A 72089-nucleotide genomic window follows, 5' to 3' on the forward strand; every position below is an offset into this window, starting at 1 on the left:
AAGGTAGGTTTTTCCAAACTTCAAATAATGCTTGATGCTGTCTGCTCGGCTTCTCTCCACCTAATCCACATTTTCCTTGAAGAGGAAAAATTTGCTCAACATTTGACACACTGCCCCAGCAGACACCTAACTAATGCTGAGTGGAGCTGAAGCATTGCTTCATGGACTTTATTAAGTTATAGATCGATGTAAACATCATGGTATTGACATTTCACATTTTCACAACAGCCAGGTCCTGTTGACTCATGCTCAGGTTGTGATTCACTCCCTACAGAAGGGCCATGAAGCCTTGGACCTCCCCCAAGCACACTGCTAGTCGAGCCCTTGTTTGTGATTCAGTGTTGAAGGCTGGCACACTGGTCACCAGAAGGTACTTTCAGAAGTACCTGCATGCTCGTCAGTTCTTCCCCCCCCCCCCCCCTTTTTTTTTTTTCCTGGCATTCCCACAACATGTCTTTTTCTTCCTCTACTGAAGGCACGTGGGTTCTCAGGCTGGGCCGGATGGTCAGCCCAGGGGTCGAGGTGCACATCCCGCGCCGCTGCTGAACGTGCCCTAAGCCCCCAGGACCAAACCTCCAGCAGGCCGAGGACGCGCTCAGGGCTCTCGCACAGTCGTCTGAATGGTCTTCCAAGGCAAAACAGAACGGGCCAGACCAGGCTTTCTGCGGGGATAACCTCAGCTGCCGGCAGAGAATTCCAGGCCAATGCAACAAAAATGCAGAAATAGTCTCCACTTTCCCCAAAAATATTCAAGCATGCAAAAACCCCAAACACAACCATACGAGAAAATCCCCCCAAAATGCCCTCTCAGGAAGCCTTATATAGCATAAACAAACTCTAGTAAAAATCCATTTTTCACCCTTATAAGTTATATTTAGGATGGTGCTATCAAAAGACTATCAAGCAATATTAATTTATTAACGTTTTCCAGTATACTTTCTGTTCTGCACTTTTTAAAATAAAAAATGGTATAATAAGCCACAAAAGTTACATTTTTTGAGTTACGCTGTCTGGCTCCCTTAGAGGAATGACTGCAATACAACACACACAGCAGTGTAAATTTGTAGAGCTCCAAATATTAATCAGAAGCCTTCACAACAGACATTAATAAATGAAAGTCTAGAAATTTCATAAGGAATGAAATTTTGCAAGCTATTACAAGACCAGAAAAGACAGATTTCATAATATTTTATATGGCATCCATAATAAGTTCAATACTTTTCAATGATATTATGAAAAAAAAAATCACTTAACTGACTATGCCTGAGAGGTCCTTCAAGGTCTGTATTACAGCACTCATACATTCCTTGCTGGGGTGGCAACCCTGAACTTCAGTTTGCAGTGCAAACTCATCTGGAGAGCATGAGACCTATAAAGAAAGGGGTGGCAAAGAAAGTACTAATACCCACTTGATCTGGCTCTGAGATAAACCTGAGGATACAACTGCAATTGAGACAATTCCTTCTAAAAAAATTTGCAAATTATATTTAAGCAAGAATGGAGGAGAAAATGGAATGTTCACACAATTCACAACACTACTGTTGAATAATTGAAATTATTTTTTATAATTGCCTCTCGGTTATACAGTGCTGTCTATTTTTTCTCTCCATTTCCTTCTTGTTGTCACATATAGTTGCCAACAGGATGTTAATAATCATGTGAATATTTGCAGAGTGTCTATCATATTACTATCTTGACTCATGAATGAGGCCATTAGATACCACCACAATATAAATAAATAATTAACAACGATGAAGAAATAACAGAACAACCTGTAGTGACCCTCTGTGTATCGCTATAGAGGTATTATTGGTTTACTTTTGCATAAAATCAGAACTTGGTCTCCTTTTTCCTCTTTTGTTTGGATTAGCCCACATCATGGCAATCTTTATGAGTTAACCACATATGGCGAGTTCTTCCTTAAAGCACTGTCAGTTTAACATATGTTTAATTCGCGCAACGCCAAAAATAGGATGGGAAATTTCCTTGGCTTTCAGTGAATAGCTAGAAATTTTCTTGACAAATAATAGTCTGTAATACCAAAAAGGTGGACCACTCATATAGGCTTTAGCGCAATGTTCCAGCATGGCATGCAAAGGAGAGAAGAAGAGCCAACAGTAACACCCACCGAAGCTAGGCCACTGCTGCACCCATTTCACGTCCTCTGCTCAAATAAAACTGCTCTGTCTGTCTCTAGATAACGAATTTAAAGCCAAAAATGACACTAACCAGGTGCTCTGCTGCTCTCTGAGCTTCCAGGTGGGAGCTAGTCAAAGACGTAAGGAAGAGAAATAAAGGCCAACTAGACACAGTCTGGTAAGTCAAAAGAACTGAAACTGAACTTTATTATTTTATTAAAAAGTATTCTACAATAATGGCTCAGAATACTACCACAAAGGAAGGGACAAGGCAGTGCTCTGGGCTATGACTGTAGATTACTCCAATATATATATTTGTAACAGCTTAAGAAATGCTGAAATAGGACAATTCAACACTTCTTAAGCAAGTATTTCAGAATTTTAACACTTTATAGATCTTTCATATTACAGCAGGATTTATCAAATGCAATGTAGTCACATAAGTCTTGCATAAATACAAATATCAATATTTACCTTGAATATTGTATATGATATAAATTCTTCCTTACCTTAAAAAAAATCTCCAGATCATGGTGTGACCTGGAGTCTTTCTTTTTCTTTCTCTTTAAGAATTTTTAAATATATATATATATATATTTATATATATTTGCTATTTATACATCAAAGTATATATGAATCCCATCATTTCTGTTATATTTTCTGCAGACATGGTCTGAAACAAAATCGCCAACAACTAAATCAAAAGCTTCCTGGTTAACATAGGAAAGTCAAAGAGGATCTTTTCCTCTTTTTGCATTTCAATTCTATTCTTTTTAAAACTTATAAGAATTCTTCATAAACTAGAGGTCCATAGATCATTTAAAGCAGTCTTTATAAGCAAATATACATACTTTGACATGCTTTTGTGAGGCAGTTAGTATCAAAATCCAATACTATTTCTACAGAACCATATGACTTTCTGCGATGCAGATATACATTTCATTTCTAAAAAGTCACAGTTCTTCTACATCTGCTCTCATCAAATCCCCAGGATTCATTCATAAAACTGCTGCTCCAAATGCTGATGCTGTGATCCCCGCTGTGGATTAAGATGTGCACACAATCCGGTGACATCGTCGTGTGGAAGATTGATAGGTAAGAAAAAACCCTCCCCAAATCCTTAGGATCGTCTTTTCTATCTCTAAATGCTCCTGATTCGTTTCACCCAAGGGGGCAAAGTGATGGTGTCACCTCTCTGTGCAGGCTAAGGCTCTTCTTCCATCAGTGGAATTTCTAGAGGGAAAAAAAGGAACTATTGATTACTGATTGTAACTTCCCTTTATGCTTGCCACGTATTATTAACAATTCTGCAAGTATATAAAAGGACATTGCAAAAATCTAAACACCACATGCTTTTTCCCATTCTAAACTCATTTTTGCTCTAAGGCCTATAAGAAATTAATCTACTAAAGCTACCCATGTTTTCCCAAACAAACCCACAAAAACCTACACACAAAACATCCTTTCTACTACATTAGTCACTGAATCAGCATTCACAGTGTATCCAGAGACATTTACTGGCATTATCACAATTTCTCCCTCCCCCTTCTAGCTGTCCTCTTCACCTCACGATGCCATTAAAAGTTAGCTGCAACCTGATGATGCAAGAGCTTCACCAAGAGCTTCGCCCACATTGAGTTTAGGACATTAGGCTTCAGCCCTGCTACTGATAAGTCACACAGATATCTGTTTGCCTAGTGACTCCTCATGACTCTTGACAGCATGACTAGAGCCTTTTAAATGTTCCCAGGCAAAGCTATCCTGTTTCCTTAGCGCGCTCAGGAGCACACCGTAGAGCTCCATTACCACTAAACGAAATGGTATCAATGCATGCTCATGTTTGATTTAAAAGTAAATGATAATTCATGACAATCTTGCTTGGAAAACACGATCTTGTGAGCACATTCCCCTTGTATTGCAACTCCCACGCCCAAGCCTTAGCATGTAACTAAATGCGGATGTGCCTCAGCTGCTGAACAGCTTCCTCTGCTCTTCGTGCAGACATGGAGAGCGTGTTAATAAAGGCTGCCAATTTTGCCCAAGTAGGAAGGCATGATTTTCTTTGTACTTTAAGGAGCAAATCCTCCTCTTTGCTGTGAAAGCCAGCAGGGAGCCAGCAGGAAGCTCCCTACCCTCGGGGAGCCAAATCCTTGCACCACAGCCAGCAAGGGGACATCACTGACCTGAAGCAGTATGAGCACTGAGTAGTATGTTTTTTTAAACATCCGCATTAAGATATGGGCTTTGTATAACCACAGGGAAAGTAAGAGCAGGTCAGTTGTGTGTTTTCATGCTCTGAAAGGACAGAGAAGTGGCTGCTGCTCACGGACAGGACTCACGCAGCTACGTGGCACTCACCATCGGCGATATCGACCCGCGGACTCGTGGACGCAGCCTCCCCGGCGGCGCTGCGGGACTCGTCCGTCCTGTCCGCAGCCGGAAGCACGCCCGCCTGGCATGCTGGGGGCGAGTATAAACTTTGGAGGAGTTCAGAGGAGCCCGATATACTCTCACAGGTCTCCAATTCACTGGGCAGCGGGTCTGCGTCCCTGGGGCCGGGATAAGCTGGCGGATTCTGATCTTCTGCCCGTGAAAGGTGCCCCTGGTCTGTTGTTGCAGCAGAGTATCCAGGAGCCAGAGCGTTCAAGCCACTGCTCACGGCTTCGTCGTAGGAAGGCAGCATGACAGGAATGCCATCCACCACCACAAAGTTAGGGTCGCTCGTGGAGCCCTCCTGGTGGCCTCTGCATCAAACACAGACCTGTTATCAGAGGGAGCTGCGACACGGCAGCAGCACCCCAAGGCAGCTGCTGAACCGAAGCCAACGCAACACCTGCTAACCAAGCAAAGTGGAGCTACTGGGGCAATAACATTTGCAGGAAGGTTTTCTTCATGGGTTTGCAAAAATCTGTTCAGATTGACAGTCAGGTGAATCTGTTAAGAGCAGCTAAACAAAAGCAGTAAGGTGAAGCACGGTTTAGAGAAGGGAAGGAAAACAGGTGCATGGAAAAGATAAGGAGCATCATTTGCCAATCCATGCACAGTAGATACCATGGATATACGATCACAGAGGCAGCTCATCGGTCAGAAGTGTGTGAAACCCTGGAGAGACGTGTACTAGAGCAAAAGGGACAAAGTGCTTAGAGCACTTGTAGACAGGTGCTGGGCTGACTGTTACTGGGTGACAGTCTTTGGTGGTCAGATTTGTGGCCTCCTTCAGGTCTTACCTTCAAAGGACAAGTGCCTTCTTAAACAATACTAGAGAGTCTTTTTTAAAAACAAAAGGAAACATTTCTGTTATGTTGGGAAGGTCTCTTAAACCTTAAAGAATCTGTTTAGTAGCAAATTAAATCACAACAGAGTCCCAGCAGGAAGGAAGTGGTCCTACATATTTTCAGGAGATGAGAACATCTGAACAGAGGAGGAAAGAAAGCTATTTCTATAAGCTCAGCCAGTACAGGCTACAAGGCTATCCCTGGTGCAAACCATTATCCTGAAGATCTTCCTTGCTATATATGTTTACGTATACTCCCCATACACTGTGTATATATATACCCATACATGTATATAAATTTATATATTATTTATATACTCAATACACATTTATGTACACATTTATTTAAACATTAAGATCACCAAGCCCTTTCTGCTGCATCGGCACAGGGGCATCTTAGCTGACTTACAGCTTTTTCATCTCTCCTTTCTGTACGTGGTAGACTGGAGACCCACGAGAAAAAGGAAGAGCAGGAGAGAAGCAAACATCCAGGCGAGGCGTCTAGCAAGCTGAGCACCAGCTGCGGACTAGGAACGAGTCTAAACCCATATACCATATTAGCTCACTCTGTAGATTTACCTAAAGCCAGCACAGCTGCTTTTGTTTTTCCACTTGTAAAATAATAATACTTACCAACCTGTTTCATGAGGAATACTGTGAGATTCAATGTTCATAATTGTACAGTATTTTATGGAAACAAAGTAAGATGTAAGAGATCTCTACGAATCATGACAAAAATAATACTCTAGAAGGGAAAACATCCTCAGGCAGTTGTGCTGAATTTTTATATAAATTTGTCCACAGAGAAAAAGAAATTCTTTCTCAAAACTTACATTACTAAGCCCACAGTAGTTAAAAAAAAGAATTCCCTCACCACCTGAAAATCAATATTTTAAAATACTGCCAGATATTTTTACACGCAAAAGCAGCGGTGCCCAGCATCAGAGCTCTAATTGCTCGCGCGGGCGAGCACGGCCAGACTTTGCCCCTTTCCTTCCTTGCACGAGGGCCTGCTGTGGGTTTCCCTTGCGCATGGGCACTTCTGAGACCCCTGCTCAGCACAAGAGCAGAAGGTATCTGCCGCGCTCACGTGCCCTCCTGCTTCCTCAGCAAGGAGCGCTGCACGGCAAACCTCAGTCAAGCTCCTCAAGCTTCAAAAAAGAAAACAGTACAAACCTTGGGAGGAAATGAGTCTTAAATTTGGTCTGGAACATCCTGGCTAAAATAACCAGTAGAAGTACTAATAAAACGCTGGTAGCAGTAAATGCCACTATTTTCCACGTGGTCAGGAGGGTCTCCTGCGTGTTGGGCCAGGTTTGCTCTGTAACAGAATGGCAATACAAGAGCAGTGTTGGATTATTACTGTTGTCATTTTGTATTAACACTTCAACAACATCCAGAAGTGCCAAGCAGGACACGGGATCTTGTAACACACGTCGTACAAGCACACACGAAGCCAATCCCAGATGCGAAAAGCAACCCTGCCACGAGGGGCTGGACCTTGCTTTTTTTTTTACCATTGCTTTTTTTAATGCATGCAATCATGAATTTACCTTATTTACACGCACAAATATCCAGAAGACGCTTAGAAATACATTCGAACAGCTAACTACCGAAACAGCACAGCATCAGCTAAGACGCGCTACATTTAAGGGCACGTTAAAACGAAGCGCTCGTCGTTATCGACCGGCGAATTTACTTCGAAATCAGGAGGGGAACAGAAGCAACGGCAGGACTGCCCCGTCACCTGTTTTGACACAGTACACTCGGTAGGAGGGGAACCACTCTCCGTACTGGCAGGTGATGTATTTGTAGTCGTTGGTGAGGGTGTAGCCGGGGTCGCAGTAAAACTCCACCACGGTGCCGTGGTTGTAGCGCTCGCAGGGCCGCGGGTGGCAGACGTAGTCTCCGTGACTCACCGCCGGTGGCCGGGGGCACACTTGGGCACACACATAAACAGAAAAGGAGGGAAAAAAAAAAAAAGAAAAAAAGGTTACGGAGGGCAGCGGCCGACGGGCCTCCGCGTTCGGGTCTCGGCGTGCCGAAACCCCCGAGCACCGGGCGGGAGAGGGCTGCTGCCGGGGGGCCTGCGCCACGATGAAATCCCTAAATAGGTGGTGTTAAAATTAGGTTGTTAAAAATAGGTCTGCCGCACAGCATGGCAGACGACCGCTCAAGCAAGCCGGGGGCTGCCTCGCTGCTCGGCTGGGCTGCGCGTTTCCGCGCTCTCCCGGCGAGGCGAGGCGCCACAGGGATGGCGGACGGCGTCCGCGCGGCGCTTCTCCCCAGGGGACGTCCCTCCGGTTGGAAGGACGCTCCCAGGCACGGCAGTCGGGAGGCCCCCACAGGAGCTTCCACCGCTTCGACGCAGGAGCGGCCCGGCGCGAGACCGAGCGCCGGCCTCGTTCCTGGTTGGCGCGAGGGTAAACGACGCCCGACTCGCTACGGACGTCTGAGCGGTGTCTTGGCCTAGGAAATCGGGCCAGAAACACACTTGCGAAGACCTGTAACCCCAGAGCATTTCGTTGCAGGAATTTCAGGTAGTCAAAATATTTCTGGGCTTGCTTTTAGCAGAAAGGGCTTAAGTTAGCTAAGTGGGTTGTTCTCCCTCCCCTCCGAAGGACTAGCTGGATCGGTGCCCCATCCGCAGGCTGCTCCCACCGCTCGGTGCAGGGAGGACCTACTGCACTGATTTAAATGACGAACGTGCCGCTGCTCTGGGAAGAGTCTTCCCAGGAATTACCGTTCAGCTGCTTCTCTGTGAAATCTTGTTACGTGAATAATGCATTTCATGAAAAGCAAAAAACAACAACAACAAAAAAAATCCCACCTCACACAACATGACGTTAAATGAATCTTCAAGAGCAGCTGATTACAAGGTGCGGCCATGACTATTCCCCATCCCCTGCAGACAGGCCTTTGTTTGCATTTTCACCGGCAAGGGTTAATAATACTTTGAAATCACAGAGCGTAATTCACAGAAAAAAACTCATATCCTCAATACCCTGCACACTTCCCCAAATCTCTAGACCCAGGACAAAGCAGAACATTTTTGGTGAAGTCAATTTAAGACTGAAAACAATTTTTCTTAAGAAGGCAAAGGTGTGACACCAAAATAGCAGCAAAGGTGTCTTTTGTCCGTATCAGAGACAAGTCCTCCATCAGTGAAAGCAACAATTCTGGTCTATCACCAGGAAACTTGCTGTATTTTTATCATCTACATGTTTAGCATGCAAACAAAGGAAGACAGCAATCTAAATTCATTTTCTTTAGGGTTGATTTTGGCAAGCTACGACAGGCTGCAAGAGCCGGGCAGATGCACAGTACCTTTCCAGCAGCAAGCAAACCACTGCACAACTTAGCCCAGAGAGCAGCCGCCCACAGCAGGCACTTCTCATCTCCAGCAAGGCCACCTGCTGCCTCTCCTGCCACACAAAACCCCCAACCTCTTAATGCCACTACGGGCCAAAGCAACCTTCTCCATAAAAAAGCCTCGGCATTGGGGATCAGCTCAGGAATGACACATTCCCAATCAGATCAAAAAACAAGACGCTGTGGGTACGACCCAGATATGGAGCTGCCAGCCTATTTACAAATGGGAGACATATCGTATAAAACTTGAAAACCAGAGCATTAATCTTAGTGTAGGGTACATCCCTACTGCTAAAAATGGGTGCCCCCTCCTCCACTAACACCCTCCGTATTTAAAAGGAAAGGATCACGTATTAGTGCTGCCTGGAAGCTTTTGTGAGCACTGCTTTAAAGCTCTGTGGGGCATTACTCACAAATTAGAAGTATCAATGAAACCAGGAAGTTGTAAATGCTTTTTTTTTTCCCCCCCCGACAGCAGCTCTTCTATTAAACACTTCACGAGCAGCAGATGCAATGCAGCAGGTTTAAAAATGAGGGAGCTGAGCTCAGTAGGAACCATGCTCTGTTCTGCTGTCAGAATCAGGGGTTTTCACTCACCCGCGGTATCTCACCACCTCCTGGGAATTTTATGTTAATCCCGTTTAAGGAATCCTCAACATTTGTGTGGGAAAACTGGCCACCAGGTCCCTTCGCAAGCACAGGGATTAACAGTCACTAAGCCCTTGGTTCAGAGTTTTTTTTTTTTTTTTTTTTTTAAAAACACCTAATCAAGTCAAACGAGTTACATCCCGAAGAGCCACAGATGAGCCCGTGCTGAGCACGGCACAGTTGGTCGCACGCCCTGTTCCTTTTGCAACCCACCCCATTTCCACCATCACCCTGGCCCAACAGCCTTTAAAGTCCATGGAAGGACAGCCACTAAGCGGCCTTAGTTCAGATCCCAGAAAAGCGAGATGATTCAAAGCCAGCCTGGGGGGCTGCAGAGCACTCTTGGCTCCCAAAAGACAGAAGGTTTTTAGTGCAGGGGTAGTCATCTCACAGGGCCAGACCCCCTACTGCTGATGCTTGCTTAGCACTAGGTGACCATTCAAACCCTCTGCAGGGGGTACACCGTGCGTTTCTGCTGCTCCTCAAGAGTTTGAGATACCAGCGTAAGAAAGACACTAGTTATAGGTATTAAAGGAGTATGTCAGATCAAACATGACCTAAAACTCAGCTAGCAAACCTGAGACTACTGAAGTTTATGCAGGGAAGTTAAAACTCAAGCATCCTCAGTGATTATCCCTTACTGTACTTAGAAATCACAGACCACGGACCTTAGGCAAATGCATGAAACTCATAGAATGAAAATAACCACAAACCTATTAAAATAAAAACGTATCTGACAAATGCATTTTCACTGTCAAACGGAACAGCAATATGAACAATAAACAAACATAAAGATAAGTGAATTCTGCTTCAGGAATTTCTCACACCTAAAAAAAAAAAAAATGTAGGTGCTGTTTCTCAAACAGGACCCCATCTCTTTAACGCCAACAGATTTTGTTCACTTCCTAAAGCTTCTGAGACTCCAACATGCTAATTACAACATCCCGCCTGGGCAACCCAGGAGTACGTCCTGGCAGCTAACCTTGGAGGACCACGTGTTTGTATCCTTCACTTCAGAGGCTGTCAGAGGGATGGGAATAATTCGCGTAGTGCCTGCTAGTGGTTTTGCAGCACATGACCCTGCATCTCAGAATCAGCCTTTACAGAGCAACCGGCCACCGACTGCAAAGGATTTGTTTTGACTGTGAGGGACTCGTAGGCACTTCGTAGCGCAGCATTTTCAGTTGAAAAGCTGGATCTTTAATCAAAAAGAAAGGACAAGTGTGTTTATACGGCAGATAAATCCCTCCTGGGATGCTCAACGCTACCGTTACTCAAGGAAGCTGAAGGAAAAAGAGGGCCTTCTCCTACTGCTCCTCAGCTGAGGACTCTCCTGGGAGATGAGCCCTGGGCTTTGGACTTTGACTGATTTTAACACAAGATTAGAACTTGTGGGAAGAGCTTGGAGCAGGGGACCCACGTCAGGCTAACAGGAGATGTTTGTAATAGAAGATGATGGAGTCTGTCCCACCTCAAAGCATGCCTACAGCTGGGGCCCCCCTCCACCTAGGACCTGCAGCCGCCACAGCAGCCTTGGCCAAAGCAGCTCCTGCGGCTTCCCCAGCCATCTGATCACGCAGACGTCCGTGCACGCCTGCAAGGCGCTTACAAATCGCTAATTACACACAGCATTTTGACTTGTTTTCGAATGGCAGGGAAAATGGTGAAGAAAAGAGGGTTCCCGAGCTTTCGGGAAGATTAAAGACTCCTTCGCCAACGGTACAAACCCGCTGGTGCCTAAAAACGAGGCACAGCCGCGTCTCGCCGGCCGGCAGACCGTCCCGCATGCGGGCGCCTCTCCGGCAGCGGTCCCCAACCCGTCGCGGCCAGGGAGGTTTTGGCGTTAGCACGTTCTCAATTAACACTTGGGCCACCGAATAAACATGTCACAGCTCTTCTCAAAGCAGCGGAGAGAAAACAGCAGAACAGACACGTCCGGAGCTCAAAAAGGCAATTTTAGCCAAGCAATCCATTTGCCTTTTCTATTCAGGTTTTGCCTAGCTTTTGCCAATGAGGCAAAAACTAAAAGCAAAAATGTCTTGAAATACGGGGCACTTAAAAATAAGTGGTAGGAATAAGCAAGAAAACCATTTTCCACCCTTGAATTTTTGCACAGTTTGTCTTTTCTCCAGCTGCCAGTCTGCCTTTTGTGCAAGACACTAGTTTCTAGGTTAGTCGGGCTAGCAGAAAAACCCAGAGCAATGTCATTTTCTGTTTGACACAGGGATGGAAGAGAATCGGCCACATTTGCACTTAATCAGAAATAAAGCTTCCTCTTAACACACCCTGAATACCTGTTTATTAGGCAAAGGGTGAAAAAAAGATGCAGATGAAATTTTAGAGGAATAACGCAGGTGGAAGCCGCAGCTCGCAGCGTGCGAGGAGAGCGCTGGGGTGTATCGCAGACCGCACACCTGTAAGCTGCCTCCTGCAAGTCTTTGCTACGGCCCCAACACGCAAGGCAGAGCCCCATGGGCCAGGCCACCGTCTGGTGCCACAGCTGTGCCCGGGGGAGGCGAGAAGACAGCAACAGAAAACCAAGGGGAATTTCTCTTTTCTTCCAAATTCACCTCCTAAGCAGAACTATTTTTCTTGTGATGGAAACACACAGGAGCCCTCAGGCTTCAAACTACTCTTCTACCTGGCCAGCTTTACGTTCCTGCTACTGGCCGTGGTGCACGCCGCTGAGATGGATGCACCTGGCTGCAGCGCACGGGGCGTCCTCAGCTCCCGCACGCGGTAAGCGAGGACCGGGCGTGCAGCAAAGGCTCTCTGTCGCTCCAAAGCGCAACCTCTTGCTTCCCTGGAAAGGGCATTCGGGGCTCCATATATCGATACTTCTCTTTCCTCATTCCACTGCTTGTCTCCCTTTACTCCGCAGCTCTTCTCCTCACCCTGCGCGTGGCCAGCTGGTCAGCTCTAACGCTATCTCTGCCCACGGGACGGGAGGGCAGAGTTGGGAGCTAGAATTATTTTCCACAGAAAGGCATTTGCATGTCAGAATGGCTATAATCCCTAATTCAGGCCCAGTATACTGCCCATGGATGCTCAGCCTCATTCCAATCAATGTTTAATCAACCCACTATGTACCGTGGGAGAACCCAGCAGTAAGGTCCCTTGACTCTTCCCACCAAGGATGGCCTTGTCCACACCTGAGGCTCTGCTGGCTGACTTCAAGGTCCCCCATAAGGACCGTTTTCCATACACTGCCTTCCTACAAATATAAACATGTGTATGTAGGACTTTAAAAATCCATTTTTAAGGTAACATTAAAAAATGCTATGTTTTTGCCTTTTGCTGCTTCTTTATGAATACTGTGCAAAAGTCGTTTAATTCTGATATTGCAAAACAAAAACTCCCACTAACTGTCCAGTACTGTTAATAGGACAGAAGAAACCCTGCTGGACTCAACTGGTCCATACACCACACTAAAAACAAAACAAAACAAAAGCCATGTTAAAACATCTCAGTCTAGAACAGCTGCTAAGCAACAATTTATTTCTAACCAGACTTTCCTGAAATGTAAGCAGAGCAGGAAATTTTACAAGAGTAACTTTCCACCTATTGCAAGCACCGATACACGACCGACACATTTCCATAGCAAACACACCGGGAATTGAGCGAGCACAGACTGCAGCTGCACTGCAACAAGTCAGAAACTCCCTGTGCCCACTGAGTTTGTGTTTTGCAAGGGAAGACATGCTTCGAGGAATTTCCCTAACTACACCCACAACAAAGCAACAACAACAACGCTGATACCAGAATCACAGTAACAGTGGAAACAACCAAGTGTCCACTAATATATATAGTAATTATTACTGAACCCGATAGCAGACATGACTTAGAGGAGCAAAGGTACAGAATGATGATTTTGAACTCTGAAGTTGCCAGCAGATGTTATTAGTTTTATTCACTGAAAGCCTACAGGAAGTGTAATTCAAAATACTACACTTTTTGCCAATAATTTCCAAGTTCTTTTCAATCTCCAATTACTTAACCTTTGCAACACCATCTATGTTTTTATCTTCTGAGAAATCACCTAATAGTTGAGTAACCTCTCCTAGACCATTCAGTAAGCCAACGGCAGCCTGGAGCACATCCCCGGTCTCCTGACTCCACGTTGCTTCCTCTCACCCCTGGACAAACTTGCCCTCGTTAGGTATCAGCTGCAATAGCACCGTAAAGCTTTCAGTGTTCACAGTGGGAAGCACTTTGCACCTTGCAGAAAGTGCAAAGTGAGTTGAATAATTAAGTTTTTAGGGAAAGCCTGCTTCTCTTTTCTAGCTCTGACGAATGGCTGGAAATCGCCATCACTGACTCCAGCTGTGTGAGCCTAAATGAGACGTTCCAAAACTAGTTCCAATAGTTCCAATTTTAATAACAGCTTACCATTAGCTAACTCCTAAAGGGAAACAGAGGGTGATCTGCAGTCATTTATCCTACCCAGAGCTTCCTTGTTCCCGGAGGTACAAATTACGGAGCCGGTTTTGCAGTTCCACCCAGCTGGACCCCGCAGGCGTTTCAGGCTGACGCTCGCCGTCGTCCCCGACAAGGCTGCCGCCAGCAGCACAGCCGCCCGTGAAACGTGGAGCCACGTGCCCGAATCAAATGCTCTTTGCAGCGTACACACAAGTAAGCACACCCCCAAGTGATCTTCCTCCCATAAATTATAAGTTAAAAAGTGAAACTGTTGTTTACACTACAAAATTGGATTATGAGCTTGCAAGGATGGAGGGCGAGGAGTCCTTTTAGCAGCCGGCCCATAACTACCCTTAAAGGAACACCTCTGCTCGTTCTTCACGTGGCAGTGCTCGGAGCACTGCGGGCTCAGCGACAGCAGACACCGTTTTAGCTTTTTCTGTAACTCTGTCCTAGCTTTATCTGCTCTTTTTCCTCACAATTGATTGGCCTTATAATCAGTAACGGTGCCTTTAAGACTTTGAGAACGAGACACTGAATACTCAGCTTAATTTCTGAGGCCCCAAACAGGTGTGAACGTGGAGCCAACTCCTTGCAATTATTTTTATACAGCTTTCCTACCATTAAGGCATCTTACTGCCTCGACTCCAGCTGCAGTCAGGTACTGTGCTCCTACATCCAAATGTAATCAGCTGGCTAGCAGCAAGACCATTGCGGGAAGCCTTTGGGATGCCTCTGAGCCGACTGTGTTCGTCTAGTTTAACTGGGGCCTGCCCAGACACCTACCAGGAAGCAATCAGAGAGCTTTAAAATAAGTCAACCCTTGGGTATCTGACAGCTGCTACAGGATAACCCCAGAACTGGAAAAGCAAAAAAGGGTCAAATGAAATGCAGCGCTTAAAAGTACAGCTGCGGTGGAGGAAGGAGAGTGAGCCAGCTTGGAAGCTGTCCAAGGAGGAGCCGTGCCAGATAAAATTAAAGATTAATATTATAGAACAGGCCTCAGGAGGAAATTCTGTCTGCTTTCCCCCTCTAATCCTCAGCATGCCCAGAACACTGTGGACAAAATAGTACGTGCATCTGGCAGCTCACAGGAAACTTCAGGGCAGAAGTTACGGCCCCATAAAAGAGTTTGGGTATCTGGGTGCTTCTGGAAATGCTCAGGGATCCCTGAAAGGTTCACAGGTGACAGAGCAGGTGTAAAACAAGGATTTATGTGGGCAGTCCTCGGCATCCAGCAGAAACAACACGCAAGGAATAGACTGCAAGCTGCTGCCTCTCTCGAAACAGTCGGTCTGTTGCCTTTCTTGAAAAACTGTGAACAAACGCATCTATTTCCATCACAGCTCAGATCAAAGCAGATTTCTGCAACGCAGAACAGGAGCGTTCACTCCGAAACGTAACAGTATTTATCCTCTTCAAAGAGGGTCTGCCGACTGGAGGCTGTTCCTCAAACCCTTCACCCTTACAACCAGGGCTGTAAAACGACCACTTTCGTATATCATTCGGTGTCAAAAATCTTTGCTTCTTTTCTTTCTGTTTCGCCTTAGGATACATCTGCAGGAACTGAGTGGCCGGATGACTACGAAGCGGTTTGTCCGCAGAGCGCTGCGACGCGTCTGCCTCGCCGTCCGGGTGGCCGTTCTCGTCCCGATTCACCTCCTTCCCTTGGCTCTTCCCTGGCGCGTGGAGGTCCATGGATGACTTTCAGTGCTCCCCTGCAGCACAGAAACTCAACAGCCCCGAGCGGCTCCACGAAGCGTTCACCGTGCGCCCTGGCACGGCTTGGCCGGCCACACATACTGTTTCTGCCATTTTGGGTGAGTCTTGGGCGAATTAACTACCTCGGAAATACCGAGTGACCTTCTTGAAAGAAAACTCTCCTTTTTGAAAGAAAACTGCATCACCTCGGCTTTCTAAGACTCTCCGCCACCGCAGGGTAAGAGACTAACAGCCTATTTCATCCTTTGACCATCAAGGTGAAGGTGGCACCAAGGTAAAGGGTTGCCAAAGTAAAGGTGTTTACTGCAGATCGCCATCGCTCAGGCACACCGCTCTCGGCAGCGAGGACAGCCTGCAATTCCACTCTCGCCGCTATTAAAAGCGAGGCTATCGATCAGTCTTACGTTAACATTAACTCCACTTAGCTTGGAGGACCTGTTTGCTATCTTGTGGCATCTGCTTTGTTATCTCTCCTGCATGCATCCTGAACAGCTATAAACAGAGAGCAGAATCGTGGCCGGTATCTCGCTGGATTTTCCTGTACTACGGCATTTCACAGCTTCCTTGTATTGCTGCCCTCTGATCCGTCTGCAGGAGTTTTATTTGCGGGAGACCTGATACATCAACATTATATTACCCAAGGACAGGCATCAGTTTGTCATGTTGGCGTTTATCTAAAGCCTTCTCAACATCAACGAAAATACAGAGAGAGAAATCCATTTGTACTAATGCACAATATCCCAGGCTTAGGATTGCTCACTTTATTCCGTCTCCTGGATGTAAACTGATTGCAGATGGACTTTCACCTTTTTTCTTGGTATATTGCTATATGTTCCATCAAGAATTTAAAATATTTCAAGGGTGCAGTTTATCAAATGTACAGCTGATCACAGCCTTTGGGCTCAGTCAATTGTATACAGCAATGAAGATTTTGAAGTACCCTGCAACTGGTTGGAAAGTTTAAACTGCTATGTTTTGAAATATGAAGTGGCTATAGCATTTCAACTGTAGTATCACCCTGCTCCAGTGCTCTTTAGTGCTTTTTATTTTCCAGGTTCCATGCCATAAATTATCAGACTTTCTCTTTTAGTATCTGTCTTCAGGTTTATGAGAATAATCGTTTTAAAGCTCTAGCAGGTATTCTTGCCTGTCTTTCCAGAATATATTTGTATTTGTAGCATACTTGGCTATTTTTAATTCTCCTATCGCTAAAATCATCATTCTTGAATTTCTTTTTCTACCATTTCTTTAGAAATTTACTGATGTTCTAGCTAGGTTTTTTGGGGTTCACTGGCACTTCTTCTGACTTTGTTGTGCAACGTCCTGTATTCCTTCCTATCTTTCTCTCTTAGCTTCTGTTAACCTCAGGATCCACTCTGTAATCCCTCGTTGCTTAGCGTTACATCTACTCACCTCTAGCCACACTGCGGTGGTTGCATCTACCAGCGTTCTGAAATTCCTGCCCCTCTCCAACTCATTGCATCTCCCCTTTAAAGTTCACCCCTCCTGTTTCATTTTTATTTTGAGTCCACTCAGAGGAATCTGTGGTGCTATTTTATCTTCTTCCAAGCTGAATTCCCCATGGATCTGAGCACCTGGAACTCACATGGGACCTATGTGTGGACCCCTCGGACTTCCTGCGGCGCCGCTTCTGTGTCCACCGGGGATGACGCTGAAACTGGCCAATTCCCTGTAACAGGATCATGTCTGCTCGCAAATTCAATCACCCTGTTTTCCCTTTTACTCTTAAATACTAAGCCAGGAATTCCCAATAATGTTATCCATACAACTGCTTCCTGGGTTTTTTCTTTTTTTTCAGCACTTTAAACCAGCTATTCCTTACGTCATCTTGGTGGTCCTCTGAAGGACGTAACAGATTAAAACACCGAGTCCAGATGGTAAGGTGCGTAATCATATACAGACCAGATTCCCAAAGTGCTAATGGCTAGACATTTTTTTCTTAACTTCCCCAAATCCTCTGTAATGTCTTTATTCACCTCAAAATAGCACATCATAAATGCTTTGTGGTGCTAGACAGAAGTCTGCTGCCTATCTCCTTTCTGAGACTTCGACACCAGCATGTTTTCAAGTATTCATTCTCTTCTCTGACTCTTGCAATCTTTTCCAAAGCCATCTGATTTTACAGGCAGCTATTATACCTCACGTGGTAATCTTCCTCAATTTAAGGGGGATTTTTTTATCTTTTGCATATCTGACTTTACAGAGGGCACCCACTAACTCACAATACCTTCTATGGATGGATCATTAACCTCAAACTGTTACTTTAAAAATAATGTAGATGAATAAATCTACATTTTCCTTAGATTTTTGTATATCATCCTGGAAAACATCTAAAACGTTTTAGCATAAAAGGAAGTTCAAAAAGGTTCTGCATTCCATTATAAAAGGGATATTGAAGTTGACGATGTAAATCAAGGATTTAAAGGGGAAGAAAATTCAATGTTACGGTGCTTCAGCTTATCCTCTAAATGACTGTAAGAATTTCTAATATTGGTAAAACAACACAACTTTCTCTATCCTTATTCTCAGAAATATCTGAACCATTTCAGCTGAAGCATCCCAAACGATTCAGCTTGAGGTAGACACTCAAATCAAGCTGAATGTTTTAAATTTGGAAAAGTTGCAAGCATGTAAGAAGAGGATCTCAAAACAGCAGACACTTGGCAACCCAAGCTCGAGACGTCCTCATCTGCCTCAGCTGCAGCGACTTCCCCGATCAGCTCGAAACAGCTGTTTCTGCAAAGCAACTGCCTCACGTTGCAACGCTGGCTGCACGTCGGTACCACGTAAAGCAATTTTTATGCACTGTCGCGAATAAAGCCACACTGATTTTTATTGTCAGAAAGACCTGCTTTCCTGAGAGCAGAGATGCCCTGAGCGCGGCAGAGTTTCTCGCGGGGCTCCTGCGCTTGGCAGGGTGCAGAAGGGGCCGGGGCTGAGCCCTTGCAGAGGCGCTGCAGCACCGGAGCCCGCGTTACTGGGGCTGACGGGGCCTTTCCACCTGCAAGGGCTTGGACTCTACCTGTAAAGAATATAAATGCCATCAGGCGCCTGAAAAGACAAAAACCGAAATGCGGCTGTGTCGCCGCTTCGGAGATGCGGTTCTGCCGTGCAAAACCGACCGTGAGCCCGGCAGGCCCCGGGGCGACCGCCCGATCAGGTACATCTACATTCACTGTTTACATGGCCTAAGAAAGAGGCAAAGATTCCTAAGATCGACATACAGCATTTGCGAGATTACTCACAAATTTAAGAAATTCCTTCCCTTAAGGCTTACAGAAGAAGAACACGTATTGAAAGCCGCAAGCCGAGCGGTTTGCAGCAGAATAAAAGCACTACGATGGTTTCCTACAGTGTCCTAGCCGCCGTTTGCCGTTAACCCTACGGAGCAGGAAGTGTTATCAGGACAGACATGGAAGTGCTCGTGGAAATAAAGAAGCGGCATTAACCTCTGCTCGGCGGCACCGGCACTGCCTCCGGTGGGCAGTCGCGAACGGGCCCCCGGAGCCGGGCGCTCCTTCGGCAAATCACCTCCACGAACGCTTTCAAAGGAGGGCGCTTAAAGCCGCTTTGCTCTGTCTGGATTTAATGTAAAAAGAAAAAAAATGTTTTTTATTATTAGTTTGTTTTTTTTTTTTTTTAAGAAAGCTCCTGGGAGCAGCCGTTTGCGGGGCGTGAGGAGAAGGCGGTCGAAGGGGAGGCCGGGTCTATTTAAACCCAACAAATTAACCCTCTCAAAAATGGATTACATAGCGCTGATTTGTGCTTAAACTTGTATGGTGTGCTCACCAAAAAAACCCAGTCTCTTAGCTATGTCATCCTGAAATCGCAGAGGCATTTTTGACTTTTGGTAATTTCATTGCCAATTAAAAATAAGACCCATTCTATTACTTTTAGTAGTATCCCACATTGTTGATGCTGTTGGCAAATTCCTGCGCTCCAAGAACGCTCCGTGTTGCGCTAAGTGACACGAGCAGTAGATATGTTATAGTAATGGCTTTTAGCTGAATTCTGCGTACGGATATCTACCACGCAGCCTTGAGACACAGCAGAAACGTGCTCCTCTCAGGGGAGCAGCGGGAAGGATGCGTTTGGATTCTGGTAACCTCACAGGACACTTTGTACAAGGCTGTATGGAGTATTTTTTTAGCTGAAAGTGGATTTGTACCCATATCTACAGCTACTCAGCCCATCCACTTGTGAATGTGAATTCTGCAACTCCCTCAGTCTTTTCATTAGAAAAGCAGCAAAGAATTTACATTTTACAGGCAAAGCAATCATCACTGTTAATAACTTCAGCTCTTGCACTTGGGATACCGACAGAGCAAACGTTATATAGCCCAAATCCGAGGCAGCTTGATGAAAAACTGCAGTGTTTCATTTCACAAACACTCACCCGTTTAGCAGATGGCAGCTTCATTTTGAGGTAGGATCTTTAATAAATACAGACTGTCGTTCATATAAGCCATGAGATGTATTCCTCTTCTTAAAACAGAGAGTCATATAAACCACCTCTAATACTAAAACTGCTGCTCTGTCAAAGGATTCCCAACGGAAAAAAGACTTGCAGGTGGAATTAATGATCCTGCAATTCCAATTTAGGGACATCTAAAGGGATGGAAGATACTATAAGCACTCACGTGAGAAACACTGGCCGAGGTCTCATGTTTGGCTATCGAAAGTACCTATCACCACTGATAACGCCGGATGTGGTTGGAGGCTCTCGGGAATAAACCTTGTGAAGGGCCTTGGCGTAGCCTCTCGTCGCTGCCAGCCACGGGGGAAACCGGCCAGGCGAGCGCAGGGCACGAAACGTGGGCAGGAAAGAGCAGAGCAGGGGAACTAAATGTGCCTGTGTCAAATTTTAGACTAGCAAATAGAAAGGAAAATTTAAAGTAACGTTTTAAGTACTGGAGTGTGGAGAATGTGGCATCTTCTTTCCTGCAGTGAGTGATGGGAAGGAGAAATCCAAAACATCTTAGCGCTACTCCAGGACTGCACAGCTGAGCTTGTAAGATCACAGATGTCCTTACAACTGTAGAAAAAACATATTGGCAACTATCACAAGGTGCATGAGCTGTATGGGAGGATGTTCTGGTGTATAACCTTGGCAGATGGGCAGATCATCCCACGTCCCATCATCTCGACATACTGAACCCAGGTTGTCTAAGTCAGGGTAACGGATCTGGAAGCCTTCGTGATAGCTGGTTATTAGCTTATCGCCAGCCCTGTACATCTTGTCGTGAATCTCTGCACCTTCAACGCGTGGAACGAGGCAATCTGTGACTTTATAAAAACAGAATATTAACTTAGTTACACAAAAAGCACTGCCAGCTCTTCAGCAGAGGTTGCCAGTCAACACGACTGCTCTGGTTAAGCCGCCTGGAGAAAATGCATGTTGGTCAGCACGCGCTTCCCCTAGTCGAACACGGGCTGCCAAGTCTGTCGCATGGTGCTAGAAGCCGATGAGTCTCAGTAACAGCTCGCTCGCCCGGACTCCTCAAGCAGACAAAATTAGGAGCATTTAGGGGACTGGTTTTCCTTGTTGCCTTGCAGTCATCGCGTGAGCAAACTACGGAGCTGAACTACGGGAAAGGCCGTGCGAAGGCAAACACTTTGACCGTGCTAAGACAGGGCAAAAGAAAAGATAAAATACAGATCCGGGATGAGGAGCAGAGAAGAACTGCGCTTTGGGCGGCGAGAGGTGGCAGGAAACCCGGGCACCCTCGGCAGGGCCCAGGAATGCCCCGTCCGGTCGCGAGCAGGAGATTTTCTGAGCCCGAACTCACACGCCTCCGGCGATCCCGTCCCCGTACGGGGCTTGGCGCCATCCCGCGTGTTCATTAAGAGGTGGTCAGGAATGGAAATGACCACAGGTCACCAGTGGTGTCCAGGCACGGACCATACTACGTGGCGGTGGTGTCTGCATCAGATGCTGTTACACCTTGGCGTATATGGCAATGCCAAAGAAACAAAAATATAAAATAAAAACCAGCAGGCTGATAAACAAACGATGTGGAAAGGGGGAGGCAAGCCAAAAAACTCTGCCAATACGGCGTAATTAAGAGACAGGCAAGAAGATATGAAGGCATAGTGCAGGTGACTCAAAGCTAATCCTCCTCATAAATGCAAAGTAAGATTAAAACAAAGAGAGGAAAAAAAAATAAATATTGGAAAAAATACACTTGAAATTATCTGTTTGTCTGGCAGCAGCCAATCCATGGCATAGAGATAAAAATTTCCAGACATCAAAATCCAAACAGCATTTCAAATAAAAATAAAGAGAGCAAAGATGATGTAAACCTGCTTTATGCTGCTTTTCCAACACTTACACCGCAAAAAAATAACAATCTTTATTTAGGAATGCAGTATTTGTCAAAAAAAAGAAGTTTCTAACGTCCCTTGAGACTTGAACAGGAGAGAAACTTTTTGCTAGTATCACGGGTAATTGCTCTGAAGAGGTAGCGGTGACTCCGAACTTGTATTTAGCGATTAATTGTCAGCACGCACAGAGTACAGCCACGGCCGCAGCTCGCTTTCAGGCGGCTTGTTCGCGAGCAGCGCAACTCCCGAGCCCCATCAGCTGTGATTTCGCACAGCACAGGCAAACGACGAATAAAAACGTATTTCATAACTCATCTCTTCACTGAGGCAAACGAGGTGAGCTGTTATTCTGGGAACACCTAAATTTGAGGGATACGAAGGGGGAGGCTGCTGCTTCTCCAGCTGAGACTGGAGCCTGACAACCTGCGCCCGGAAGCTTTATACCAGTTTATTTGTGTACAAAGTGCCTGAGCCTGGCAGGACTCTCAGAGGAAGTTACAGAGGGAGGGAGCTCGAGATGGAATTGTTTTAATCGGATGAACGGCGGCAGGCCGCAGCGATGAGCTGCTCACTGCGCCGTTATTCGCCTGCTGCATCCCAGCTGCTTTTGATAACAGGCCTATTGCAAGCCCCAGCTAAACACGAGACGGACAGATCCACAATATTACTCTCTTCTTCCTGATGTCTTAGGAGCAAATTGTTTCTGCTGGCTGAGTTGGTATCGTTTAGCACTTATCCAGGAACAGATTGAAGTAGCCCTCTCTCTGCAAACAGCCCGGTAAGCTGCACAAACTCTGTCTGGAAGGACTGCGATTAAGTGGCTGCATTTTAAAATGTCTTGTCCTAGATAATAAACTGCTTTATTCTGAGTACTTTTCAGCAAATCCGTGGCAACCGCTAAACCATTTAATGGAATCCACGGTCCTTAACCAGCATCAAATAGCAGTGGCTATGACTTACACTCTTTGCTGGCAGTTTTACATGATGTGCTTGTATCTACTGTGTAAATATTAAAATGGGACAGCTAGCAGAAAGCCCTCCTTGGGGATCTGCTCCTTCTCTTCCAGGCGCACAGCGGCAGCATCCTTCATCCAGCGCGCCGGGTACCATGGCTCACCTCGGCCTGACTTTCTCCAAGTTGCATACAGGGAGCTCCTGGCTTTAGCAAGCCACGTGCCCACCGACTACCGGAGGATATTCTGGGGTCCAGAGTGCGACATTTCCCTACCGAACGCTCTAGCCATGGTGCTTTGCTCCATGGGCAAGCAGCGCATCATCTCTCGGGGTGCTTTCTCCCAGCCGGCAGGCAGGATTCAGCAACAACCTCCCAATACGGAGAGACCGGCGGCTCCTATGCCGTTCGCTGTGGAGCAGCTTGGCAACATCTAGCCATGACGTCTGCTTGCTGGGATGGAGAGGACTGGGGAGGAGGAGCAGGGATGAGAGGGACGGTGTGAAGAACGTGTTGAGTGTCGGGACAGCTCACCTGACACAACCTTGCCCTCTTAAAAGCCAACACTAAGGATTTATATTCTCTCTTCTTTTTAAGTCGCATTAAATCCATAGTATGGTGTTAGTAGCATTATTTAAACCCATAGTATGCTGTTAGTAGCATTGTTCTGTAGATGGCAAACACTGTATTTCAGTGCACATTAGATACTCCTTCTTGTGTCTGTGCTTGCATTACGACAGCGCACAGAGACTTCACCTAAGATTGGTGGCCACTGCGATAAGGACAAGTTGAACATATCATATGTAGTTTGAATCCAGGCTTAAGAATCAACAAACACTGGCCAAGGCAGACAAAAAATGGGAGAAAAGAAATATTCCTGTCATCTCTCAGACTGGGGAGAAAGGCATAGAGAAAGCGCTAAATATCATACAGGAAAACGGTGGCCAACCCACGCTCTAGTCCACCACCTTCACCACCAGTTCCTCACCCCTGCCAAGGGGAGCGTGAGGCTCTGAGGACATCTCCAAGGTCCCTGCCCGCAGAAGCGCTGGGGCAGCCAGGCACAGCTCTTAGATTGGTTTGCCACCCCCAAGCAGACTGCAAATTTAGATTCAACCTCACAGGAAAGAGGTGGTGTTTGCTCCAAGTACAGCAACGGTCTCAGCAGCCACATTATCACAGTAGGGGAAAATAGGCTAAAGTGTGAACAACCTGACATATGGCTCTTAAACAATAAATACAAAATTCCTACCTAGAGCTTTGGCATTTATGTGCATAACCACATTAGAATTGATGGAAGTTACAAGCACATGCTGTAGATCAACACGAGAATATAACTCTCAGCACACCGATTTTTGACAGTGCATTTACTGAACACCTAGTCATGCAACTTTATTCTTGTACTGACAGTTAAAATCGCCTGCCTCTTAACAAGAAATGACAGAACTATAAAATCAAATTGATTGGACAAAGATCTCAGGCAAATTTATTAATTTTAAAATCAATTACATTCTACAATGGGTGACAGTTCGTACTGGATTAATAGGCTTAATTTGTGATTAGAGATTGGCCTAGCAAACAGATAAAAACAATTATATGGACATCTAGATATAAAACTGTATGTAATTATCCACTGTTAAATCCAAACTCCTGAAATTAATTTCAAATGAACTGCAAGTACTGAGAGTTTTCAGTGCTCAAGCTCTGGAGTACTAATCCTACTATAAAACAACTATTTTAACCACCCAGATGGCAGTAGCTGGCATTTACAGACACCGGGACAGGACCAGAGGCTTGTATAGCGTGCCAGAGCAAACACAGCAATCGATCACTGCCTTAAACAGGTCAAGAGGACACAGAGGTTATTTCACCTTGCGATGGCTAATAATGACAAACATTAAAACTTCAAATATAAAAAATAAAAAAATAACTTCACCACCACTTGCTACAAATTTCTGTATGCGTTATTATACAGTTTCTGCAAAGGAGACTTTTCCTTATGTCACCAGACAGCGGAGAACCACGAGCACTGCTGTAATTCCCCTTTAGCTGCTCTCCACGTGTGCCGTGCTGCCCTGTGCCCCCTCCCTGCCTCACCCAAACCTCCAGGGCGTCCTGGTCCCAGCTCACAGAAGGATCAGATTTTAAAAAGCTCTTAAATTCTTAAGTCTCGTGGATTGCCATCAAACCTGGGCTTAGTGTTTCGTCTGAATCAGTGGCTAGATTAGGTATCGACAACAAAAATTAATTCTGTCTTCTATTTTTTTTTTGTCTATTGCTAAACCCTAGGATTTTTTAAAAATACCTGAGGGAAGCACTGTTAATCAGGAAAGTACATATGCACTTGCTTCACTAAATCCCAAATCAGAGTCCTACTCTTGAGTCCAGATAAAAAAGCATTTACGTGTATGCTTAATTTTAAGCACAGAACTCTTAACGTTATGCTCAAGCTGAAGGGCTTTGCTTGATCAGAGCACTTCTCCTCAAGTGCTCTGCACTGTAAATCAGCGATTCTCTCTTAAGCAACTGCTGTCACGTTGCCTATCACAGCCTCAAATTCCCATTTCTTTTCTAAAAATCACCTCAGTCACTGTTGATCACACTGACGTTAATGGCAGTTCCGGTACTGACAGTCTTGTGATCAGACACATCATCCAGATTTCCACTTAACAGGTGGGGGTTGTAGGGAAGAGGTCTGAATATTCAGCAAAGCATGGTAAAGCCTATTTCAACAGCTGCAACGGCTGAGACAGCTACTATTTCCAAAATGCACAAAAACATTCTCAGAAGCTACCCGCATTGTTAAAAAAACCCTGCAAGTATTATAGCTTTTCTCTGCAGCTCCAATACCAAGTTTAGACATACTCTTCTGTTGTCACTCTGCACGTGTTTTTCCTTAACAAACCATTCGATGAACAACAACGGCACTCGCCGTAGATGGCTTCAGCAGGAGAGGGTGTGCATTTCATACACACTATTTTTAAAAGCATCAGGTTGCTTCTTTGGAGTTGCCTTTGCCCCCCATTAGAAGCAGTTGAAGCCAACCGCTAAAAGACGGCCACTCTTGCTTTACTGACGCCCACGGGATTCCTTATTGTAATGAAAGTGTTCTGTTAATCCTTCCACCTGAGGAGCTCCAATGAGGCCCTCAAGTCCAGGTCCTTAACACGGCATCAGAAAAAACAGAATTCCCTTGACTGTTAAGCATCTCTTTGGCAGACTGATTCAGGAGGCTCAGTAACTCCATCACTATTTTTCGTGGATATTAAATGCATTGTCACATAGTAGGACACGGTGTTGAACACCAATATTCAGAAGCACCAGTGCCCTGATACCCTTTTCTCCCCTTTCGTCAGCCTTCAGCGATTGGAGATGCGCATTTAACGGGCGCGTGAGTTATCAGTGAGGCTGCTGATTCACGCCCAGGTTTTGCAAGGGTACTGTACTAGCTGTTTTGACACTGGACAGAGGAGAACTGCAAATAATTTTGTGCTTTGTGCTCCATTGTCAGAGTTTTATCCTACCTACACGTATGTCCAAGGTTTAGGTATCACAGCTTCTCCATCAGCATCCTCTGATAAAATGACAAGCACTCCCTATTCCCTTATTTCATTTAATTTCATTTTTTTTTCTCTGCCAGCTCTGCTCTAAACATTTCTTCGTGCTTACCTGTAATTTCAACTTTGAAAATCAGCTGAAATATATTCAGTGCTGAGGGTACAGTGATTAACAACAGTATGTCCTTACACTGCAGTGCTGGCCCCTTTTGACTGCAGTGGTCACACTTGTCCCTGGAACTTTCTCCCCTAACTTCCCCCCAGCCTCTGGATGCTCCCTACCAACACCTTCTCCAAACAATCTGTCTGCCCACGGTTCTGTTGTGAAATCTCCTTTAAAACTAGATCCAGCTCTCTGAATTGTGACCTCCATGCCAACGATCCCTCCTAGCAGAGCTGGGATGGATCACACTTCTCTTACACTTCCCTAAAGCTCCCAGGCTCCTTCTGGTTGAGAGTGCGGCACTGTATTTCCACAAAGACACGTTAAAGATGTGACTTGCCTGATGGATATACTGACCTGTGTGTCCACATCCCATGTCTGGTAAAGCCTGTGGCTCCTCCAGCAGCTGGGATTCATGCTGTTGAATGTCCCTTAGGATCTCCGTCAAGGCTCACAATCCCACTCCTCTGGGTACCACCTCTGATCCCAAGAGGAAAGTCCCACCATGGGACTTTCTGTTACTCTCTTGACTTCCCCACTTAGGTGATTTCTCCAAAGATGCCTCCTCCTCCTGCTGGGAAGGCACACTATGCTCTCTTTAATGAGTCCCATGCTGGCACTCCATTGCTCATCTCCTTGACCCCTCTCCACGGGCTGGGACAGCCTTCTGTCCCATTCGCGTGGTCTTCCCTACAACAGCTGAATCTGACTCCATCCATCTCATCCTACCATCCCTGTTCGACCTCTACATAATTCTTGGCAAGCTTTCCAGTGGATCAGGTTCCTTCCTTTATACTCACCCATAAGCTCTTGGTCTTGGCCACAGAAAAGCTCCAAGTTTTACTGTCCTTACAGACAACAAATAAGGGATCGTAACCTCTTCTCTGTCAGGCAGCATAATTTATAAGCTGGTGTTATTGGTCCAGGCTGCCTTTCCCTTCTCCATAATCTCAGTGTGTACCACAAAACAGCTCAAGATTTCATCTGCCATGGCTCCACAGCCTGCAGCCTCACATCTGTCCAGGAGTCTGGCCAACGGGGCAGCTACCTGAAAGACCATGGACTTCTTCCCAGCTCACTCTGGCCACTCTCTCACACATTTCACGCCCTGCTTTCACAGAGGCCGCTCTTCAGGGCTGCCCCCTTCATGCCTGCGCCCTGAGCCTGGTGCTCCCTGCCCATGCTTGCTCCCGCTGCAGCACCAGCCACCACGTGCCCTGGTCATAAGCATCAGATCCCCGTATTTACGCACCCACCGTCGTGAACAAGTGCTTGCAGTTCTTATACACATCCTACACAGTTAGTGTGCTCATGAGCCACAGAAGTCTTTGACTACTTCTCTTGAATATAGTCCCTGCATTTATCTTATCTTAAATGACGGAGAGCCTCCTGAAATAGAACTGATCTTGCTCCACCCTGAAATCAATCAGAAAATTGCTAATGACTTCAGTGGAGCAGTCCCAACACTGAATCATGCATACTTGATTTAACTAGCACTTCTCACGTCTCTTGATTTTAATAGCTCTGTTGACCAAAAATAAATCAGCATAAATAACAAGTTATTGCTTTAATATGCTTGGTGATATACATAGTTTGTTTGGACACATTTTTGGCCAAATTTTACTTTTATGATACTCAAACTAATCCTGTTTCTATCCAACTCCTAGAAGAAGAAAGTAATTTAATGTCCTAATTACTTAAAGCCAGATACACTTTGAAAAATGTAACATAATAAAAATCAAGTTGTTCTATGCCATAACAGTCTGAATTATCTCAAAGTCAACTTCTACTGTGACTCTAAGCTACTGCATCCCATGCATATGTGATTCTCCTGTATGAATTATGCACATGTAATAAAAAACATTATTTAAATCCTGATTAACAGGTTTAGTAGCACTGGAAATTAATTATATTTTCCTAGTAAGATATTAGAGAAAGGAATATCAAGTGAACAGCTTTAACAAATAGTTACAAATAGTTTATTGATATTGCAGGCTTTTTCCTCTCCGTATCAACTTGTAACTAATCAAAGTGCTTTATCTTTTTATTCTTAAGGTTCCCTTATGTCCCTTTCAACCCACATGCACACATTACCTCTCACAATGGAAATTTGACTGATGGATGGGAATTATGGACGGGAAACTTAAAAATGTATCAAATAAGATCCTGTGAAATGGACTCCAGCCGTCTGTGTTTTGTGCTGAGACACACGGACGTGGCACATGCATAAGTGAGAACAACCGACGCTGGTGAACTGCTTTAACAAAACTGACTTACCTTCTTGTAGGCACACAGGTTTATCACTTGGTTTCCAGCTCAGGGAGCCATTAAAGTGTCTCACACAAAGTTTTTTTGAAGTACCATTAAGCCTGTATCCTTCTTGGCAATGAAACCGGACTACCACACTTTCAAAGAAAACACCTGCACTGGGTGTCTTGTATCCGTGTTCAGGTGCTCCAGGATCAGCACAAGCATGTAGGTCATCAAACCCTACGTCAGACAAAGATACAATCAAACGGTGTTCATTCACTGCCCGGGCAGCCGCAGTCCCGCTTTTCCTAGCTCTTGCCATTTAACTTTATGGGGGGCCTCACATCTACTAATGACCACTAGCAACCTTACTTGGATACCTGGGTACTCCAGGCTCAGGAGAGGACCAGCTGCCAGCTCCAGCAACAAATATTTGCTTGGGAGCTCTAGCAAGTTGTTAAAACACTGGTATGGGACTGCACTAATGCCAGAAGGGAGTTTTTTAAGACATTTATTTCCACAGAATTATCTCTAAAATAACACAAACAAAAACCCAAGAGTTGCAATCAAAAAAATGTGACTGTTTAGCACTATATCAAACTCATTTCAATGGCATTTACATAAACTGAACCTTATTTTTTTTACTGCTGAGCAACAAAGGTTTAGCACAGCACTGAACAAGCACTGCGTATCAGAAGAGCAAATAGCTTTGCAACAGGATCAGCAGGGGGGCAATTAACACCGGTGGGAGGGATGCCTGGAAAATTTGAAAACTGTCACACTGTGGCTTTAATACTTTGATTTTAAAAGAGTAGTATCAGCGAGCCTCTGTTATTTCCTGCATGATAAGTGTGAAGTGTATCCATAGTACAGCCAGAGGGAATAAAGATATTACTGCTCAAAATACATCTCTCTTTCCTGAGGGCAAGTCACACCCTCTCCCAAAGGGCTTGGTGGGAAGCTGTGGCAGCCACATGGACAGCACTGGAGGTGATGAAGGGCTCTGGTATTTGAATACCCAACTACTCCAGGGTATTGGACAACCATAGGCCTGGACAACCACAGACCGGAGAGCGCAGTAAGCACAAGCAAAGCCAGTGCATTTCGCGACCTGCTGCCCTCATCCTCTAGCAGAGGTAGGGGCACACCATGTAGTCACCAAACGTGACCATATTTTCCTGACTCCCCACCACAGCCGTTTTCATGTGAGCTTTGGTCCTTCAGCTGCACTGAACTCCCCCAACTGGGCAGCACTTTCCACGAGGTCATCTGAGACCCAGTTTGCAGCATCCACCCTGACCACTTGCCTGGCCAGCGTGCCATGGGCTTCAGAAAGAGCCACAGCCTGCCCCAAGCTGTTGCCTGGGAAATTTCACTAGTGTCCCCTCCCTCGGCACTGCAGAAGCAGCACCAGAGCAGCGGAGCATCTGCTCCCATGCGGTTTTACTCCTCCGTCCAGTGAAGTTTATCTCAAGACCTGAAGGGTCAGTGCAGTAGCCAAGTAAATGAATCTACGACTCCCATGCCCGCTCATCTGCTGCACGACTCCAGACCTCCCCCGAGACTCTATCGTTTGTTAATGTGATGAATAAGGAGAAACAGTCATTACGTTGATGGGATTATATACTGTAGAGAATACTTAATAACAGAGAAAGGCTGTCTGTTTTTACGGGAGATTAAAAGGAAGCTGCTTCTGTTTCAGGCATCAAAATCACATCTTTCAATAAAGCCAGCGATGATCTCTTTTTTTTTTCCCATTAAGCCAAGGAATAACGTGACATTGAGCTTGACTTTGTTTTAACCGCAAATAATCTCAGAATTTGAAGACATGCAAAGAATATTATAGCCCTCCTTGAAATATGTGCTTTTCTTACGAACTACATCCAGGGAAGGAACACAAACTGTCTAGTACTACGGCCCTGCAAGCTGCTGAGGTCACATACAACTCGCAGAGCACAAAATGAGCCAAGTTAATTCCTCAATTTCATTAAGTTAAATAAGCAAAGCTCGAGATTTCTGGACTGTCAGCACAAAACCCAACATAAAAGGCAAGAATGTTTTTCCCTTGTGCAACCTGACTGCGTGATCCAACCGCCACTTTTCTGGTGACCTTTTGTAAGCGAAGACTTTCATTCCTCTTAGGGATATTTTTGCAGTAAGCTCATCTCTACGGCTTCCTTTTCTCAAGCACAGTTTGTGAGCAGACATTTCTATGTCCCAGCAGCAATTCCCAGGAAGGAACTGGAACACCAGCGGAAAGACAAAATGATGCACCCTGTAGCTTCTGCAAACTCAGTAGCTAAGTAAGCCCCGTTACTCAGCTGCTGAGTAAGATCCGCCATGTGGAAGCAGCCCAGCATCACTGATTCCTGGAAATATTTCCATTTGTTTGCTCCTGAAGAAAGCAAGAAGGAAAAGGCTACAGGGAGAAGCCAGCTAGACCGATCACCCACGCAACGTGGTAACTTCTCGCGGCGGGTTCGCAAAGGCAAAGCAAACGAAATCCCGACCCTGCTCTTTCCTCCCCAAACACCAAGAGCAGACACGGGCCAGACCTCGGTCCCGCTGAAATTAGCGGGGTTCTCCTGCTCTCGGGACGAGGAGGAGGAGGCAAGGAGGCGCCCCGAGGCCGACTCTTGCCCCTCCGGCGCAGCAGAGACGCGCGGATCATCCAGGCGAAAGCTCGGCCCGTCAGCGTTTCTGTACGCAACTCCTGGTGCGATGCTCAAGACCGGGAATGCGAAAACACCCCGGAGAACTGGGACCTTCCCGCTGTCCTTAACGAGCCCGGGCTCGGCCCCGTTACAAACCAATCCTTTCTATATACTCTCATTTAGTTAAGCTTCACCCTGTGCTGTAAAAAAGGAGCAAACACATGTCTGATAAAACACACAACGGCTCAGTACTTTATGTCTTTTCTCCTCATAGTGTTCGTTTCTTTTATCAAAGCTACGGTTTTAGCAGCAGCCGCTCAAATTCGTGATATATTATTTTTATAAGGGCAGGAGCAATCTCGTTACAGACTGGACGTCTTTTGCTCTGGTTACTTTAGAAGCTGATGACACCAGCCAAAAACGTTTTCAGCCACAACCACAAGATAAAGTCTTTGAAAAGAACTGTAAAAATTACATAAATGGGAAACACAGTCTTTCTGATTATATCAGAAAGGGGTTATCTTGCAGGAAAGGATATATAAAATAAGGTAAAAAGTCAGGTAAAAAATAAGGTAAAAATCATTTCAGAAAGAGGAGGGATTTCTATTTCTTAATAGACCCTTCAGCAAGTCGGTTCAGGATGAAAAGACTGGAATTTTACTTTGTCTCCTGGGATTTTTTTTTTTTGTGCTTACAAAAAGGGAAGGGGCAGGCATCAGCATCTACTAGTAAAATCTACACAACATGCCTGTCAAATGAAGAACCAGATTTTCATGTTATCTATAATATTAAAAATGTACTAAGATCAGCAGCCATCATCATCATCATCATGACCATTGCATCATTAGCAACCATTTAATGGGATGCTACTGCACGGTTTTAAATCCCTGATGCAAAGACTACTCCATTAGTGCTGAAACTAAGTATTTCAGTAATCAAAACTACTTAATACTTAATCTAGCATTTTATACAAGATTTTATTTTAGCTAAATTATTGGGTATCGTCAGTGGGAAAATATGGTAAAAATGACGGCAAATTAATCAGAAAGCTGAAAAATAAGCAATGTTCTGCTTGGGGCAGATAATGAACCATTGCAATCCGTTTGAACGGAGCGTATTACTCCAGTTCTGCATTACGTGTTCTCTAACATATAATGATTCATCTTGTGCCTGACGAAAAGCCTGAAATATTGGAAGCCCCTTGCCTGACAAAACACCCCAGGTTTCCGAATCCTGTCCAGTCTTGAACTAAAATTATAGCTACTCGTACCATTGGGTATTCTGTTGATCCCATCTGCAAACTCAGACAGCAGACTCCTAAATCAGCTCTGAGCCTTCTGCAAGCGAACGAGGCTGCCCGCATAATTTACAACCCCCGTGAAACGCCCCACGCGCCTTCGCGATGCTCCGGCCCCCCAGCACCGCCCGAACTGCAGACAAACTCCAGGAGCTGAACCGGCCAGTGCTCTGACGGACGCCGCTTAGCTCCTACCAGCTCAGCTTACGTTGACCAGAGAGTCACCGTAGCTGTTGCGAGGCATGACTCCGGCAGGATAAAAACCAATTTATAACAGAAGAAATCCCATAACCTCCTCCCAGTAAATGTCCCAGACTGGATATTTAGTTTTTGAGCAACACTCGCATGCTGAGGCCTCTGCTGAGGGCAGCTCACATCGCCTGGCAGGCAGAAAGGACTGAAACGTGAACTCAGAGTTTGTTCAAGGGTTTAACCAGCCTCCTGCAGATCCTGGCTTTCAATTTTTTTTGTTTCATTTCAATTCATTCAACAAGTCAATTTTAATTATGAGCTCTATTCACACTGCAAACTCCACAAGGAGTTGCCAAAAACCTAAAACCGTGTTTTTCTGCTCTACTCTGCCAAGAGGAGCCAGGTGAGAAACCTGCCTCACCTGCTCTAAAATTCGGATGGACATGGCAGCAGAAGCAATCAGCTCCACCTCCTTACTGCAGGTAAGAAATTCCTGGATTCTAACGAGCAAATCTTAAATATAGAAGATGCTCACAAAAACTTTCTTTATTGTATACTCATCACGTTTGAGGTAATTTTAACCATTTTCAAATGGTGCTTCTTTAAAATGGTTCTGTGCATTTTATCTGAATTCTGAATATCTATGAATTCTAATTTTAGTCAAACACATTTTGACAGAGATGATGGGTTTTTAAAATAACCTAATTGAAAAAAAATCAACCAACATCTTCTACCATAATAAAAACAGGGATGCAGTAAATGCACATAAAGCTCTATATATGCTTCAATAAGTGGACATAAACCTAACACATCCTCCTAGTCAGCGTAAGAAATTGTAATCACTGGCATAAAAATATTTGCAAACATGTTTGATGACTAGCAACCCGTAAGAATCATCATAAGGAATTAAATAGGTACTAGTCCAAAATACACAATACTAATGCATCACTTACAACAAATTTCCTTTTGATTGATGTAAATGAATAGATGAGTTCATTAATTTTATTTAACTCAACCTATTCCATTCATCTCCATATGTCTAAGGATATCATTTGAGTTGCAACACTACTGATGTGGGACTCCAGCCTTGCGTCACTAAAGAGCATGCTAACAACGCAGAAAGCTACTAATAAAAAGTGAAAAATAAAACTAACTCTTTATAATATGAAAACTGTTATTGGCCTGATGTGTTTTTAAAAAGCAATAGCAAAGTATTCTTCTTGTGTTGATCAGACACATATTTTTCACACTCGGGGAAAAATTGATTACTGTTACCAAGAATTAGTGTAAATATTTTTACTCGAGACATGCATCACTTAGGAAATATAGCAAAAAAAAAATCAGAAAGGAATCATGAGCTAGTTACTACAGTAGTATTTCTTCTAGGCCAATGGCATGAAATATTATTCATCAAAGCAAATCCACAGTAACGAAATGTCACTTACGCTATTCAGCAGAGATCCTGGCTTCTGTAAGGCGCAATAGCAGGAAGGAAATAGGCAGAGGTTTGAGCTGAGGTTTTGCTATTTATGCTCCAATTAATTACAGATTTCCCCATATAATGTTATATTTTTACTGCCTGCAACAGTACGGTAAACCGACAATTTTTGCTTTTCAGCTCGGCCACAGAAATTGATTTTCATCCTTTCCCGGGAACAGCCGGAATTGGTTGCAGGGATAACGTGCGAATTTTGTAACACGAAACCTGCCAGTAAGGCGCGCCGTAGCGGGGCCGGGGGGCCGCGGGGCGGACTGCCCCGCGCGGCGGCTCGACGACGTGACTTTGCACTTCGAGCTAATAAATAGCACAGTCTTCTAATCATCACCTGTGTTACTCAGACAGCCCTCGGGCCCCCTCTTCTTTCTCAGCACGGTGTTCCAGACCTTCTCTGCACGGTGCCTGCTCCGCTGGCCCAAGAGCAAATGTCGGTGGCAGCCAAGCTCGCGGTTAGTTTTGGCAAAGCTGACGTGAAAACCTTCAAAATCATCAGCCTAACAGCCCTCTCCTAGGCCAGAGTTTCCCCTTTCAACACAACCTCATTTCTCTCTGGCCAGTTTCTTATCGGTTCTGCAATTCTTCCATTAATCCAAACCTTCACACACGCTTTCCTTGGTGGCAGTTTACTGAAATCAAGATAGACGACACCCGCTGCATTTCCCCTGCCTAGGAAACCAGCTGCCATCTCAGGAGATTAACAGGCTAGTTTGGTACAATCTACCTTCAATAAGCCTATGCCCTGTTTTATCTCATTCTTAACTTACCTCCAAGGCTTTCATTTTTTTCTAGCCTAAAAAAAAACCTCTACAACCTTGTGAGTTATTGAGGTGTGAGAACCAAGTCTCTGGCAGCCCAGATCACGGGGGTTTCTTTATTATTATTTTTTAGTACTATATGGGCGCTATATTGGTAATCGCCCGCACTCAGTTATGGACGTGACTGCGAACTTGCGTGAAACAAAAAAGCTGAGGACAGGAGACTGCAAAACCTGGGAGAGAAGCCGCAGCTTGGCAAAGGCACAGAGACGGGATCGAGTGACATCCGGAGACACGCCAGCCTGGGAAGTGACGGGCAGCTGCACGGACGGTGCCGCCGTCGAAGACGAGGGAGAGGGAGAGGTGAGCGCAGGCAGCCTGGAAGGGTCCCCAGGGGGCTGCTCTGGGGCAGGAGGCTGCAGAGGGACAAGGCGGGTGGCACATTCGGGGGTCCCGTCCCCCGGCCACGGGAAGGAGAGGGCAGTGGTGAAACTGGAACAGGGCATCGACGGCAGGAGCAACCGCGGCGAGGCGGCACGGTTTCGGCGGCTGACAAGGCGCCGCGAGAGGCTGCCCCAAGGTTAACAGAAGAACCTGACTTCTGTTTCTGAAAACTACGGATCCATCACGTACTGTGCACGGACAACGGTGAGGTTAAGATTGCCACGCAAAGTCTAGTACACTCAATATAATACATGGATGTGCACCGTTATTAGTTGATGGCAAGACTGGGAGTTAGGGATTCATGTGCGCAGATAATAACTAACGTTGAGTTATCTGATGCTCAAAATATTTTCACAAAAGCCAGACTGAAAATCACTGGCACCAGTTACATTCAAAGACCACCAGCCTCTGTTCTTCAGAAAGTCTTTGTATCCCAAGCTATCACAAAAACAGATCACCATCACCGTGCAGGACCACAGGCAGTGGGAGAATAAGCTCTTGTTTAATTTTTTATGGCACTCTTAATTGATTAGCTGGGAGCTAGGAAAGGTCCAGAACTAGTGAGATAGTTCCTTATTCTTACGCAAGGGATAAGAGTTTTAACCACATAAACAAGCAATTTATTTAAAAGTTACTCTTCCTAATGGATATTAATTCGAGGATTTCCACAGTCTCTCTTTCCCCGGAGTGTTATATGGTTCCTTTCAGCGCAACAGCTGCAGCAAACCCAGTTAAAATAATAATAATAATTAAAAAAAGGTGGATCCATACACAAGCCGCGCTAGAGGCAGGCCGCATACCCGGATTTATGTGTGTGCCAGTCCCCCAGGATGGCATAACTGTGTTTGTTCTTTTAATAACTGCAGGCTCCAGCGACCGGAATAAAAATCCGGTGCAGAAGCCCAGGCGCCCCCTTCGCTCACCTCGCTGCCCGGAGCTGCGCAGCGAGCGGGCAGAGCGCCGCGCGCCGGATGGGGTGCCCGACGTAGCGCAGGGCTTTGCAAAATCCTCCACTGTCTCTACAAAATATTTGGCTCAGCCCTTTCTTTTTATAACAGCGGGGAGTTGCAAGCCTGCCCGCCAGCGCTCTGTGCATTGCAGTCACCGCTGCAGCCGCGCGGCTGGGTTATTCAGACGATTATCTTCTTCCTAATTAATATATCTGCACTGCACATCTACAGCCTCTTTCCAGAAACGCAGCCAACGTACTCAGTTAATTAAGCAGCTTATTAAGTAAGAACGGCCCTGCAATAGCTATTGTGACTACACACGTCAGCACTAATCTTAAGATCATAAATGATTTTTTTACTCTTACATGCAAACTCCAGATGAGCGCATAACGAGGACAGTCTCAGGTACTCCCCACTTACACGTCCCATTTCCACGTTGTGACCATCTTAGAAAGATTTTTTTGTACCGTGACACGGTCTTGTGCCTGATTTGAGTTCAGAAGTGAACTGCTTGAGGAAGTTTAGGCAAAATTTTTTCAGGTCTTGCTGGACTGGGCAAGCCTAATACCCGTGTTTTGTTACAAACAAAATTCCCGGGTATTTTTTGCTTCCAGTAACTCAGAAATAGTTATTACAACTCTAAACTTGGCAATGGATAATGCTGGTGGAGGAATGACATTGATATGGCCCATGCACCGGTCTCCTAACCACTAAACTCTCTTTCTCCTTTCCCAATACTACTTTCTCTTAACCATCTCCAGCTTTACTGTCCTCCCAAGAATATTAATGTTCCTCTTTCCTTTTTGCCTCCATTCTCATCTAGCCTCCTGCTCTGCCTCTGCTGGTGCTGCTTCTCAGAAATCTCACCAAAGCCTTTCCATTCCTTTCTTGCTTCCCTCTCAAGCTGGTTGGAATGAAGGTCCATGAGGTGGCATCAGGTGCTTGGGTGCCAACTTCCCTTTCTAGAGGGCCTCAGCTCCCATCTTGCCCTGCTGCTCCTGCCAAAATCACGCCGTTCCCTTGGCAATCTTCACCGGGACCCTGAGGGTAAGAACTGGCTTCCTCTTCTTTAAGAAGTTCACGTTCTTCACACTATTCCTCCTCACCTTATGTTGCTGCTCCCAATTCTTTCCATGCCCTAACTTTCTTCCGCATCCTCCATGGGGTGAAGTTTATGCCTTGCACCTGAGATCCTTCCCACCCACAGAGCCTGCTCGTCCCACATGCATGTAGAGCTACTGCTCTCACCGAACGCAGCCTGTTGTGTACTATCATCATCATCATCATCATCATCATCGCCAGGTAGAAATTTACTACTAGCCAAAGTTATAGGAGGGAAAACATTATTTTGTTCCATTCAAGCTAAGATTAAATCAAAGACCTTGTATACAGTGGTGAAAAAGGACAAATGGTTTGTTCATAGCACCTTGAAGTCAGCCTCGTATTCAGTAGCTCTCTTAACATCTCTTCCTAAGATCTTCAGCTTGCAAAAAGGACACCAGCTTTCAGTGTCTGGCACTCGCAGCGTGGGAGCGCTGCTCTGTTCAAAGCCATCAGCCGGACCCACGCAGCACGGGCCCAGTCTCGGGCAACGCCGCGTCCCCCAGAAGCTGCTCCAAGGAGAGCAGCCAGCGGTGGGACTGGCAATTTACCCCCCTAGCCTGGACATTACTCTGCCATGAAGACCAGGAACGAGGCCATTCCTTAGCCCTTGTCAAAACGGTCCCTCAGAGAAGCAACCTGAGCGCTTTGCTCCTGTTCGGGTCAGGCCGGCGCCTCTCACCAAGGAGCCGAGATGACGGGTACAGCCTATGCACCATATGCACGCGCACACGCTCACGTACGCGCACATATATCCCGGGCTTGATTTCAATGGGAACAGAGTACTGAAGGAGCCCCTTAGCGACTTAGGCCTTCTTCCCGCCCAGCCAATTCATTTGTACTACAACTTCACGCTGAACTCCTTAAACTCAGTTGACAAAGGATTTTAACAGAAAAAATGCAAACAAGGCAATATTATAAGTTGGGTATTTGCCTGCTCCATGGGGAAATACAAAAGCTGAGCTCCTCTCACATGTCCAGCGCTTCATAAAGCAATCCACTGCTCAGCTTACTTGATGCCTTACCAGACATACTACCTGGTAATTCAGCTATCTTAACGAAAACATATATATACACATACATGCAAATACATATTCTTCTACATCTTAAAAATGAATGTTTCACATCTCATAGATACAATTTTGCATACGGTGCATGACATACACAACACACCAGCCTAATTGAAAATGGAGTTAAACAGGCAACAGGACTGCATCTCACGGAAAACAGGAGGAAAAGCAGCTGCCTTTCAAAGTCCCTGTAAGTGTTTCTAGCTTGAAACGCTCCAGCTGTCTCTTAGGTAGCAAAGGACGCTGTCTCAACTTTATCAGCTCTTCTACAGTGTTTGGAGGAATTACAAGAATCATAATCTAATACCGCTAGCAAGAAGAGATCCTCCAACCTGGGATGAATTCAGCATTTAGAGAACTCATTTAATCTGTAATCAGGCAAATTTAATCTGTCAGCCAGAAACACCTTGTTACACTTACTCTTGAAATACAGCGCACCCAAATGAGGGAGGAAATTGTTTTAGTGTGATTTATAGCAATAACGGCGAGCCGTACTCCTTTTGGTAACTACACTGCGCGACGCTTTTTCTCATTTGGGAGTACGCTTCCGAGGTATTTAACCTGTCTCACCTCCCGTTACAGCTTCCAGCAAAACCGCGACATCCTCGCGAGTATCAGGCATGATAACCAACTCCTGCCCGGGCAAATTGAGGAGATGCCGCTTCCAGCTCCTCCTTACGCTGCCAGAGGCTGGCGGGAGCCTCATCCGAGGTGGGGTCTAGGCAGCTGCACGACCCGGGCTTCACGGGGCAGCCACGCGGCAGCGGAGCTGCGGCAGCAGGCTGGGCGCGCGCTTAGCCCGTGAGACGAGCTCAGACCTCCTCCCTCAAGACCATTTGCCAGATGGATTCCTAACCGAAAACAGGACTGAACCGCTGAGTTATTCTACACGTGCTCTGACAGGTCGGAAAAAATAAATACAGAAAAGGAATTCGCGGGGACTGAGGGATGCATCTTTGAGCCCACCAGACTCCATCGTCGCATCAAAAACCCTCTATACATTACACTTTTAAAAAAAACTCATAGCTCTCAGCAGTTTCCCATGTTCCGTGATACCACATGTCTAGTCTTCCAGATAATCAAAAAGAGAGCCTGTGTTTGGCAACAGGAAATCCCACACTCTATTCCTGTCCGAATGGTCAACGGCAATGGTGCAAAAATGTATTAAAATAAAGCTCACATTGTGCTGCAGCTCCTTCAGCTATCCCTGCAAGAAAGTGCCTTTTCTCCCCTCGGGACAAATGCACGTTACCCTGCGAACGCGCTCCTCTGCAACAGACGCCTTAGTAGAATATTATTTCTTTTGGTTTGGGCTTCCAATCTTACTGCGTATTCTGCTTTTTTTCAACTTTTCTTAAAAAAGCTAAAGCCAAATTAAATTAACGCAGCCACCAGAGGGAGCCTCTGATATCTTCATAAAGAACAGAAATCTGTTGAAAGTGACAGAGAAATTAATGAAAACAATTAGAGCTGAGAAACTGCGTTCCAAAAAATGGCAGTTTTGCCTAAAGACTAAGTTCTATTTCAGTGTACGCATTTATAGAAAGATGTAATTTATGGTATAACTTTCTCATTTCAAAATGGAAAGCACGCAATGGAAAAACAAGAATCAGACCGAGATATGGCTGACTTGGAAGGAGTTGTCCCATCTCAAAAGGCAGTGACTCTTCAGCTTCCAACAAGTAGCTAGAAGCAATTTAGATTGCTCAGGAGATCTAGCATTTTGCAACCAGATATTAAAACATAAATATTCTAGGGGAGTAGAATGCATATTAAAATAGTAGCAAATTATCACTATGTGGACTTACGCTTTTTAATAGATTTTGCAAAAGAAAACCTACAGCTTGCTTCCTGGGTATGAAGTCGGTGTGTATAGCGGTTTTATATGCACAGCCAGCTGCCTGGCTGAGTGGATGGATGAAAACAGAATTCTTCAAAGAAAAGAGCAGAGCTTTCTCGGACCTCTCAGCATCTTGCACAATCCTCCTCAAGTTCCCTAGATAGCCAACCTCCAAAATGTCATTAAAAATATGAAATATTAAAAATATGCTACTACAGAGTAGCATCTGCCCTTTATATCCTATTCCTTCTACAGCTCTTCAGAAGAAATCTGCTTTAAAGCATATATTGCTTAGAGGATGAAAATAGGAGATACTATGTTGGTATCTGGTATCTCCAACAGTACATTCAGTGAAATATTCATCACTTGCTCTAGTCTCTGAACTACTTCTGAATGACTTATGCTGTTTTTGAGAAGATGCTTGCCATGTAAAGACTTTATATGTCATTATTCTTAACTATCATCTTTCTAACCAAGAAATTTTGCCAGAGGGGCTTTATTTCATAGTAACAAGAACTTTAGTTTGCTTGGCTGAAACTGGGCTATTTCCAATTCTGTTCCTACAAATGAAGGAAAATGTTGCCAAACAAATACTGCACTGTCTGCTGGATGAGGCATGGTGCTTACCATATTATCTCAAGATGCTTTTTGTGCATGCTATCGGACTTCAATTTAGGATTTTTCTTCTCCATAATTGAAGTCACTACTCCTACTGGAACCCGTATGAGTAAAACTGATTATTTGAAGCTGTCTTTCTTTCCCACATCTGAAATAATTCTATATAGGCAACTTAGGTTAAAGTAAGTGATAGTATTGAGGAAGATCACATCTGCAACAGGTTCAGACAAACGAGAACAGTAAGAGTGGCCATAGGAGCAATCCTAACTTCAGCATGTTGTAACCTGAGGGTTTTTGCAGGCTAATGCCCTGTCAACCTCTTCTAGCATGACGTTTGCTTTAAGAAGGCAAACTGGTATTTTCACCTGTGTGGCTCCGTTCTGACCAACACTTTCCCAGGCAAAAGGCAAGCTAAGGGCAGGTTTTCAGTTACAGCAAGCCCAATTACTCCTTCCCTTAGATTACACGGGACCTCTAACTCAAAGCTCCAAATGCCTGGGATATGACCACACGCAGAGGGCAAATAAAGAGATACTTTTGCAAGCATCTAAACTCCTCATTTGCAAACTCTGATACACCGAAGCCCATAATTTGATGTAAACTTGGTAGATTTTTTTGGCGATAATGAAGCACATCTCTAGTGCTCAGATCTCTCGCTTGAGCAAACCACTCCAAACACTGATAACACAGGAGCACTTTAAATCAATCATTGTGAAAAGGTAACTTTAGTGGGGCGTAATTACCTATTCTTTAAATGTTCTGCTAACGTTTCCTGAAATCCACAGCTATGCAGCAGAGATAAAACAAGTACGGGCATTCTCAGCCAGGTAGATAAAAAGTTATAGGGCATCTTTGAAAACAAGGATTCCTAATTGAGATCGTACAGCAGCTTTAGCTACAGGCATCGCGGCCAGCTCCATCTTCGCCAGCATAGCACGGCCCCTCTTGACTGCACAGCTGCTCATCACACCTAATATAATCACTGGTTATATAACCAGCCCCGGCACATGGCACTTGATATAAATGTGGATGTCATGGTGATTTTGAAAAACAACATTTCTATTAACATTCTGCCTCCAACTTTCCCAGCTGGCTGCCTGCAGACCATTTCCCAAGATGTTCTAGTTCCTCCCTGCAGAGCTCTATCATGTATCTTAATAATAATTCATAACATTTCTATTGCACCTTTTACTCTGACTCCCATTGACATATTCAGCTGTGACTTTCAGAGCAGCAGTAATACTGTCGTAGCTGTGATTGCCTTCAGGATACACCAAGGCAACATTTGTAGGCAAGAGAAATATATTTTGTGAGACCAATTAAGATAATTATAAAAAATAGACCATCTCTCAGGCACACGAGGCCTTCTTCACAGCCTGCTGCATTGTCTCTACTACAGTTATGAACTAGAAAATATTATCTTATGCCATAATGGCCAGGAGATTCAGTGGATAGAAAATAAAACCTAACAAGGTGTCAGAAATTAAAAGTTTGCAAAGATTTTATATCTAGAACGAGCAGCCAAACCTAACCAAACTAGGAACACAATTTCAAAAGCCTCCTTCCCTGCTCTCTCTTCATTAATATCTTCACTGATACCTTCCCCTTTCTGTACGTACACAGATGAGTGGGTAACTACTGAAGTTTATGTAGAAAATCAAGAGACCAAGAAATACATGCAAGAACAAAGCAGACTGTAGATCAAGCTAATGCAATAGAAATAAGGAAGAAAACAAGACAAATCTTGTCACTTTACAGATCTGTTCCTAGCTCTTATTTTTTCTCAGTTTCAGGAACAAGCATAACAAGCAATCACATGCCTGATATACACTAGCCCACATTCAATACATACAGAGAAGGCCAAAATACACTGGAGAAAAAAACAGTGAATGTAGTCTAAAGAGCGTAAAATGGATTTTCTTTTTGGCATGGATAAAAAGTGCTAGAGACAGCAGCACCTCTCTGCCCCAAATAGTTATCTTCCACAACTAAGTACAGTTCAATTTCCAAGATCTCATCCAAAATTGGCATCTTTTCTGAGACTGTCGAAGGTCATGAGGAGAGCATGTGTGACGCAGATGTCTGAGCAATTGCAAAATCCATTTAATATTTTTGCGGTGATCTAATACCTATTTGCATGGCAGCAATCTTTTGTCTCTGTTGACCGAAGGTCAGTGAATCAGAAGCTTAAAATATAACTGTTCCTTCATCCCTCTATCCAGATTCAAGATTTCAAGGCTATCGCAGCTTTTTTGTAAGCAACTATGAGGTGCTGCCAACAGAGCAGTTGTTATATTGCTACACAACCAAAACATTGTCACTGCAGGTTCAGCAAAAGGTACAGGAAGAAATACCTCCAAATGTATATACAAATATGTCTCTGAAATTACAGTTATTTTTCACCTTCTTTCTTAAAAGCCTCCAGTTCTTCTTCCTGCTGTATGGCTCGTGGGCTGCGAGACCTTTGGTTCTGTCCGTGCAGCGGAGGGGAAGTACATCTAGGATTGATTGCTAAACGACAGCTAACGGTAATAGCCAGCATATTCCAATAAAAGCCAGTTCCTCTGACCTTTTGCATCTTTGTTTTAGCCAAGCCTGAAACACTCCGGCTAAGCCATCTGTTCCCATAATAAGAGCAGCAACACAAGGACATTGAAGAATGTGAGCAATGCCCTGCCAGCGTGGTCCTGCTTACGCCAAGGCGGCATACGGTCATGTTGCTTGTTCACACAGACACCAATGCAGCAAACTGGTCCTGATTTCAGCAGACTACGGTACCCGGATTACGTTAGAAACAACTACGTCAGCCTTAACAGCAATAACGACAGTGATCAAAACAGTAATAACAGGCCAGATCAGATCCAGCAGCGCTGCCATACATAATGTCTCCATAGTTTTTTATCTTCTAAAAGTCACTCACTTTAGTTACATTGCACTATAGATCTTAAACTCCCTTTTGGAAGAGCTGCTGAATCGTTTCACCTTGATCAAGTACTGCATTGATTCTGGACTAACGTTATCAGAGACATGAGAGAAGAGGGAGAAGAGCTAGATTACATGGTGCTGGGATAAGTGTTTCTCAAGCCAAATTTTCCAGTCAGAATCATTCAGACTCTTGCACATGCACAAAAATGTCTGTATGTGTCAACTGTACACACAAGTCCTGTTGGATACACTTTAAAAAAAACAAATATCAGGTCTTAGACCTTCAGCTGCTTCTTTATCTTAAGAATACATTTCAGCCTAACGCCCAAACTTGCCCCAGGTCCACGTGCTTTGGACACGACCTATGCTTGGGCACATTCATATTCAGTCGTTCCACAGCTGCCTTTGGGTCACAACCAGGCACCAAAGCACAGACCACAAACACCACCCAAGCCTGTCCTGTTTGCATGATGGTCTGTGCCTCCCCCCCGTCCTCAGATATGACCGACAGAAAGACAGGTCTGATACAGAGGCTTTCTCCAAAAGGCGTACAGACAACAGTCCTGTGCTATACAGGACTGTTAGGATTTGTAGGCATCTTGAAACCGAACTTCTCATTTTTGTGTGTATTCAACACACATTTTTATGTGTGGCTGCACAGCAGCCGACTTGGATGTGGATGAATAAACTGCAGTGAGAGGTACACTGGACGAGGCCAGGCAGTGGAGTTTGGTGCAGCTGACCTTGAGGTGTTCATGAGTCAAATATGAGCCTTAACATAGAGTATTCAGCATTGCACCAGCCTGGTTTAAAGCTTTCCTCCCAGACATATCCGATCACAGTAGATAGATAGCCTTCTGCTTTGAAAACATCTCCCTAGTATGGTTTGATAAGACTCAATTCCCCCTTGTACAAGAAGAGAAGATTAATTCCTGGTGAACACTGTAAGGTTTTATGCCTTCTATGAAACACAGCTGGTCCTCTACTTCATGCATCCAGCATTTCAAGCACACCTTCACTCAGTTCTCTTGATTTCCACGTCCAGCCAAGAAAGAAGCGAATCTTTGAAACAGAAAATATTTTAAAGAATTGGCTATGTTGTTAACATTGCTTTGAATCCACAGTAAGTAAAAGATACCCTGTCACAGTCTGGAGTGTCTCCTGGATTCTTGACTTGATATCCAGGTGGCTTCTGTAATTACAAATATTTCTTCCACTGTGAAGCCACTTATGGCTTAAAATTACAGCCAAGGCCCACTACCTCTTCCTCATCTCCTGGCCCAACTACCATATCACACTGTATCTGTAGACAGGCAAAGAAGTTACAGAGCTCGTAATCAATGGAAAGGAGGACACCTTCCTAATGCCCAGCGTGTCATATACATTTCAGCACCAAAAATCAAAGAGATTTCCAAATCTCTGGGTGAGAAGGTTCCACTTCTCCCCTATAAATGCCCCTTGACTACCATGGCAGCTGCAATCTCTTGGTGACCCTGGACCATTTAGTGATCCCAAGATGGAAGTGCCTAAGAAGAGACCTGCAACTACAACAGATGAAGGCCACAAAGGATGTGAGAACTTCACCTCTTCTGCAGAGCTCTCACGTATAGAACGTGAGCATGATCTTAAAGCTCACTGTTACCAATATAAAAATGGAAGATCCATGTCACAATCTTGGTTTTTCTATAGGGACTTCCTCAACAACAGGCAGGAAAAGTGTTGACAAAAAAAATGTAGCCACCTTGTGTTCTTGCTTAGCACACTGCAAGGGAAAGGGGGACTACACAGTGTCAGGCTGGCTGCTCTTTTGATTGTGATTGCGCAGAAAGTGCTAATACTGGATACGTTGTTTACAGATTAGACTGACGCACATGGGGAGACTGAAGCTGAAAATGAAGAAGTTGAAGTGCAGGGTTCACATGAGCTCTGCCGGTCTCTCTCCGTGCAAAATTCTACTGAAAATCAGGAAGACACTTTTGCTTGAACGCAGGATTCATTATTCACGATCCGCAGGCTCACTGCGGCAGCTCTATGGACCCTACCTAATACAAGGACGTACCAGGAGCTACAAGTGACCAAACCCTCCCTCCAGGAGATTTAGAAGAAAGTAATATAGAGAGGGACAGGCACTCAAAACAGAGAATTGCTTAAATCTCCTCTAAGTTTTAAGGATGTTTATAAAAACCAATGTGCTTAATTTCAGATATTTTATAACTGAAACTTACATTATATCTCTACTGTACCATCATCATTTTGAAACAGCAAGATCCTTCAACTCCTACAATCCAGCAAGGCCAACATATGACATATCCGTTTCAAAACTGAACAGAAATACCATCTGGTAACAACTGCTTCAGTTATTTACTTCCTTCCTTCCAGACAAGAAGCAGATACTTGAGGACCCCCCTTGAGATAAGCCCACTGTGGGTGCTGGGAGTGGGGGTCTCACCGTAAGTCCCAGCAAACCTCGGTGCTGAGACAGCTCAGCTACTGCTGTGGCTGTGACACGTCCAAAACACAGTGCAACCACAGGGCTCAGGCCACCCCACGTCACCCACGGACAGGCAGTGCCTGTGATTCAGTCAGCAGCTTCCTGATGAGCTCAGATGGACCGCCGGGCACGGAAGAGCCAACGCTACAGCTGGGGCTTCCCAGCGTATCCGTGGGCACCTGCGGTGCCTGAAGGGGCCGTGTGGCGAGCCCCAGCGGGAGGGTGTCCGTGAGCGAGCGTGGGGACTGCGGCAGGGCAAGAGGAACCTTCTCTGCACTTGGAGAAGACACGGTCCCTTAGGCGTTGAGTAAGGGAGAGGTGTTGATCGTTAATAAAGGATGGAGGGGACAAAAGATGCATGCCTAAACAAATATACGACTTGTTTGATTTAAGAAGTCACTGCCTCCAGCAAACACTGGAATGCAGTTTTTCCGAAGCCCTGAAGACCGCGTAGCTAGGACCCACCGCTCCACTCACAAACGCAGACCGCACGACGGCCCCACAAACCCGAGCTTGAAGCGACGCGCACACTACTTCGGAAACTGCTGAATACCCGTGTTTTTGCCGTTCAGCTTGGCATCTAGGGCGGGATTCATTAACGGCCTAGGAGGTGAAGCCACTAACAGGGGCGCGCTTGCTTTCGGTAGCAAGGAGCACGGGATCCCGCCCAGCGACCGCGGCGGACGCTCCGGACACGTTAGGCAACTTGAACGTTTAAGCACAGCGTGCGTGCACAGTATGTTTCTCAGTATTTGCTTTGTCTTTTTTCAGCATGTCGGTCAGAGAAAAATGATCTGTTGTACGAACCAGCGATGCTGGACACCGTAAGCTACCGTCAGTCTTAAAATACACGCTCGTTTTTCTGACTGCTATATTGCATAAACAAATATTTGGAGTCTGTTTAATAGATTATTTATACATCATCATAGTGGACCCTCTAACTTCTACACCGCTTTCATCCAAATGTGTACTGAATGTATTTTTAAAATACGTGCCTTTTGTCTGATATCCTCGTGGAAAGGTAAAGCCATTCAGGAAGTGAAGCATTACTTAGCTGTGTAGCCTTTCTTCTGCGGAAGTCTTGATCAGCAGCAATGCTGTCAACATAAGGGGCCAAATTCAGCTGTGTGATAAATCCAGGGCTGCCAGAACAGTCCACAATTCATATTTTCCGCCCTTGCAGAGGGATGGGCAGAGGCTCACTCTTTTTAAAGAAAGGTTCCAGGACAGCGGCCAAAAGTCATTCTCCAGTAATGGTGCTGTATGATTAAGGTGTCTTAGGCTGGGATCCAATTTCAAAAGATGGTACAAAAGCACAGCTTCCTCGGACTATCACTAGAAATCTGGGGTGCACCACCTGCGCAAATTAAGTCCTTTGATTAAAACTGTGGTGTCCACTGCTTCTTTTCATGTTAATGACATCTGACCTGGTGATGCAACCTCATGTTTCAGGGTTCAGCCCCAGGCAATAAGCAATTAGTTTGCTTAAAATGTAAAATAAGGAACTTTGGAATGCTTTTAAGAGAAATGCAAACCATCAGTTATTCAAATAAATTGCAGTCACAGTACAGTCTCCAGAGAGACCAAGAGTCTCCTGCTCAAGTTCTGTAAGTTATGGGATCAGATAGGGCAGAAAAAAATTGTGGTGGTCAAAAAATTTTGTTGTGTAGGTATAAGCCTAATACAACTGTAGTCTATTGAATAGAAAGAGTATCAATTTTTTAAATGGCATTAATTAAGATGAAGAAATTTGAGAAAGTGAGCTAATTTTTTTATTTTGGAAATACTTTCACTTACATAGTATGGCTGTAAGCATGATTCTAAAAGCAAAATCTGAAATCTGAATTCCTCCACTTACTCATTTGTGACCTCTTACCCCCAACACTGACCAAAGCATAACTCTATGGTGTTCACTGAAGCAGGATGAAATTAAAACAACACACAGATGAGGCCACAGCAGCAGCCTTACGTGGCAGGTGGCTGATAGACGTGAAAGCTTCAGGGACAGAAGAATAATTCACTCATGCTGCTCCCTTCAAAACTGACAGCAAGAATGATAAATTAGTATCAGGTGACTCGGGTCTATGAGACAGGTACTACCCCATAGGAGCACTGTCAGAGAAGACCTTCAGACGGGAGCAACTTTATGTTTGGAGCTAACAAGCAGTGACCAGCTGAAGGAAGAAAGATCAACGACCAAGTACAAATCCCTTGGCGCACAGCTCTCTTAGATATATACCAATTTTTATTCATCTTTGATTTTTTGCAAGTCAACTTTTGCAAATCTTCTCCTATTTCTGGCTGCATAACTTTGCATTCTGTATTCCACGTGTACAAAGAACAGCTTTGTCATGTACATTTTTTGCTCAAGCAGTGCATAAAGGAGGGGTGTTCACATGTGTGTATGCATGCATATGAGCATGCATTCATATTGCCATTTCCAGTTTGTCAGTGGATAGCTCTATGTGCAAGTAATCAAAAGACAAGCTGGGCCACAACAACGAAATCTACTCCATCTGTAAAACTGAATCAGTCATGTGCTGTCAAGAGAGTTTTAGTTCAGAAAAAAGCTTGAATCTTATCATGAGTTATTTTAATGGCTGCACTGTTAAAGAAAATGATAGAAATGAAGCCATTTCTCACCACAGTATTACATCCTTTATTTAAACGTCTAACAGAGATACAAAACTCAAGAAAAGTAGCTGTTCAAAAATGTTAGCATCCAAGTCTGTAACTCAATGACCACTGCTAAAACCTAGGTGGCTCAAGTCCTTCTGCAATCAGTCTTTCACATGTCAGTGATACTATCTGTTTTTTCCTGCCAGCTCAGATTTTTGCAGCCAAGCAGAGTATTGCAGGTGACAAGATTTCTTTTCTCTGAAGAGTGCAGAGAGCAGAAGTCTTGTCAGTTTTGCTCTTCCGCCTGGCCAAGGGCTCCGACAGAGCCCGAAGACCAGACGGACAACGCAGCATGAGCAGAGGCATCTCTGATCCCAGCAAGTCGCTCAGCAAAAGACCTCCAATGGACACCTCAGCCAGCAGATTTCCTAAGGTCTCAGAAAATGGCTTTGGTTTTAGCACAGACATTTTAATTGTAATGGGTCAACCCTAAGTGGGAATATGTGTGCGACTTTGGGCCTTGAAAACATTCTGTTAATTCAAAAAATAGTTCAAGGGAACAAAAGACCCTGTCCACTACATCTCTACTTGTGACCTTCCTGAAAAGGGCCAGGATTATGTTGTGATTGCAGAGATTACCTATTCTGCAAACAGAAGTCCCTGGAGCTGGCACGGGAAGGGTATAACTGAGCTCTGTTCCCACCATGGCACTTTACAGCCTGATCCTGGATAGCTCCTTAAAAGAAAAAGGATTTACATCCAAGCAGCATTCAACACCCACAGACCCTGACATATTTAGCAAGAGGTACAGTGATTCAGCACACAGAGGATGGCTTAAAAATAGCGTCGTTGTGGCTGAATTGCCTCCATTGAGTCTCTAAATCCTGAGAAACCCAAAGCAGCCATTTATGATACTTGGAAACTATCTGTGCAATTGCAAGTGCACGTCCACAAGTAAAGGTCATGAGGCATCCTCTGGACATGAATGCAACAAGCCCAGGGGAAAAAGAGAATAACAAGACAACAGAGCTTGACTGTGCAGGTACTTGCTGAACAAAACAGTATCTCTTAACGCCTGCATCCGAGCTTTAAGGAGGAACGAGGGGGGAAAAAATAATAAAAAAAAAAAGCAAGGGGAGTGAAACACAGCTAAGAAGTTCAGTGGCATCACTGTGCCCCAGGATATCATATAATGGATATTGCAGAGCTCAAATCCAAAGACTGATTCTGCTTCCACTATCTGCAATCAATGTGTTTGTTCTGGGATACAGCAAACATCCCTAATCAATGCTGAAGAACTGCCGGACTGCGCCTCATACACTCGAGCAACTGATCAAGAAATAATTCATCCCAGGGCAAAGCTTACCCTTGCGAGCCTGCCAAGGTCACTGTCACTTTGGGTTATCAGCTGCTTTGAGTGCTGGCTGGCTAAGTTAAAATTGCCTAGAGCAAGCTTTAAACTTACATACCCAACTTTGAAAAAATGCCTGTATCTCGCTTCGTCCAAGCTTGCAATCCCCTGGTAACGCAAGGCGCGTTCTTCCCCTGCACTCCTTATTCTCTGACCTTACTTCCCTCTTTCGGCTTCCGCTCGCAGCAGAACAAGGCTCGACTATGGAAAACACACTAGCAGCGCTCAGCTGACGTTCACTGTCATATGTCTTTCTTAAAAATTAATTCAAAATAGATTTCAATACAGTCAACTTTTTCCAGAGGAAAAAGGATTCTGTATGTGCAGTTTCCCACCGAGATTAAAAATAAAAAAACTCTTATTCTTCACCTTCATGCACATGCTATTTATCATCCTTATCAAATATGCTGCATAACCACCACAAACTACACTCTAAGGCCTAAACCCACGTAATCTGAACGCAGGCTTTTCCTTTGGTCATACCAAGCAGGCAAAAGGCAGTTGGGAGCCGTTCCGCATCCCCCGTACCTTCAGGGCAGCTCGGGGTTGAGGTCTGCTTCGTAGGTGACAAAATTAGCTGCCCGCTCACACTGGGCGACCAGGACAAATCTCCACACACAACTCCAAGCTCCAAGGGGGGGTGTGAACTGACAGAACAACCTCTGAGGCACCTCTAGTGCCGAGCGTGGGGCAGCTACGGGCTTCGGCGGTGCTTTATTTCTAGTGAGACTTCCTTCAGACTAGAAGGAAGAAAGCCTCAGTGTGTAGGACCTGGTGAGCCCCTCGCTGCTTTAGAAAAGCAAGCGGGGTGCTTTCTGAGGCTAACTCGGGGTGTAAGTTACATTTTCCAAAGGCATTTTGAAAGCTCCATTTCACTCAGAGTCTAAGGACTTCAAGTTTACCTTGCCTAAGTCAACTCTGAAAGAAGTTCTTCACCCCCAAAGTCACTTAACTGCTTTCTAATCTGTAAAAATGATTTTTTTTCTGTTCCAAGTTTGATGGTACCTCCACTCATCCTTACTTAGAAATTCAAACTGAGCAACTGGAGCTACTTAGCTGCAACAGGGCGTTTTACTGAGCAGTCATTCATGGGGATAACCCTGGTAGGACCATGCAACCCTCTAGGCTAGCAGTACTGTGCAAGACTAGCTCTACAAGTTTTCAGAATCAGATAATTTTCCAAACTGAATCTGGATCAGTGATCACAGAAGTAAATATAATTCTTTCTCTATTGCACCAACATTACAAAAATCTTCACCGCTGAAAATTATTCTTTAAAATAAAATAATTAGCATTCTGGATGGAAATAGAGAGAATATTTGGGCTCTGACTAGTGCAAACATTATTGGAAGACCGCTATATTGGTATTTCAGTTAAACCCTTACCCTTTTCTACTTTGGCTGTTTCTAGCAGCAGTTCTAGTTCCAAGATCCTCGTCCTTAGAAACACTAAGCCCCATGCCACACAGGGAGATCAACGGGGAACCAGAGTGGCTCAAGGAATGAAAACATTAGGAAAAGAAACAGAACAGACACAAAACATCTTGCAGAAATCTGATTAAAAACAGACACATGAAGGTTAAAGCTCTTTGTAACATCAGATTATCCAAATGAAAGCCACAACTGGTATGGAAAGAGGAGTAAAACCTTTGCACCGCTGTCTCCTTTTAGAGCCAAAAATGGTAGGTAGTCACATCAGGAGAAGCGTTGCTATTTAGCTTTACCACCCCGGGCTGTCAAGCTTGCCTGTACTGCTTTAGTTTCATACTTCAGAGATCCTCCAACAACACAGCCACTTTGCTGCAAAGCCATAAACACCCAGCGTATGGAGAATAACTTTTTCCCAACAATATATACATAGGTACAGTATCAAGGGACTTTTTCCTCTCCATAAAAACAACCAAAGAATTAAACTGAGATTAAATACGTCAAAAAGTGACCATAAACATCAAACATTAAGATGACTACACAGTGGTAACTGGGGCCCATGACATCACTGTTTCCTTGGAAAAAATAACTATCAGGCCAAAGATCGGATTTATAACAACTTCCTCCAAAATTCATCATTTTTGATGAATCAAAAATGAAAATCAAAGTTTTGGAAAGGCCAGACAGGCAAATGTAATGAATCATTTACCTGTGATACTAATGAACTGCAGCAAAATCTTTTTACCTGACATAATCCAGAGCTACTTCAAATGAATGCCCCTTACATTTATATATTCTAATTATACTGACATTTTTTTTCTGTCTTCTAAAAGAATGTTTTCAACATCATTTTTTTCAGTCTGATTTATCAAGTTAGAGCCCCGTAGTCTTGCCCCAGCTGATGCACTAACTTTCTGAACTCCGAAGATTTACTTGCTCTACGTACAAGGTTTCTCAGAGAGCCTGTTGGAAGAACCAAGAAAAACTGTGACACATGCAGAACCCAGAGCTGAAAACCGCCCAGAGCAGTAGCACCAGGGAAGACATCTCCCATGACATCAAGCTGCTGAGCCCTCCTCAGCTCTTCCCTCGCCCCATACAAGCACCTCATAACTCAAAGAGGAGAGCAAAACAGGAATGCAAAATAAATAAATAAATAAATAAATAAATAAATAAATAAAATAAATAAAAAGAGCAGTTCTGGCATTGTCAGCAGCAGAAGGCACGACCCCAGGACGGGGTTCCTCCAGCACGGCCACGACACGGCACTTCCCGGCGGTCACGGTCATGGGAGGCCCTGCGGAGGAGCAAAGGACGCTTTGCATTTTACCAGATCCAGACAAAGGTCTGCGCATTCGCACGTTCACTCCTACTCATAGTAATTCCATTTTATCTTCATTCCTTCAAGATTCCTGCAAAGCAGATAATTGCAATCAAGCTATTTTACAGGTTCAATTTACAGGAGACCAAATTATTTATCATCTGTATTATTGTATTATTTATGGATCCTTTGTGCTTCCTCTGAGTAATATGATGTGTACAAAATATCCCTAAAACTACTGTCAAAGAGGAGAGATAGAGAGGAAGGCATAACCGTCCGTCTGGTAAGTACCACAGCTTCCAGGGTACAAATCCCTGTTACAGCAGGCACAGCACGGCGAGCTGACACAGAGCATTACGACCAGAGAGAAGACACACTCCTTGCTACGAGGTTCTTCTACCTAAAGGATCCAATTTACTCAAGCCAGCAGTGCCGTCGCCTTCAATCCCCACGCAGTCGCAGGCCTCCTCTTATTAATTCAGCTCCCGGGGTAACTCTGAATCTCCCAAATTCTCGCTCAGCCCCCAGAAAAGCAACTGGCCCCTCGCCACGCGTTTTCCAACAGTCCCTGCCTTTGCCTGCGCAGCCCCAGGTTCCTGAATGTCAGAAGGTTGCTGGAAAACCACCACCAGCTTCACCTGGAGAAGAGGAGCTGAGGCACTGGAGCAGACAGCTCAAGGAAGCAGCTGCTTTGAAAATCTCCAGTTAAACTCATTTATTTGCAGACACGTCTGGAAGTTGGATGCTCAAGAGCAGCTGGTGCGTGGAGCTGATCTCCTACCACAGGGCCATCCAGCACTCACAACCTCATTCGGCGCACAGAAGTAAAATACCAATTCACTTCTGTGCAATTTAGCATGGGAATAGCCACGCTGTTTACAGCATGAACAAGTGCAGAGAGTTGGTCTAATACCCCTGGGAGTAACGGGCTATGCAAAAAAGCCTCTCGGATATGAGGGCCCCAAGCCTCATCCCTGGTTCTCACCAGCTGCGAGTTTGGAAAATCCTTCTTGGTTTTTCTAAACCAGCACGACAAACCTGACCTTTTTGATAGCTGCTGGTAAGTTGCCTGATCTAGTTTTAAATCAAATCTTAGCTGTGACCTTAACTTAACTAGAAGAACAGGAATTCCAGGAGGATGAATCACGACAACCCCTTCTGTGCTGGCAGCAGCACATGAGCGCAGGACGTTCACAGCCAAACCGTGCACCTCAGTGAGCTCCTGAACGAACACTGGTTTTTCAGCGGTGTTTTGCTGGGTAGGAGCAGTCAGGGCTCCTTCCGTCCTGACCCAGGGAAGCGGAGGTGCTTCAGCGCTTAGAGCAGCCGCAACGGCCAAAGACGCAGCACTGATGCAGCGGCTCCACCACGCAGCACAGCAGAGGGACTAACGCTCGGGAACAACAAATTAAGAGACTTAAACTCTTAAGCAGTCCTATGCTGAAGTGAGGAAGAGTCAAACCAGACATCAGAAGACCCTTTATAATGGTTAAGGGAGTGAAGCACTGGAAGGATGCGCAGGGAAGCTGCTAAATTTCCAGCACAGAGTCCTGAAAGATAACTCCACTGGGGCACATATGGGGACCCTGTTCCGGCAGGAGGATGCACTACTGGTGCGTCCGAGCTCTTTTCCAGTCCTATTTCTACTGCACTGCTCCCGAGTCTTATTTTCCCACATCCAGAAACAGGGAAGGGAGTTCTTTGCTCCATTTTTTTTTTTTAAATCGTCCACGTTCACTGATGCTAACGAAGGAAGGGAGAGCCGAGCACCCTGGTTTAGAGGCTCCCGTTGCTGAGCTTCTTTTCCTCCCTGGAGTACCTATGGGAACCTGGATGGTGCTCTCCTGTCTCGGGGCAGATCAACAGCTGTGTGTGCCACCACTCGGCAGCACCAAAGAAGATCTGACGCCTCTATGTTTTCAAAGGCAACCTCTTCCTCCAGCGTCTTCTCCAGGTCTCAGGAGCGGAGCCCCGCGATACGACGATTGCGCTGATCCACGTGTGTGCTATACCCTGCTTCTTCTCTAGCGGTGGACAAGAGACTTTATTTTTATTTTTAGGACACTGTACCTCAGGATCCCCTTTATAATCTAACTTCTGAGCAGTCTAACCCTTAGTAACCTCACCTGTTTTCTTCTGCAGTCTATTCTAAGCCCCATCTCCTCTTTTCAGTTGCCAAGCAAACTTAACAGGTTGTTTTTGGTAGATTTTAACTAAATGCAGGATTTGCCTTTATACAGAAATTTTGCTGCACTCTTATCCCTGGTACGCTTCTCCCCTCTGCACTTTGCACAGCTTTACCACCTGCGATAAGCAAACAGAACAGTGAGGAACCATCACTGTATATATTTTGTCTTTTTACATCCTTTACATTACAACCTAAGTTGTAATGTACAGGAACCTGTTATATATGCACAGGTTTCTAAAATGCAAAGGGCTGTATAAGGCAACGATGCTCCTGCCACCATCTGCAGAGAGCTAGCTGCTCATGCAATACTGTCCTCTCTGTTTCTCATTGCTAAAACATGCTAGAATTGCTTAAAAATCACATACAATGCCTTTCTAACGCTGCTGTTTCATGTAAACAATTAACCACGAAGCATGTGATCAAGCAAGGCAGAGAGATCATCCATATTAATATGTGCTGCTCACTATGAGAAACTACATAATACCATTTCTCAGGGCTCAAACCTAACTCACAACATTTCTTAAATTTTTATTATTCAGATGAAGATGTTTCGAGTGTCTGGAAAGATGCCACGTACTATCTCAGACATTAAGGAGCAAGGCAAATAAACCACACTGGAAAAGCTGCCTCTGTGATTTGCTTAAGTAGCAATTTAAGTGAATAGGAAATCTGCTGCTCATTTCTGTTAAGAGAGTCACAACCAAGAAATCCCATCAGAAAGGACGTGTCATACCCGTGGATTAAGAATTTCCCAAATTTCTGTTTTCAGAAGAGAGTGCTGGACTAAGATCCAGAAGATCTCTTCTCAGGCTGCGGCAAGATCTGCTTCTTATGTGAAACGTTTAAGTCATTTAATCTTCTTATGGCCATTTTCCTCATCTACAAAACGAAGATAATACAACTTATTTTCCTTTATAAAGTGCTTTGAACTCTACGGTTCCCCTCCCGGGGGGGCTGCGACCCACCGAAGCGCAAAAACGCCTCCAAACGCGTCTCCTCGGCCCACGTCCCGACGGCGCCCGCGGACCGCTCCAGCGCTTCCCGTGCACGGACGAGGAGGAGGCGTCCCGTCCTGTCCCGTCCCGTCCCGTCCCGTCCCGGGGCGGCGCGGGAGCCCGCGGGGGCCGAGCCGCACCGCCGGGCACCTCTGCGCTGCAAAGGTGCCGGGAGATGCTCCGGCTCCCCAGCCGAAACGGAACAGACCTGCAAGATGTATGCGCTTCAGCCTCCTCGATAGGAAAGTAAAGCTATTTTTTCATTATTAATTTTACTTTATTTATTTATTTATTTTACACATACTGAGTCAGTTTGTGCACGCTACACCTCCGTATCCCTACAGCTCGTTTTCTTACCGAGCCTAAACGTGGCTTGGTTTTTCACTCAGATTTACACCCCCGCATAGCAAACGCGAATCGGGGCCACGCTTCCTCCTCTCCATGCCCAAAGCCTCACTGAAACGCACAGCACGCGAGCGCAATGTTCTGTGTTTTTAGTAATGGGTAATTTGTAATAAAAACACGAGCATCGATCAGAGGTAGATGACATTTGGAAAAAAATGGAGCACACGATCGAAGCTATGGAAAAAAATCCATAAGAAAACTTGTAGAAGTCAAAGGGGATAACATCTTCCTAATTTTGTTAAGAATACTTGATTATTAATCCTTAAAAAGAAAATCACTGATGTTAAGGACCTCTCTACTTCGGTAAAGCTTGGATTTTACTTTGGTAAAGTAAATTTTTCCTCAAACCACCTCATAATGTGTCCACAAAACATATTGCTTCTGCACTACACAGGTGAGAAAAAAAAAGTCAAGCACAGAGTAATTAATTTGTTCTTCTGAAGTTGTAATCATCCCTTTTACAGAGGCCAAAGGCACTACACTGCAACCCCGGGAGGAAGAGAGCGACGCGGAGCAGCGGAGCCGACCGCAGCCGCCGGATCCCAGCACGAGCGACGGACAAACCTCCCGCTCGCGGGAGCCGGGACGCCGGCTCAAGCCTAACGCGTCGAACAGGCCTGCGCATCACGGGGCCGTGGGGGACGGACGAGGCTCCCCGACAGACCACGAGCTGCCCTCGCCACATCCCCCCGGCCTCGCTGCTCGTAACGAGAACGGACGCGGAAGCGGAACTGAGCCGGCAAGGCGGCGGAGAGGGCGACGGAAGCCACGCGCGGCAGGCCCGGCCTTGGGAGTAAAATCGTACGACGGCGCCAAAAATCCATTCCCTACAAAATACGGAGCCGCTCCAGTAAGTCGGGCGGTTAAACCCAGCGCCGCAAACTAACCAACCAGTGGCATCCCGTAAGGACGGCGACGGCACCCTGGCAGCTGCACAGCCGCGGAGCCGGTCACCCTTCGGCCCGACCCCGCGCCGGCCAGGCCTCGTCTCAGGCGCCCCGGCGGGTCCGGCGCAGCACGTGCCGCCGCGACGCGGCTCAGCGGCAGCGAGGAAGCTCCAGGGGGGACCTGAGCAAAAGCCTCCCTGTGCAAGGGCGGCCGAAGGCGGCCGAGGCTCTTGGGGGAGAGGTGGGAGCCTTCCAAGAACGGGATGAGACCAGGAAAGGCTCCCACGCAGCCCAGCCCGCCTGCGGCCAGCGGGTAAAACCAGGCGGCAGCCCAGGGCCGCAGCCAGGCCGGCGCTCCTCGGGAGGCGCGAGCGGGCTGCAGCCCCCAGCCCCTCCGCGGGGCCGGGCAGCGGGGCGCAGATCACCCGGCAGCAAAGCAGGAACGTCCCCAGGCACCGTTTGATCCAGACACAGTAACGAAATTCCAGCGCCACAGACAAACTTCAAAATCAGCAGCTTTCCTCTCCCCCCCCCCACATACACACACTCTTTTTAGAATTATTTTCCCCCAGGGAATAATATAATTCCAGGAATCGGGAATACATGTAAAAATATATTGTTGTAGCTATTATCTCAGTCCAACAGGTTGAACAGGGAACTTTGCAAACACCTTAAAACTCAGAAATAACTCCTCATCAGCTCCACCAACTTGCGGATTTCATTTTTCCTGTTACCAGCCTTCCCATCCTGCTCCTATTTCTTATTTTCTTCCTTTTGTTTTTCTTCATTATCGAATTATAGTGAAAAGCAAGCTAAACAAAGATGACTAGATGAAAGCCATGAGCTAAAGTAAGTGAGATTTACTTTATCCTGGGTGTCAGCAGAGTTAAATACATCAGGGAGGAATCAGGTATATTGACATTTGAAATGTTTGTTCATTTGAGTTCACTTCTATGGCAAATTTTCTGCTGGATACACTTTTGAGAAAGTAAGACTGTTATAAACAGAGTTATTCTCTGTAGGGTTACTGACAAGAAAAAAGAGTTATAAGCAGTATTGATTTGGGGTGAAATGGGAGAATGGGACAATCAATAGAGCTTAGTCGGATATAAAATAGAGGGAGTCACACGAGCCACGGCAGGATGATTGCCAGAGCAAAGTTCTGCTTTCAGATAAGGAAGCGAGGAACGGGATCCAAAACGTAAGCAGGGAATGCGTAACTGCTTTACGGAAAAAAAACTGAACGGTTAATTTGTATTTTTTCACATGTGAGAGACTTTTTGTTTTAGCATATTGTCACCGCTGTTTTTCCAAAGCTTTTGAAACAAATTCTTTCCACCTTCATAGTATTTTCATTAAATGCCATCAAAGCACTTTTCAGATCTCTCAGAGAAGTATGATTATCCTTATTTAACAGGTAATGAGATGATATAAAGAGATTGGGGATACATTTTCCAAAGTAGTCAGTAACGCCGTGTGCTTTCGTTATGGATATGCAAATCCAGAAAACAAGAGTCCTGCAGGAAGGAAGTTTTCGAGGGTCCTGGGAAAGCACAAGTGTGGCTGATGTCAACAGCTGCTCTGAAATCCTCGAGCGGAGGATCCACAGGCCGAGCCCACACAGGCACTCGTGCGAGTAGCCCGCTCACAGATGTAACGGAGCAAAAAATAGGCAGAATCCTAACTCACAGCGAGCCCCCTGTTCTAACGCCAAAACCCACAATTTCACCACGCCAGTGGCTCAGGGTGGGGGGCGGACAACAGCGCAGGTTCGTATATTCTACCGTGTGAAAGATCTGCACATTTCCCAGTACTTCCATGGAGCGCAACCTCCCAGTACAACCGCACTGGAAAATAACAGCAGTCCTAACTCGGGAACAGCAATGACTGTTTTTCACTGGTTATCCTAACCATGCACGGTCATTCAGCGCATTACCCTTCCCTAGACTCTAGGCAAAAAATTTGCTTGGAAGATCCTAAAATGCCTTAAAAATGCAATTTCATATAGAATTAGTTACACTGGCAAGGTGAAATACAGTAAAGTTAATAACAGTCAACATCACAGACCAATTTATCGCAGCCTGTGATGAAAAATACCACATTTGGGAGAGACATGAACGGCACTTTGAAGAACCTCTCCCCCTAATCAGCTAAATAAGCGCTGACGATCAAACCGCAGGACACGCACGGCTTCGGGGAGCAGCGTCCGCCACACCACCGCGCTTCCATGAACGGAGCCACAAGAAGGACGTCGGAGAGCGGCAAGCGCTAGTGCAGCCGCAACGGCGAGGAGCACCCGGGGCTGGCGGAGCGCCACCGCCGCGCCAAAACGCCGGCCGGCCGGGCAGCCGGGGGCAACGCGCGTGCAAAGAACGCCGCTTGCTCTTAAAGCCTGCAGCAGCTCAAAAGCTTGGTTAGCTGGAATCACATTTGCAGTCAGAGGATTTACGTTGCAAAACCAGCGTTAGAGTCCTGTGAGAAAATTATGACTGAATCGTATCAGGAGGAGGAGGACGGACAAGACGGCCTCTTGAGGTCCTCTTCAGCCATATTCCTGTAATTTTGTGTTTAGTGACAGAAAACAGGTCTGGATTGCAGCTGCTTGGGTTTAGGTACTCAAGTGGGAAAATTTTGGCATAAGTCTTTGGCACGAGAAACCCAACCAGTATTTATGCAGAACTCTGTCTGCCATCAGAGATGCGATTCAATCATAAAATGGCTTATTCCCCCAACACCAATATAAAACACCATGCTGGAGCAGAAATCATTTGAAGCTGCTCACATTAGCTCAGCTAAGTTCATTTCACAGCAAAGCAGTTTACTTTCAGACTTTTCCAGCAATCCAAGTCTAATTACAGAATCAATTCCAAGCAATTTCGTAATTAAACGTACCTGCTCAAAATATCTCGGAGGCTCAATAATTTAAAACGATAGTGTAAAAATGTAATTAAAAATTCCCTCAAAAAAAAAAAAAGAAAGAAAGAAAAAGGGGGGGAAGGGATAGAAAAAGGGCAGATAAGAAATTGGTCACCCCTCCAAGAGGATAGGGCTGAAGGACGTTTCAGCCGTAGAGTTGCTCGCCCCAAATCACCCGCTTCCTCCCCAAACGCATGCTTTCCCCTGGGATTACCAGGGAGAATAATGCGAGGCTAAGCACAGGCTAAGGGAGGGGTTATTAAATATATATCGTAGGGTGCTTGCAAATCCCGCCGCGCTGGCAGCAGAGCTACCGGGGGTTGGGGAGGGCGTGGGGGGTGTCCCGCCCCGCCGCCCCCCCGGGGGTCCCCGCCGCTCACTCACCGCCCGCCGCCGGCCGCGGGCCGAGGCTCAGCGCCAGCTGCAGCCAGAGCGCGGCGGCCAGCGCCCGCCGCCGCGCCGCCGGGACGGCATCCCCGCCGCTCGCCTGCTTCCCATGACACATCTTCTACCCACCAAAGGCATCCGGTTCGCCGCCGCCTGCAACGACACAGCCGCCCCGCCTTGCCGCCGCCCCGGCCCGCTCCGTGCCGGTGCGTGTCCCCCGCGCCCGCCGTGCCCGGAGCGGGGCGATGCGGCGGCCCCGCAGCCCGGCCCCGGGCTCGCTCCGCTCCGCGGGTGCGATCCCCGCCGGCCGGGCCCCCCCCGCGCCGCGCCGCGCCGCGCCGCGCCGCCCCCGCTCCCGGTTCGTGCTCGCCGCCGCCCGCCGCTACCTGCCGCGGCCCCCGCGCCGGCACCGCCGCCGCTGCGGCACGCTCACGCTCACACTCACACTCACGCTCACGCTCACACTCACACTCACACTCACGCTCACGCTCACACTCACACGGCTCGCCCTACCGGGGGGGTGGGGGTGGGGGGGAGCAGCGGGGCCCCTGCCGCGGGGAGCCGCCGCAGCGCGCACCTGCGCGGCCCGCCGCGCTCCGCTCCGCCCTTGCGCGCCCGCGCAGCGCCCGGCGGCGCGGCGGGCAGCCCTGCGCGGCGCTGCGCTGCGCGGCGCGCACGCACGGCAGCCGGCGGCGCAGCGGGCGCGCGGGCTGCGCGGGGGCTGCGCGGGCGCCTGCGGGCCGGAGCCGCGCGCCCCTCGGGAGGCAGCGCCCAGCCGGCCTCCGGCTGCCCCGCGAGTCCCCGCGGGGGACCCGCGCCTCGGGGCGCAGGCGGCCACGGGGTTCCTCCGGCCGCGGAGATGGTGCTCCTGAGGCACGGCCGGGTGTGCGGCGCGCCGATACCCAGCGCTCCTGGGCAGGCTGGACGCCCCGAGAAGAGGACACAAGAAGGGGGAGAAAATGGGGACAAGAGGAGACACGCACCCGGCAAATCATACCTGCTGCCCAGAGCGAGACGGTGCCCGAAGACGTGCTGGCTCCTGGGGCGGGCGTGTGCGGGGGGCACATCCTCGTGCCTCTGAACTGGTACTCAGTGTTGACAGACGTGTTCATGAGGCTGGAGGTGCTTTCAGGTATCTCCGCTGCGTGATGCTGTTTCTTCCAAGTTAAAATTTAAGGCTATTCGAGAAGGATTTTAGGCCAAATCAGTGCATCGTGTGTCAGTTCAAAGAGCAGCGTGAGAGGCTCTGTCTCCTCACCTCCTTATCTGAGAATGGCTATCTCGTAGCAGCAGGGACACTTCTTCCATTAGGAAAGTAACGTCCGTTGGTTTTTCCTCCCATCCTTCCCCACCGAGCTGCCTCCATCTCCCCACATTGTCAGCACGGCCAAAAGGACCGCTTGCTGCCGCCGGCCACCCTCCAGAACCAAGATGGGAAGAGGCAGCGCAAAGCTGCAGCCACCGCAGAGGCTCGCGCTGCTGGGACGCCTGACCGTCGAGGTGGCGGTGGCGGGGGACCTCGGCTTCCTGGCGGCGGGTGGTGGGTGCTGCCCCACAGTGGGAGGTGCATGGGCTCGCTGCCCTGTGGTCAGAGGTGGGGAGCATCTCAGCTCCTCTCCGACTGGTGCAAGTGGCAGGTCTCTGTGGCTTGCTTCTAGCAAGCCCAGGGTGAGCATCCAAGTTAGATTTTGGCTGTTTGTGGGGTTTGAGCTTATCCTCGCCTGGAGGAGCTAGCGTTACTTTCTTTGCTCAGTTCCAGCCAGCTTGCAGAGACACACCTGATGACCACTCCTTTTCCAAGGGAATAAAAGCAAACTCAGCAAAGAACTTCATTTGAACGCCTTCACAATGAGCCTCCCACAGGTAAAGCACTGTGCATATGCTTGAAATTGCAGGAATTTATTTTTATTTCGCCACGCACACTCCTGTATTTGATCCTTATTCTGAGATCCTTACTGGCTGGAAGTCTAGATTGAAAAAATGCAGCCAAATGCATCCAACCCCAGAAGTGGTCCCTTGCTCCTGGCCAAGTAGCAGGAGTGGTCATACTGACTCAGCTCAAGCCTAGGTAACGTGAAGACCGTACTCGCCCTATGCAGCACGTTGCCCTGGGTCTGCCCTGAGCCCCACGTTACGCTCCCATGGCTGCAATAGCATTTAATCGTGTTCTCGGTGCGTGCGTGGGAATGCACAGGAAGTGCTCCTCAAAGTGTCCAAGACAACGTGCGGGCCCGTGCTGTCACCAATACCGATGCTGCTATTGCAGCACGACACTGGTGGCTGGCGTTGCGTGCTGGCACTGCAGTGTGAGAAAGCACTCGAGGGGGCGAAGCCACCGAACACGGTGCTGGACAGGAGGAGCAGAGGGAGCTGGCGCTGGTGCAGTCTCATTCGCATGCTTTATTGGGAAGACCTGTGGGCTAAAATTATTTCTAGAACCACAGGCAGGTTTTGCCTCAAAGGGAACCGTTCTCTTCACTCCAAAAGCCAGCTGGGGAGTGAATTAACATCAGCGCAAAGTGGAAAATCTGGGACCGAGAATTCTGCAGTACAGATCTTCTCCCATCCCCAAATGAGCCCAGGCTGTGCCAAAACTCAGTAGATTCTTCCCTGTTTATTTGAAGCTTTTGGATGCTCACTACTGCAATTAATGCCGTGTCCCGCACTCAGCAGCTCTGAGCTTGGCCAGGGCCAGGACGCCGACGTGGGGCTGCGTGTGACCGCCGTGGCCAGAGCGCTCCTCAAACGCCAACCAGCTGAAGCTTTCCACAAAGCAAACTGGGCAAACTAGGTCAGGCCTCACTCGGAGCAACGTGGTGCTGCCCCTGTTTGCTGGATGCCGTAACAGACCTCTCATCCGGGGCCTGGGAAACCAAGTTCCTTGGCCTGAAGGACTTCAAACCCCTATCTTCTCCCTTTTTGCAAGTGTAACCTATAGACATTGAAACTACATCTACCTAAAGTACACAAAACAATTCTAGGACACCAGATCTTATTTCTCTGCATTGCTAAATTTTTATTCTTTTTCAATTTATCCCCCCCGATAGATTGATTTTCTGTATTTTCCCTGCTCAGAAGTAGTGAGAAGGAATTGCCCTAGTGATGAGACTTTTGAGTAGATGAGTTTCCTCCTTTAATTGAATTCCACTAAGGCTGCAAAGCATGTAGTGGTGATTGGCACTAGTGAGAACGAGAGGATTTATTTGTGTCAGTGTGGGATTGTAAAGAAGACATCAGGGCAGGTTACTTTCAGCTGAGTGAGTACAGGGGTGGTTAGTCTGTGGGGAAAAAAAACAGCTTCACTTAGAAGTCTGCAATTAATTATTTTAAAATACAAAATGTCAATGGCTAGCTCTGAGGTTTGGCTGGCAGAGTACCACACGAGGCTGTAAGTACATATTGTTGCAATACATCCTCCAGACCTTCTGGCCACAAACCAGCTTCTTTTTTCATCAGCCACGAGGAAGAGCTATCACTTCCCAGCCCCCTAGCCCACATATGTCACGCTGTTAAAGGCAATTCTGACTGTAAAAATAAGAAATATTATTCAAACATCATCCAATTAAACACAGGGGTGCTGTGAAGAGAGTTCTGAATGCTTATAAGGCACAAAACTATTAAGGACAGAGGTTTAATAATGGTCTTGTCATGTCTTAATGGCAGGCAATAGCCTAAGATGCATGATATTTCTTGTATTCTTAACGGGCTCAAGTTTTCAAACATTTTCATGAAAACATACAATTCATTGCTGATTGCAGCAGTTTAGTTTAACCCCTCTATAAATCAGAAAGCAAGACATTCACAGCAAATCCTTCATGTATGGAGTATGTTATATTTCTGTTTTAATTTAGAAATATTAATGAGCCCAGATTTCACTGATGTAAGGTGTACTGGGTGACCTGGAGGGCATTCCTTATGAAACCATATAAGAATACACACGTGCTTTTCAAAGAAAAGATCTATTTTCTTAGGTGTTTAAAATGTCTTAATACTGATGAGTGAATGAGCTCCTGAATATATTCCAGCCTATTTCCAGGGCTGCGTTTGTCCCAGGCAGAGCATGCTGGAGCCCCTCCATTCGTAGCCGCATTCCTCTACAAGGACCAACCCCTATGCCTTCTTTCTGGATATACTTGTATTGGAAGTCTTGATCTCATCCTTGATTTCATCCCTGAAAATGCCTGCTTTCTCATCATACTCGTCCTGAAAGAGGGGGTTGCTGTCCGTTCAGCAATTGCTGGGATCTCGGGAAAGCAGTTATTCTAAGCAGAATACTTGAGGGTGATTGCTTAGAGGAGAGCCTTGCCTCCCAATTTGCTTTCAAGAACAGGTATGCAGTTAGGAGGATAATTATTCTGATAAAATCTGATAAACCTCTAGCTTCCTATAAAAAACAAGTCTTTGGAAGAAGCTTTTCCTTTGCTAAACAGTATAGTTTTACCAGCTACAGTATAGTTTTACCAATTAGTGTGAATTACCATTTATTAGAAAAACTGACAGTAGCACAGGGAAGGTGGAGATTGAACTACTACTTTTTTGTTTCTGACTGACCTACGTATTGATGAAAGAACCCAACTTTAAGACCATTTTGATGGTAACAGTGGTTTAATAAGTGTAAAACTATGCTTTGTTTTTATTACCCTCATCAAAGTTTAGAAGAGATTACAGGAAAAAATGATGTCTGGGTAACAGGAGAACAAACTGCACCGCATGTACTGGGAGGTCTGTTCTTCATCTAAACCCATCAAGATTTTTCTGCTTTTCCACTTGCAGCCAGATTCTCCTTGTCACCACCCCTGTGACTAGATTTGGCCCTTGCTTTCCATTAAACAGTGATTTCTAGCAAAAGAATGGGAGCAGTAGTATATTGCTCAAAAGCAAACCCAGAAACCAAAACAACGTAAAGAGGTTATGCATGCTTCCATCTTCACCCCACCAGGCAAGAAGAAGCTAGCAAATACAAAATTCAATATGTGGTATTTGGTTGCATGTACAATATCCATCACTCTTAAGTAAAAACTCGTGATTAATTTCTCCAGGCTCACAGCATGCTTGAAAAGGATAATTTTCTTCATAATATGATATCTTAACTTCTACATGAGAGGATCCAGCATCCTTCACCTCTAGCTCACAGAGTCATTTCTCGTTGAAGGCTGGGCTGTGGAAATATGGGTGCGAGTCCTCATTCGTTTTCCCCTGGAAAATGCTTCTAAATCAGACCCTCCAGCCCTTTTTGCCGGTCGAGCAGAAGCAGCCAAGGGCAGAGTGAGGAGGCAGGCTCTCAGCTTCCCTCCGGGGACCTCGAGAGCGGGCAGCGTGGTCCGTTAAACAGGGACCCACGCGGCGACTGAAAAACACAGGTGGCTTCCTGCTCCTGGGTGAACTTCATAACCACAAAGTAGCACTCAGAGCCCCCAAAGGGCACTTAAATTCAAGGGTGATCTTCAAACCCCCTGCTCAGCTGCTATGTAACAGAGAGGCACTGCACTGTTTCTTCGCGAAAAAGGCCCCAAGGGGCTGGAGCTGTGTGTGGGGATATGCCCTCAGGCTCAGCAGCGCAGATCTGGTGCTCATCCAGGTGTATCTCCCTAAGCTTTATGCCAAGGAGCATGTGAGCTAGTCAAGGCTCTGCAAGATGCTTCCAGTTTGAAGGTTCTGGTATTTTACACCAGAAGGGACGTGCTTCCCCATGCCCAGCCCTGAGCTGCTGATCTCCTCGCAAAAGCACAGGAGAAGAAGGTTGCACTGCCTGCCCTTGCAGAAAAATGTAAAATATCACAATTTCATAGCACCGTTTCTCCAAGTTGTTAGACGTCTTGGATTGGTTCCTAACCAAGTGCCTAAGCCATGCAAAACGTAGACTTTGTAGCACATAGCTGAATGCAAATCTGGTAGAAACAGGTATAGTTACATTTTCTATATTCCATATTTATATGTTTCTGTATTTCTTAATAGAGGTACAGCGGTTTGTATTAACTCCATTTCATAGCAAAGCCATGTAAGAGCTACAAAAGGATAGTCCCATCATGTTACATTAGAATTATTGTTACTTTCTTCTGTATCAGTTCTGATGAATATAATAAAACCCACAAATATTAATTGCAAACATTTTAGAAAAATCCCCAATGTCAAATTATGGCCATACAGTGTCAATTAGTGCAGCCAGAAGAGATGGACCAGAAATTAAAACATACTAGGCAGTTCTAAGCAGTAGCAGGCTTTGAAGAAACAGAGATTTGGATCTGAGCTGTGCTCATCTCTAATTTCCATATGTATTTTTTACTTTTTTTTATGTAGCCACAAAAATAGCTTAATTCAGCTATAGCCACATTACCACTGAGTTGTGCCAATTTTATCAGCTGTGCATTTGGCTCTCAGCATAGGCAACTGTTCGGGCTCATTCAGGCTTTTCCCTCCGTTTGATCCTTTTTCTTGTCAGTGCTATGTTTTTGGAGGTGCGTATTTGTCAGTGGGAATGGGAGCAGGTCCCAGGTCTGCAGAAAACCCCCACGCGGCCGTCTCCGTGGGAGCGGGGGGCGTCAGCAAGGAAAGCGCAGAGCCTGCCCCAGGGAGCCTGCGGTCCCGTCTGGGCGCCAGAGATGCTGAGCGGCGGAAAGCGAAATTAGGTAACTGGCTTTGAAACGAGCAGGCAGCCGTTCGGGTCAGGGAAGACGCGCTCCGACGAAGGCGTCATCCAGAAACCTGCGTCTACGGGGAACGGATTCTGCGTTACGGACTGCAGAAGGTCTCCTCCGAAGGACTCCACTGGAAGCGGAGGCGGGTCCTCTTCCTGGCCGTGAAGTAATTTTGTCTGTGCCTAGGTCATCGGTCCATCAGCAGAAGGCAGAGGATAGTGACTTCTGAAGTCACCCATCGCGTTTCGTCCCTGCGGCTTGGTTTCCCTCGGATCTGAAACCACGCGAGCGCCCAGTCCTCAGGCGGTTACAACGCCGAGAATTGTTCTGCCACGGCGCAGGGTAATTTGCCATGTCTCATGGTGCCTGAATAGAGGAAGCCCGTGAACACAAATGGAAAGAATAATTTCATTAAATTATTTTTATAACCGCATAATTTTGCTAATTAAAACCTTTACTTATACCCATTCAGCAGTGGGCAGAGTATTATACTAATGCACTGTGCTTATTAAATTTTTAAAGTTGACTAGCAAATTTGTGGGTGGTGAAGCCATAGTTAAAAAGCTTTGAAGAGAAAAATAGGGAAACAACGTTTTGATTAACGCACATATATTTATGTGACCGGTCCCCCCCCACATTCAGTTTGGTGGGGACGAGTGGTCCTTGTTGCGTGTCTGAGTCCATGGCTGTTTCTCTGTGCGTCAAATGTTTCTGAGACACAGGTGTTTCTAGGCAACATTTACTGTGCTCCCCGAGGAAAAATCTCAGCGTAGGAAAAGCATAGCCGAAAGCCGCCCGAGCCTGGAGGAGCAGAGCTGTGCTGAATTAGCCGGTCGTCTCGTCCTTCAGTTACTCGGTGCCTAGGAAATGTCCTCATTGATTTCTCCGGGCTTTGGGTCAGGCTTTTAGGATGTGATCTGCAAAAAGGGCGAGAAACCTAAACCGAGCAAAGCCCAAGGGAGATGTGAAGGGAGCACGGGAGAAAAAGGTCGCTCTGCAAGGGCTGATGATCGCGCAGACGTCTCCGTGCGGACGCGCAGGGCACGAAGCACCTGCGTTACGAGAAACCTCTGAGCGCTGAGTATCTTTTCTACAGAGGTTGTAAATTTTATATATATATTTTATCCTAAAAAAAAAAAAAAAAAAAGCATATCCTAATAGAAAATAGCAGGGAGCAAGGGAGCAGGGCTGTGTACGGTATCAGGGCCCCCCTTAGCTTATTGAAAGAAGAGAAGTCATCTCACCTTTGGTATTTCACTGGGCGCGTAAGTTGGGTGCGGAGGCCGTCGGAGCGGCGGGGAGGTTGACGGGCAAGGCGCCCGCGCAGGGCGCGGGGGCGGCCCCGAGCTCCGGGGGGGGTCCGGGCCCCTCCACCCCGGCAGCCCCGTCTCTCCCGCGCCCGCCCTCCCCGCGGACGCCTCCTGGAGCGGCTGCTCTGAACGTCCAGCTGCTGGGCACAAACGAAGCAGCAGCTCGTTAACTGTCCTGGTGGGCAGAGGCTTTGCTCTCCAGGTGCCTCCAGAAGTCTGTTGTTCCCACCGCTGTCCATCCACACAGCCCAGGTTGGCCATAACAACTGTCTTCACCTGCTAGAGACCGCTGAAGCTCATGGGGCTTTGCCTTCGACCTCGGCAGCGACCGGGCTGGTCTTGAAATCTTCAGGCTCTCCGGTTGCTCCTGCTCGCGCAGGTCGCGTTGCTGGTTATGCCTCCTACGCCTGATCCCAGATGGGCACGTATGCCAGCGTTACCAGCAGAAAGGTCCTGGCTGAGGACATACAATTTACACTTTTTCACCTCATCCGTGCTCCGCTGTGACTGCCAGCTAACAAACTGTAAAGAAAAAAGGAGAAGACAAAAAAAAGAGAGCGAGAGAGAGAGAGTACGGTGGGGCTAGATTCTGTTTTCTCACGCTGCAGTCTCTCTCCAGAGTTACACAGCCAAAGCGAGTGGATTTACAGTCAAGCAGATTAGAGCAGATTTAGTTCCTAGGCTCTCGCCCACATCCGTCTCCTGTCTCGTCACTGTCACGGTTGTGCTACGGTGTTCAAAACCGCTGAGGAATGCAATATCTACTCGTAACTCAGCGAGATCTGGGCCAATGGAAGTCAATTCTGCAGAGCGGGATCCTAATTTGATTTTCACTTATGTTTGAATATTTAATTTGACGATCCCCAAAATTAAGCTTTCTGAGTGTTAGAGGAAAATCTTGCCATGAAGAAATTATAAAGAATAGATATGATTTAATGCTGGTTTTGCAGCAAAGTAAATCTAATGACTTACAGAGAGGTTCCTGATTTGCTTTGGTATTAGGAAGATCAGAAACAAGCCACTTTGCTTGTCTCCAATTTTAAAACCACTCAAGCCATTGCTTGACCAGAGTTGAAGTGAAATTTGTGCTAAGGTTGTGGCACAATGAGTGCTGCTCAGAAAAACGCTACGAGGGCTTTGAACTTTTTTCGTCACACACCAAAATAGAGGTCAAATGCGGCAAAAGCGAAAAAACTCACTGTTGTGCAGTTGAAATTACAGATCTGTGGGCAGTGTTAAATTAGCTCAAAAGCAAGCTTTCATGCCTTTAAGAGTATCATCACTACAAGAACATCTCCCCAGAGCCATGAAGGTGTAATAACCTAGCATCTTCCTCTTTGCATACTTGATTTATGTTTTCTGAGTTCTCCTTCTTTGTGCATCATTCCACTGCTCCGTTAGTATTTCCATGGTAAACGTTGGTGAAAGGAGTGAGAGCAGGTCTATTCATACAGATCTTTCACGCAAATGTCCATACTGTCACACACTGGCTGGTACCAGGTGGAATTTGTTTCAGTACCAATTGCTAAGATGGGAAATAGTAGCTAATTACATACTACTGATGGGAAGAGAGTGGGAAGCAGATGATCTCATGCACATGCATACTGCTGCTAGCAGTCACAGAAACCAGGGCTGGAAAGAAGCCCAAGAGATCTTCTATGCAGTTTTGCTACCTAAAGATTGGGTCATCGATATGTACGTGATTTCTGACAGAGACTTGCACCATTCACGGTGAATGCAGAAAACAGATTATTCCCGTCGTCTTTGCAAGTGCTCGCTACATAACTGAGGACAGTCTTCAATCTTCTCTAGACCAGCATCCTCCCTTCCTTCAGCATTTTCTTATACGCCAGCTTTTCCAGATGTTTGATCATTGTGGTTGCTTTCTTCTAAACTCCCACCCTGCTAGGTGTGCATGCCTGGGGAGGAAGTGCTGCCCGAGGCACGTGCCTGGAAGGCAGTACGGCGGGTCTTCTGGTCTCGGTGGCTTTCTTCTCAGCCTGTGCGACACCTCGCACCTCTGTGGTATCTGTTACCTTACGTTTACACCTGTGATAATCATTCTGGAGTCATAATCAGTTCTAATTTCTTGATTTTCTGGTGCAATTTGGATGGATAATTCCAAAAGAAAAGTGTTGCTGCACTAGAAGATAAGCGGGTTGATGCCCTGAAAGTGTCACTCTCCTCCTGGCTGAATTCTGTTGTTGTCTAGTCTAGCCTAGCCCTGGTCTCTACTGGGAAGCTTGCTGTCAGTTTTGTGTATTAGGGAGGAACAGTTATGTGCTTATTTTCATAGAAAGGATCTACCAGTTTCCGAAGAAAACACAGAAAAACACTTGAAAGATGCCAGCTCTGACATCACTTGCTCTACTCCTCACTTTCAAGCCTTTCCACTAACACGTGAAGCTTGAGGTAAATCTGAAAGTGCTTTAATCTCCCAGGCAAATGAACATGCTCAGGTGTGGAGTGATGTGTATGATACTGAAAACTCAGCAAACTCCAGAGCTTCATCCTTACGCAGCCGTACTCGGATTTATGTCTGGTTTGGGGTGCAGTCGCTGGAGAATCAGATCCATCTCAGCACATCGGGTGTGTTATCCCCTACCAAGTAGTCTGACACACATCCGTTGTGCGTTGTGAGAGGTTAGTCAGCAAGCTGCTGATTTTCGCTCTTCACTCTTTTCTCACCACTGAAAACACGTAACACACACAAAAAATAATTCAAACCATAAACAGAACAAAACACAGGCGTAGTTGTATGTTGAACTTAAGTAAGTATTTGTTTAAAATGTTACAAGCTGTCATATCCAGCAGCAATACAATGCCTGTACCAAAAAAGCTGTAAAAAAGGAACCGTAACTCACATATAAGTGTAAAAATAAGCCGTTGTGCATGTGCAATTCATTAACGCTT

General features: G+C 46.1%; 1 protein-coding gene across 1 annotated transcript; it reads right to left on the bottom strand.

The window, feature by feature from the left end:
• Positions 1–3288: 3288 nt before the first annotated feature.
• On the bottom strand, positions 3289–33035 carry SUSD4 (sushi domain containing 4). Its single transcript, XM_062571285.1, has 8 exons — positions 33000–33035; positions 31481–31553; positions 28868–29080; positions 20701–20880; positions 7160–7351; positions 6589–6733; positions 4497–4882; positions 3289–3371 (listed from the first exon to the last, which is right to left on the bottom strand). Exons 1-8 carry the CDS (start codon positions 33033–33035, stop codon positions 3343–3345), a joined length of 1254 nt encoding a protein of 417 aa, XP_062427269.1. The 3' UTR covers positions 3289–3342.
• Between the last annotated feature and the right edge of the window lie 39054 nt (positions 33036–72089).

This window comes from Rhea pennata, chromosome 3, assembly GCF_028389875.1.
Source record: "Rhea pennata isolate bPtePen1 chromosome 3, bPtePen1.pri, whole genome shotgun sequence".
NCBI classification, from domain to species: domain Eukaryota; kingdom Metazoa; phylum Chordata; class Aves; order Rheiformes; family Rheidae; genus Rhea; species Rhea pennata.

What these genes read in the sequence shown, in the direction of transcription:
- SUSD4 (XM_062571285.1), bottom strand. Translation starts at nt 33,035, where the DNA reads ATGCCTCGCAACAGCTACGGTGACTCTCTGGTCAAC. An exon ending in GTCTCTGCTGCGCCGGAGGG is followed by an intron (nt 29,081 to 31,480) that starts GCAAGAGTCGGC and finishes TGTCTGACGTAG; the next exon opens with GGTTTGATGACCTACATGCT. An exon ending in AAGACTCATTTCCTCCCAAG is followed by an intron (nt 4,883 to 6,588) that starts GTTTGTACTGTT and finishes TGTTTGATGCAG; the next exon opens with AGGCCACCAGGAGGGCTCCA.